The 71,679-nt window shown below is 38.6% G+C and overlaps 5 protein-coding genes across 19 annotated transcripts in view; 2 read left to right on the top strand and 3 right to left on the bottom strand.

Moving 5' to 3' along the window:
* The first annotated feature begins 14,425 nt into the window (after positions 1-14,425).
* LOC110912653 (ubiquitin carboxyl-terminal hydrolase 25) lies at positions 14,426-20,863 on the top strand. The gene is made up of 9 exons (XM_022157419.2): positions 14,426-14,906; positions 15,838-16,321; positions 16,402-16,477; positions 16,574-16,666; positions 17,627-17,713; positions 17,787-18,436; positions 18,591-18,719; positions 18,808-18,925; positions 20,540-20,863. The coding sequence occupies exons 1-8, from the start codon at positions 14,708-14,710 to the stop codon at positions 18,908-18,910; spliced, it is 1,821 nt and encodes a 606-aa protein (XP_022013111.1). The 5' UTR covers positions 14,426-14,707; the 3' UTR covers positions 18,911-18,925; positions 20,540-20,863.
* A 9,489-nt stretch (positions 20,864-30,352) lies between these two features.
* LOC110914341 lies at positions 30,353-31,096 on the top strand. Its single transcript, XM_022159141.1, has one exon. It carries the CDS (start codon positions 30,353-30,355, stop codon positions 31,094-31,096), a length of 744 nt encoding a protein of 247 aa, XP_022014833.1.
* A 2,619-nt stretch (positions 31,097-33,715) lies between these two features.
* On the bottom strand, positions 33,716-35,057 carry LOC118487542 (ATP-dependent DNA helicase PIF1-like). Its single transcript, XM_035984483.1, has 5 exons — positions 35,007-35,057; positions 34,848-34,937; positions 34,572-34,696; positions 34,109-34,122; positions 33,716-34,020 (listed from the first exon to the last, which is right to left on the bottom strand). The coding sequence occupies exons 1-5, from the start codon at positions 35,055-35,057 to the stop codon at positions 33,716-33,718; spliced, it is 585 nt and encodes a 194-aa protein (XP_035840376.1).
* Positions 35,058-36,970: 1,913 nt separating this feature from the next.
* LOC110912654 (translation initiation factor IF-2, chloroplastic) lies at positions 36,971-43,312 on the bottom strand. 2 transcript variants are annotated; one of them, XM_022157422.2, is made up of 12 exons: positions 43,114-43,308; positions 41,488-42,979; positions 41,354-41,386; positions 40,754-41,017; positions 40,552-40,656; positions 40,404-40,466; positions 39,816-39,971; positions 39,677-39,742; positions 38,979-39,215; positions 38,628-38,903; positions 38,300-38,488; positions 36,971-37,531 (listed from the first exon to the last, which is right to left on the bottom strand). In XM_022157422.2, the coding sequence occupies exons 2-12, from the start codon at positions 42,880-42,882 to the stop codon at positions 37,370-37,372; spliced, it is 2,946 nt and encodes a 981-aa protein (XP_022013114.1). In that variant the 5' UTR covers positions 42,883-42,979; positions 43,114-43,308; the 3' UTR covers positions 36,971-37,369. The 2 variants fall into 2 exon arrangements, with proteins under 2 accessions (XP_022013114.1, XP_035839586.1); XM_035983693.1 differs by having other exon boundaries at positions 41,488-43,312.
* A 22,770-nt stretch (positions 43,313-66,082) lies between these two features.
* The window catches only part of LOC110912655 (heat shock protein 90-6, mitochondrial), a 6,266-nt gene continuing 669 nt past the window's right edge, over positions 66,083-71,679 (bottom strand). The window contains exons 2-13 of one of the 14 annotated variants that reach the window (XR_004880435.1): positions 71,309-71,494; positions 70,812-71,207; positions 69,845-70,397; positions 69,693-69,725; positions 69,390-69,445; positions 69,053-69,112; positions 68,769-68,948; positions 68,637-68,703; positions 67,568-67,621; positions 66,987-67,074; positions 66,406-66,463; positions 66,083-66,311 (exon numbers count right to left, since the gene is read on the bottom strand). Coding sequence is in view for 1 of the 14 variants with exons in the window: in XM_035983692.1 (XP_035839585.1) it covers positions 71,097-71,207; positions 71,309-71,494 (297 nt within the window). In the remaining 13 variants the exon portion in view is untranslated. Of the gene's footprint in view, positions 66,312-66,405; positions 66,464-66,986; positions 67,075-67,567; positions 67,622-68,636; positions 68,704-68,768; positions 69,113-69,389; positions 69,446-69,692; positions 69,726-69,844; positions 70,398-70,811; positions 71,208-71,308; positions 71,495-71,679 lie in introns of those variants that run through there. The other 13 variants (XR_004880434.1, XR_002578091.2, XR_002578097.2 and 10 more) reach the window with 13 other exon arrangements.

Genomic DNA, 71,679 nt, shown 5'->3' with positions numbered 1-71,679 from the left:
AAAGTACAAAATTGGAAAACTGATAAACAGACCCACGTATTGACTATGATCAGGTCTGATGGCGAAGTGAAGAAATTAACAAGGGAACAAGCTCTTGGCCTGAGTCTTGAAGATTTGCAGGATCTCCTTGATCTTCCACTTAGCAGGGATGAAGATGATACAGATGCCTTAACCTTTGAATTGCAATTCAAAGGGCAAATAAGGGAACTGTTGTTGAGGCAATAAAGATCTACAATAATGAAGAGTTTTGGCATTATCTGTTCCAGGGGAGATTGTTGGGATTGAACCCTACCAAAGGAACAGATAATGAAAGCCAAAACTGGATCAGAGCAGTGGATCCAGAATAAACAAATGTTTGGTTGCAAGTCTCTCCCCTTGAAAGTGGTTTCAACATCTGCTAACCTCCTATCTGCTGATCATGCAAACTGCTGACCAACAACTGCTGCTCAAGACAAAGACTGATTGAAGAACTAAAGCTCTGCTGCTCAATCTACTGCCTTGGTTCAAGCACTGCTGATCATGATAAGTACTGCTGGGTTCACAGCAGTGGAAAGATGCAGCAGCAGTTTATATTTGTTTTATGTATTGTAATGTAATATCAGTAGTTAGCATAGCAGTGTTTGTATAGATCAGAGGTTAGAGTTTGTTAGGAGGTTAGATGTCACTTTCATGGTGACGTCAGCTTAGATGCTCAGTGGTTTGCAAGTGCCTATAAATAGAACAATTTCTGTATTGTTCTGTTTAGCTCTTTCACAATCTTCTTTCTGCACGAACAAACACTGAGCTCGGGCTGAGGGGGAGTTTGCATATCATACACGCATTGTAATCAGAGTTTGAAAATAAATTTAATCATTTGATTTAGTGTTGAAAATGTATGATTGAAAGCATTTCTTTTGTTTGATTGTGAAAAGTTTGCTTCCACTTAAATTCCGCTGCACTACTCTTTCATTTGTTCATCTAAATTCAAACACAAATCACAATCAATCCAAACTCACCGTAAATTACCACATAAATTAACAAAGATCTTTCATAGATCTAAACATATTCGCAATAAAAAGGATTGAAAGATGGTTTCCTCACTTTCTTTCAACTCTTTTACACTCAATGCACTCAAAACCGATAAAATCGGACCTTGTTCTAGTCTCCTACTCGTTCTTAGTGTTGTGCTAGTACAAGATCTGGATTCTACTCGCGAGACCACCGATTTCGGGTTAACCAAGAGCGGATGTCTTGAACCGGTTAACTGGTTGAACTAGGGTGATTCCTATTTGATCGGATCACTTGGGTCAAGACAGGGCTCTGTTGGTTAAAACGTTGTCACACCGTCTCGATAAAACAAACAAATAACCATGTGTGAGATGAATAGGACGACCAGGACGAGGTGCCGTCCGATCAGACTGTTGTCCGAACGGACAGCCACCCTGAAGAAACACTAGATAAATGGTCGGAACCGAAATATCTAGGGGGTTTGAATCCGCATAAAAAGGGTTAGCTCTCTCTCGGTTGATTCAGTTGCTATCGAACTTCTTCTCCGGTGGTTCTGCAAAAAAGAGCACCGTTAGCCTTGCCAAGGGGAGAAGAGGGTTCTCTCCTTGACCCGACTCCGGTGTGAGAATAAGTATTGGTAATGGAGAAGAGATAGTATTTGAGAAGTGAGTGTGATCTGAGTTTATACCTGAACAGTTCTCGTATTTATAACCGGGAGTTTGGGAGGGAAAACTTGTTATTGAAAAGATGACAGAAGATGCTAACGCCGTATCGGTTATATTTTCTTCCGTTAAATTCTTTGATCCCATGTTAAGTTGTTTCGATCCGATGTGAATGCACACGGATCGTGGTTTGATCTATGGCTGGGGGATTGCCACGTGGAAAATGATTAATTTGGAGATCATTCTCCAATTGCATGCTTTCGTTGTGGTTTCAGGGATGCCTGTGGTAATGACACGTGTCCAGACGGTTATAACCGTCTGGGTGGTGCACGATCATATTCTTTCTAGAAGATTACTGCTGTAATCTAGTGTGACACCTTACTGTGTGGACACAGATGTATAAATCCCAAGTCTGGGCAAAATAATATCCAAGTTTGGATATTTGGGCGGAAGTATTGATCTTCAGGATTTTAATCCTTTGCTAATGGAAGAAGGCGCAAGGATTTTATGCTTTCCTTTGGGAGCGCGACTATAAATTGTTGATTACTTTCTTCCTTTTGTAAGACCAATGCGCGGCCGCGCAAGGTTAAAAGGTTGAAAGGCCAGTTTGTGGTATGGTCTCAAATCCTTTTTATGAGGTTTTTGGGACCTTACCCCTTCAAGTCCCCCCAGTCTAGTGTTGTACTTATGCAAATAAGTGGAGCACTGGACTTATGAGAGGGAAATGCTTTTTTGGGCGCGAGACGTAGGAAATCTTCTCTTGGAAGCTTTATTTTGTTGGTAAAGGAAAAAACGCGACTTTGTAATCATGTTCTGACATGTAATGACGTCAACTGGCAGTAAGAGTGGGTATTTTTTTTTTGGTCTTGAGATTTGTAGTGGCGCTTGTCAGATTTCATTAATGAGGAAATGACCCTGGTTCCTATAGCGCCGTTTAGATGTGATGTAATTCTGACAGTTAATGATGGGTAGGTTTCTCCTTTCCCGAGGTTGAGTTCTCTTTATATATATGTATTTTCGAGATACCTTGTCTCCTAGCTGATTCTTATCAAAAAAGATGAAACGTTCTTACTATACTCGTCTCATGTTGGATGTTTTTAGGGTGTATGAAGCTGCTGAAGGTCTTATACTTCTTTCTTGTTCACCGCCACTCACTACTATTCCGGTAAAGAATCTGGTCAAACCTGTTTCTCCGGTGGTTGTTGATTCTGACAGCAAGGCTCTTCAGCATACGGATGTTACTGCTGGTGCTAGTATTGTGTTGGATGTCGATGGGTTGATGGCTCGGTTCCCGATGCTTCAAAAAGGAGAATGCCGGTTAGTGTATCAACGCCGGAAAACTCGTCGGAGTGAGCATGTGTCTGTTGTTGATGATGATTCCGATGTTGGTTAGGTGTTTAACCTTAGGACCAGTTTTCGTCTTTTGTTAATGCTTTTTGTAAGTTTTTGGTACTGGACATTTTTTTTTGAAGATCATTGCTATGATCTTGTTAAGTGTTTATGTTACACTTTTTTGATGATGTATATTGTGATATACTTCTACTCCCATAGGGTTTAATTCTTGTATGTGTGGATTACAATATTTGCATGTGTATAATTGCTTTTGGATAGGTAAGGCGAATGAGGGATGGTATTGTGCTCATGTGTGAACGTTTGTCTAAAAGGCACGACAGCTTGCCTGTTTTAGACTGTTCATGAGGTGTACAATGTTTGACCATATTGTTTTCACGCGAACCAAAGAAATTATATGCAATTTGTAATAAACAGTGATATAAGTAAAAATGATGTGTGTATTGATAAGAGCGCAAGGCTTGTGATACAAGACATAATAAAGAAATACATTGCCTGTATGTTTTTTCCGCTTTTGTAGACTTGGTTCATATGTAACACATGCGCAACTGTTGTGCGTTCCAAGTGCGGGGGACTAGGGTCCCATCGATCCTTTTTAGGGTATATGCCCCCTTGCCTAGGACCTCATTAACGACGTATGGTCCTTCCCATCTTGGCGCTAATTTGCCGGGTTTTTCAGCGTTTGAAGCCTCATTGTCGCGCAAGACAAAATCGCCAGGGACAAAGGTGCAAACACGAACGCGCGCATTGTAATATTTTTCGAGCTTGGATTTGTACCTTGCTTCTGTTATGGCGGCGTTCTCGCGCCTCTCTTCCAGAAGATCCAAATCCATTCTGCGCTCTTGTTCATTGTTCTGTTTTTCCATGGCTATCATGCGCGGTGATGGTAAACCTATTTCAGCTGGAATGACGGCCTCAGACCCATAGACTAGACTGAACGGAGTTTCGCCGGTGCTAGTCTTTGGCATTGTTCGATGCGCCTAGAGGATGCTGGGAAGTTCGTCGACCCACCCTCTGCGCGCTGTCCCAAGTCGCGCTTTTATGCCGTCAACGATTTGTTTGTTTACAATTTCTACCTGACCGTTCGCTTGAGGATGCGCAACGGAGGCAAAGTTGTGCTCGATCTTCATTTCTTTGAACCATTTTTGAAGATCTTCTTGCGGCGAAGTTTGTACCATTGTCGGAAATAATGCGCAATGGTAATCCAAATCTGCAAATGATATGTTCCCATATAAATTTGCGGATTACCATTGCTGTTGTTGAGGCCAAAGCTTTAGCTTCCACCCATTTTGTGAAGTAATCCACCGCGACGATGATGAATTTTACTGCACCCGGCGCGTCAGGAAATGGGCCAACAAGATCGATGCCCCACTGTTGGAATGGCCAGGGGGAAGTAACGGGAATTAGCGGATTTTTGGGTCGGAGTGTCTTTGGTGCGTGGCGTCGACATGCCTCGCATCTTCTTAATAGATCAACTGCGTCCATGTGCATTCCTGGCCAGTAGTATCCGGCGCTCATTATTTTTGCCACAACCATGCGCGGTCCTGCGTGTATCCCGCATAATCCCTCATGGATTTCTCTGACTAGGTATTGGGCGTCTGTTTTATCAACACAGCGTAGTAATGGGCCCATGAATGATTTTCGATAAAGGACGCCATCCGCCATCTCGTAATTTATTGCTTTGTGTTGTATTTTTCGAGCTTCTGCCTTTCCTTCCGGAAGTTTTCCGTGTTGAAGGTACAAGATGATTGGAGACATCCAGGATGGATCTCCCATTTCTATGACGCTTACTTGCTTGAGATGAATGGAAGGGTTGGATAATACCTCTATGCGTACCTCCTTTGCTAAGTGTTTAAAGCTGGTAGCAGCTAACTTGCTTAGCGCGTCAGCGTGTTTGTTCTCGCTTCTGTTTATGTGATTAACTCTGAATGTTTGAAATTGGCTGATTAACATCCGCGCTTGTTCAAGGTACAACGCCATAGCTTCCCCTTTCGCATCATAACGACCGTTAACTTGTTCGGCTACTAGCTTTGAGTCAACGTTGGCTTCAAGGTTTCTTGCCCCCATTTTGAGTGCTAGACGGAGACCTGCTAAAAATGCTTCGTATTCTGCTTCATTGTTGGTACTTTGGAAATCTAAGCGTATGACATATGTAAGTTCGTGATTATCCGGACTGACTAATCGGAGGCCTGCTCCTGCTCCATCATCATTGGAAGCACCATCCGTGTGTAAGGTCCAGACTCTGTCGTCAAAAACAAGTGTTGGGTTCTGGATTGCCTCACATTCTTGTATTTTATCGATGGGAACTTCAGTGGCAAAGTCTGCTAGAACTTGCCCTTTGATTGCTGGTCTTGGTCTGTAAAAAATGTTGTAGCCTCCCAGCTCAATGGCCCATTTAGCTAACCTTCCCGCCACATCAGGTTTTGACAGGATTTGGCCTAAATGATAATTTGTGAGAACTGTGATGACATGGCCTGAGAAGTACCTGCGCAAGCGTCTGGATGCGTGTATTAGTGCTAGAACCAATTTTTCTATCATTGAGTAACGAGTTTCGGGGCCAGTGAGCATTTTGCTGATATAGTAGATTGGAGTCTGGATATTTTCCCGTTCTACCATTAATACTGCGCCTACTGCTACCTCCGCGGCCGACAAATATAAGATTAACGGTTCTTTTTCTTTTGGCGCGGTCAGTGTTGGCAGTTGAATTAAACATTCTTTCATTTGCTTGAATGTTGCTTCTGCTTCAGGCGTCCATTGAAAAGGAGTTTTCTTTCCGCAGTTTCGCAGCGTACTGATAAATGGATAAGATTTTGCCGCATGATTAGCCAAGAATCTGTTCAGAGCTGCTAATCGTCCGGCGAGCCTTTGCATTTCTTTGACTGTTGCAGGTGATGGCATTAGCTGGATGGCCTGCACTTTTTCTGGATTAACCTTAAAGCCGTCTCTTGTAACTATGAAACCCAAAAATTTTCCTTCTTCCATGCCGAAGGAGCATTTTGTCGGGTTATGTTTTAAGTTCATGCTACGTAAGGAATCGAACGTGCGCTGGATATTGTTGAGCATTGTCTCCTCTTCATGGCTCATGATGACGAGGTCATCCATGTATACTTCGACAGTTTTGCCAATATCCTCGCTAAAGACTGTGTCCATTAGGCGTTGATAAGTTGCGCCTGCGTTGCGCAAGCCAAACGGCATTTTCTTGTAGCAGTAGATGCCTTTATCTGTGCGGAACGCGGTTTTGTCTTCGTCTTCTTTTTTCATCTGGACCTGGTGATAACCCTTATAACAGTCGAGAAAGCATTTCCATCTGAATGATGCCAGAGAGTCGGCTTTTTTGTCTATCTCTGGGAGCGCGTAGCAATCTTTGGGGCATGCTTTCTTTAGGTCCTTGAAGTCGACACACATTCTCCATCCGCCGCTATGTTTTTGTACCATTACTGGGTTGGCAACCCATGTATGGTATTTCACTTCGCGCAAGATTCCCGCATTGAGTAACTCTGTCACTTGCTCGTCCATTGCTTTTTCTTTTTCTTCACTAAAGTTGCGCCTCCCCTGAGCAACAGGTTCTACTGATGGTTTGATGTTTAAACAATGTTGCGCGATGTCGCGTGGAACTCCAGTCATGTCTGCTGGGCACCAGGCAAATATATCTTTACTGTTAGACAACAACTTTTTCAGTTGTATGCGTGTTGTTGGTGAAATGGCTTGTCCTAGTAGAATGGTCTGCTCTGGGTATTCGTTGTTCAGAACCCATTTCTCTGGTTCGTTTGGTGCCGAAGATTTGACTACCTTTGCTGGTGGTTCATCGTCCACGGACATGACTTCTTTGCTTGAATAGAGAATTGCAACTCTGGTTTCTGTCGGAAATCCACAAGCAGCATGTGGAATGGAAGTGATCATGCTGAATTCTCTTTGTGACCTTCTCCCGAGCAAAACATCATGACGTGATGTTGCTGGCATGACCATGAAATTGACTGCAATTGTTCGTGAATGTTTGCCATCTGATAAAGTCACCGGGAAAGCGATTTGCCCTAATGGGAATACGGCTTCATTACAGAATCCGGTGAGGGGAAAATCGACCGGTTCTAAACGTGCTTTATCTTCTGAATCGAGCTGTTTAAAGCACTGTTCGTATATGATGTCCATCGAGCTTCCTGGATCTATGAACATATAGTCCGTTCGGTAATGACCGAAAATACCAGTGATAATCACTGGTCGTTCTTCCTGAGGGCCCCCAGGAACAACAGGGAACACGACTTGCTGTTCTCTCCAATGTTGATCATAGTTTCGTTTATTTGGTCTTCGTGACGGACCTCCTTGAACCATGTGTATTTGTTTCTGATAACTGCTATCTCTGGATTGGCTGGTTTGGATGTCCCCCCAACGTGGTGTTGATGGGTCTAATTCTGTAGTATTGATTTCTTTTCTAGATCTGATGTTTGGGAAATCAGATCTGGCGAACGATTGTGTCTAAAGCAGCTTGGCATCTGTTAACCCAATGTTCTGGGGATCTTTCTATTTGGAAATTGTTTCCGACTTTTGGTCGAGGACCAGGTTGCCGGTGAGAAGATGAATTTTCTGCCATGTGCAAAAACAGAAAAATGGGATGAACTGAATCGAAACGAGGTAGAAACTAGAAAACTGAGAAAACGGTGGGCGCCAATGAAGAAACACTAGATAAATGGTCGGAACCGAAATATCTAGGGGGTTTGAATCCGCATAAAAAGGGTTAGCTCTCTCTCGGTTGATTCAGTTGCTATCGAACTTCTTCTCCGGTGGTTCTGCAAAAAAGAGCACCGTTAGCCTCGCCAAGGGGAGAAGAGGGTTCTCTCCTTGACCCGACTCCGGTGTGAGAATAAGTATTGGTAATGGAGAAGAGATAGTATATGAGAAGTGAGTGTGATCTGAGTTTATACCTGAACAGTTCTCGTATTTATAACCGGGAGTTTGGGAGGGAAAACTTGTTATTGAAAAGATGACGGAAGATGCTAACGCCGTAGCGGTTATATTTTCTTCCGTTAAATTCTTTGATCCCACGTTAAGTTGTTTCGATCCGATGTGAATGCACACGGATCGTGGTTTGATCTATGGCTGGGGGATTGCCACGTGGAAAGTGATTAATTTGGAGATCATTCTCCAATTGCATGCTTTCGTTGTGGTTTCAGGGATGCCTGTGGTAATGACACGTGTCCAGACGGTTATAACCGTCTGGGTGGTGCACGATCATATTCTTTCTAGAAGATTACTGCTGTAATCTAGTGTGACACCTTACTGTGTGGACACAGATGTATAAATCCCAAGTCTGGGCAAAATAATATCCAAGTTTGGATATTTGGGCGGAAGTATTGATCTTCAGGATTTTAATCCTTTGCTAATGGAAGAAGGCGCAAGGATTTTATGCTTTCCTTTGGGCGCGCGACTATAAATTGTTGATTACTTTCTTCCTTTTATAAGACCAATGCGCGGCCGCGCAAGGTTAAAAGGTTGAAAGGCCAGTTTGTGGTATGGTCTCAAATCCTTTTTATGAGGTTTTTGGGACCTTACCCCTTCACACCCGAATGGCCGGTCAGCCGAACGGCTTGCACTATGGGTCCCACACTTAGCCAATTTTATATGAAGTTTAAGTATCGAACGAACTGCTAACCGATCGGACTGCCATCCGATCAGATTACCCTTCAGATCATGAGATACTTGACTTTAACACTTAATTGATTTTTCAACACGTTCAATGCACTAGGAATGCCACCCGATCGAACTGTTGTCCGATCGAGTGACATCCTGCTATGAACTTGTACTCACTGAAGTACCTAGCCGAACGGGTTGCCAGCTGATCGAACGACCGTCCGATCGACCGACCTGAAAGGTAAGGATACTTCAGTTTTTTCAAAATACTACAACGAAAACCTCAAAAGTCAAACAATCAGACACAAACACATCCTTTCTCAAAGGAAGAAACAATCCACTCGAACGGCCATCCGACCGGATAGCCGTCCGAACGGATTGTCACCCGCACGGTCAGCTGTCCGATCGGACTGCCTTCCGATCGACCAGCTGTCCGACCCATCAACACTTGTTTCTATTTTATGCGTCACTTATCGTTATGCTATCGAACTATTCAGGCTAACCCTACTCTCAAGCGCTCCCTTCAATCCATCAACCGCTGTGAATATACTCGATCCCTTTTTGCTTTATGCACTTTTGGGTGTTACATACGTTACTTATAAAAAATCACAATCGAACACACTACGTAATACTTTAAACGCTAACCGTTATCGCATGTTATACGTGACTTAATGAATGCTTGTTTGTTATGTTTACACATGGAATGTTGTCTACCTGCCTTAACGACGACGGTACTATAGTTTAGACTCAGCACCCGTTCACTCGGGGGTTGTTAAGGACAATTATTTGCATGGATTACAGTGGTAATCATGTATTACGAATTGCCTTGGGCAGTCAACCCACAGTCATTGGTATCGATAGGTTCATGTCGATAACTAACATGCTTCATTTTCCTCTGTGTACGTGTTAGTTATGCGTAAACTATTTCAAACTCTATATGCTATTATCAAACTTGTATACTCGCCTTTACACTATGTGTATTGACTTTATTTTAACGTATGTAACAGGTGTTTAGGATGCATATCTGCTAGGAAATCGAGGCTAGAATAAGGCTCTAGAGTCCAACAAATAGTTGTCTGTACGAATGAAATCGAGGGTCTCTAGAAGCAGATAAACAATTGCTCTATTTGAATAATCTGAGTTGTCGGAACAGAATTAATTGCCTAGATTTTGGTCTGTAATAATTTATTTGCCTTTTGAGACATGGTATGGGACATGTTATTTTAAATTGATTGGTAATGGTAATTGTTATGGAAACTTCTGGACAATCTGTTTCGCTTAGTGCCGCGCCCCGATGATTCCGCCATCGGTTGGGGTGTGACATGTTGGTACTTAGACTATAGACTAGGTCGTTTCTAAGACGTCGTCCCGGACTAGGTCGAGTCTTGCCTAATTCCCTGTAGTTATAGCTCTGATACCAATCTGTCACACCCCAACCGATGACGGAAACATCAGGGCATGGCACTGAGCGAAACAGATTGTCAAGAGAAATTCCATAACAACTAAATTACCGGATAGTTAATATTATATCCCATACCATAACCTACCAAGCAATCAAATTATTACAGACATTGTTATCCTCAAAACAAAACATGTTCCGACAACTCAGATTTAAATAAGTAAATAAATCGTCTTTGTTTGTTTCTAGACTCCATCCTACTTGATTCCACAAAAGCAGGTAAAGCACAGCATCCTAGGCACCTGTCACATACGTTAAAATAGAGGTCAATACACATAGTGTAAAGGTGAGCATACAAGTTTGATAATAACATTAGGGTTCGAAATCGTTTACGCATAACCAGCATGTAACATGTACAAAGTGAAGGCAAGTAGGTTATCGACAGAGAAATATGCACAGACGTGACTACGAGTTGTAGAATGCGCAACACATATCCCCACTGGGACACGTGAAGTAAAGCCCTTAACAACCCATGTCCACGACAGGTGCTGAGTCCAAACTATAGTACTATCGTTGCTAAGTTGTCAGGGAACAATCACTGTGTTAACATAACATACAAGCATTCATCGAGTAACACGTAGCATGCAATAACGGTCAGCGTATAAATAGTGTTTGCGTTGTGTGTCGATTGTGATTTAGAATAAGTAACGTATGTAACACCCAAAAGTGCGTAAAGCAAAAAGGGTTCGAGTATACTCACAGATTGTGTTTAACAAGTAAACACTCTCTTGGATTGAAGGGAGCGTTGAGAGAGATTAGCCTATACAGTTAACGATAGCATAAACGATACGCGCTGCGTAAAACGGTGCAAAGTACCAAGTGTCAGATGGTAATCCGATCGGATGGCAATCCGATCGGATGTTCAGTCGTTCGGATGTCAATCCGTTCGGATGGTCATCCGATCGGATGGCCATTCGATTGGATTGACATCGTTTGGTAAGGATGTGTTTGTGTATGATGGCTTTGAAGTTTTCGTCGTAGCATTTTGAAAACAGAGAAGTATCTCTACCTTTCAGGTCGATCGATCGAACGACTATTCGATCGGTTAGCAATTCGATTGGCTGAACACTTAGTGAGAACAAGTTCACAACAGGATTGTCACTCGATCGGATTGCAATCCGATCGGGTGGTAATCCGTTAGTTACTGATGATCTTTGAAAAATATAAAAATGATTAAGTGTCGAAGTTCCAAACGTCACATGGTCGGATGGTTGTTCGATCGGATGACAATCCGATCGGACGGCAATCCGTTCGTAGTTCAGATCTTTGAAAAGTTGAAATAAAAGTTTAAGTGTGAAACCAAGTGTAAGTCGATTGGATGGCTGTTCGATCGGATGGCAATCCGATCGGACGGTAATCCATCCCAACGACCAGATCGTCTTTGGCACTTGATTGTTTTGAAAGTTTTGCAGTTTTGATCGAGACGGTGTGATATCGTGCTAAACAACAGAATCCTCATCGTGACCCGATCGAACAGGAATCACCCTAGTCCGATCAGTTAACTGTTCAAGACGGTCGTTCATGTTTAACCCGAAATCGGTAGTCTCTTTGATAGAAACCAGATCTTGAACCAACACGTCACTAAGAAAGAGTAAAAGATCAGATCAAGCTCCGATTCTATCGGTTTTGAGTGCATTGAGTGTAAAAGAGTTGAAAGAAAGTTAGAAAACCATCTTTCAATCCTTTTAACCATGAATATGTGTAGATCTATGCGAAAACATTGTTTAATTATGTGGAAATCCTTCAGATCTAAGTTGTTCTTGGTGGAATGAAGTCAAAACTTGAAGTTCATAAGAACGCCATGATGACATCATCCTAGAACACCTCAAATCCACTGATTTCATGGTTAAAAGTTAAGATTCAAAGGTGAAAAAGATGAAGGAGTGCGTGTAGATCATAGAAGTACAAGATTTAGGTTGAAAACTTACAAGAATCGCGAGAAATCGAGAGAAATAGAGCTTGAGGGCGGCTGGTCGAGTAGAGGAGCTGTCACATCACAAATGATGTGACAGGAGGGTATTTATAGGGTTTCCAAAAGAGGAAAGTGCACATGGATCGGATTGGTCACCGATCGGATATCAACTCGATCGGATGGCAATCCGATCGGATGGCCATTCGATCTAGGTGTTCAGCGTGATGAGCTTTGTCGTTTCGATTCGCGTGCTGAGCGTTGCGATGCGTTTCGAGCGAGCGATGCGATAGATTAATAATAAACACACAAATACTATATCTAACATACAATCATCACAAATAAGTGTCGTTTAGCGTTTGCGATTAAGTTGCGATGCGATAGAGTTGCGATTGCGTTTCGATTAATCCCACAAACATAACCATAAATAAACACGCACAAGTAGCACATAAATAGCACACACACGCAAAACAATATCCAAAACGCATAATTCGGGTTGCGAATGCGATTGCGATGCAATAAGCGATAAAGCGATAAACATCGATTAAACCTCAATTATTAACAGATACTCCACATAATACAACTAAAGAATTTAAAATAAAAGATTCGATTACAAGTCAGAGAAGTCAAATCAATAATTAAGCAAGGAGTGACAGATCGCAATTAGCAATCTTTTCTTCCTTTGACTTCAATCTTGACTTTGACTTTGACTTTCGAAACACGGGGTGTTACATACAAGCCCTCAATTCTCCTTTTTTTTTAATTCTTTACTCTCCTAACTCATCAAACCAATCTTCATGATCTGATCAATCAAAACCCTTTTCTCAAACACAAGCCCTACCACAAAAAAAACCCTAAATCCCTAATTCAATGGACAAAAACTTCTTATACAGTCCTTGTTGGAAACCGGCTGAGTTTTTTCAGTTCGATTGGCTTTCTAAACATTGCCTCTGAGCTAAAGAAAATGAGCGTGGCTTTGCTCACCCTGCAGAATGGATGCCACAAAGCTAATCCCTCTCATGAGAACCCTAGCTGAATCAAAATCCATCAAACATACCCAACTCATTCACCAAAAAATAATCACTTGTGGCCAACAAAACAACATTCCAATATGCACATCGTTTCAGCCCCCGACACGACATTGTTTCAGCCCTCACTCCTTCTCGCCTGCCATAACCACTGATTTAGTCGAACAAGTTCTCAAACGCTGCAACAATCTTGGTTTCTCTGCCCACATGTTCTTTCTCTAGGAAAGAATATACCCAATTTTGAACATAGCAAAGACATCTATCACATTCTTATAGATATATTAGGTAGAAGCAAATAGTTCCCATTAATTTGGGACTTTTTCAGAGAAATTAAGGACTCTTAATCCTGTGAAATCAGCTCAGAAATCTTCTGGGTAATTTTTAATGGTTACAGTAGAGCTAATTTACCCTATGATGCGATTAGGGCTTTTAATAATATGGTTGATTATGGGATAAAACCGAGTGTTAATGATTTAGATCAGCTTTTTTAAAGAATTAAAAAAAAAAGAATTGAGGGCTTGTATTTATACATATATCAGTATTCACAAAAGTTGTCCTTTATATGTATAAAGACTAAACTACTTTATGTGACTTGCACGTGAACAGATTTAACAAGAAAATGTTAGGATCAACATGCAACAAAATTTACTGAACAAAATTTGTCAAAATTGGTTGAGAGTGACACCTGGTATCAAAGATAGGCAAAAGATCAAATACAAATAATCTTAACATACTAAACATACAAATTGAAGGAAAACCCAAAAAGACAAGGTGGCATTTTTGTAATTACCACCAACTATCAAAGTTACAACAAAAAATACCTAAAAAAACACAATTTTTTTAACATTTTTATTAAAAAATCGCTACATTTCGTTAGCAAAAAAAAAAAAAAAAAAAAATTTTGCTGCTACTAAAAGTAGCGATTTTTTAATAAAAAATGTTAAAAAAATAAAATAAAATAATTTGTGTGTTTTTTTTTTATTTTTTTAGATTTTTTTAGGTTTTTTGGGGGGTTTAGTTTTTAGCATTTTAGCTTGGGTGGGGAGGGGGAGAGGGTTAGGTTTTTTTTTAGGTTTTTGGGGGTGGGGGGGGGGGGGGGTTAGGTTTTTTTAGGTTTTTGGGGGGTGGGGGGGGTGGGTTAGTTTTTTTTTAGGTTTTGGGGGGGTGGGGGGTTTAGGTTTTTTTAGGGGTGGGGGGAGTGGTTAGGTTTTTTTAGGTATATTTGTAGAGTAACTTTGATAGTTATTGATAATTACAAAAATGTCACCTTGTCTTTTTGAGTTTTCCTTCAATTTGTATGTTTAATATATTAAGATTATTTGTACAAGAACTTTACCCATGAAAGATAAAGGAAAAAAAGGTTTGTGATTTTTTCATAGTTGATAAATTAGGAAAGTATGCGGTTCCTTTAACTTAACAAACTATTAAAACAAGCAAGGCGCCTAAGAGCCAAACAAGGGGAGGCATCAGGAGCATGCCCAACGGAACTCCTTCAACACACTCTTCTCCGATAACCACCACCACCGAACCCTAACCCTACCCTACCCCACCCCCACCGTATACCACCAATCAAACACACACACACACACACAATCAACAACAAATCAGCCACTTCTCACGGCATGCGATCCACCGCGGTCACGTGGCGGTGGAGATTATTATTCAATGCGGCCGGTGAATCGGTTGCGAGATGTCCTCGCTAGCGGTTGATTCGAAATTGCAAATGAGTTGGCAGAATAATAATTTGTTGTTGAAGAAACGGAAGAATGGTCTTCCCTTAGGGTTTAAAAATCTCGGTAATACTTGTTATCTTAACGCTGTGCTTCAGTGCTTGACCTACACTCCTCCGCTTGCGAATTTCTGTCTCCAGCTTCAGCACTCTGCCTTCTGTATGTCTTCTTCTTACTCTACTTGTACATGTTTTGTATTCGCATGTTTGTTGATTTGACCTAGGGTTATCGGCAATTTGAGTGTGACTTTTGTGCTGAATGAATACTTAGGTATTTGTTATTCGAGTGTTGAATATTGATTTCTGAAGAGGATTGGGTGAATTTTATTCTTGTTTTGAGTATGTGAATTGCTGCTTGTGTGTTTGCTTTAGGGTTAGGGTTAGGGATTCGGTTTGTTGAAATTGTTGCGTTCACATGTTTATCAATTTAACATAGACCATGCTTATGAAATTGGGGATTCGAGTGTAAACTTCATACTGATAACATAAAATTCCACTTATTCAAGTGTTGATTTTTTGCTTTGTGACTGCAAGTTATTGAATTACTGTCATTTGAGTATGTGAACAGCTACTTGCGTGTATGCATTAAGTTTAAGGGATCCAATTTGTTGATATTGTTGCTATAATGCGTATTCACATGTTCATTGGTTTAAACTAGTCTTATCACTGCACTTATGGAATCGGGGATTCGAGTGTAAACTTCATACTGATAAACCTCCCTGATTAGAGTGTTGATTTTCGCCTTGTAAACACAAGCTGTTAACTTCTTATTTGAGTGTGTAAATAGCTACTTGCGTGTATGCATTAAGCTTACGGGAGCCGGGATTTAGTTTGTTGATATTGGTGCCATCACTCATATCCACATGTTCATCGATTTAACATAGCTTTAACACGACACTTATGAAATTGGGAATTTAAGTGTAAATTTTACACCTGTAACCTAAGTTATATATTATCGAGTATTCAAGTGTTAATTTTTATATCTATACGCAGCTTGTAAAATTCCCCTTAGAATATGTGAATTCCTACTAGCGTGTATGCGTTAGGGGTATGGGATTCAGTTTGTTGATATTGTTGCTACGCGTTTGTAGGTGAATCACTAGCGCAGCAAGACAAGAGTGATTGTCCGTTTTGTCTACTAGAGGAGAGAATTTTTCGTTCTCTTAGCAGCAACTTAACCCTAGATACACCTGGCAAGATCATTGGTGGCTTGAAAGTATTTGCGGAGCATTTTCGTCTAGGAAGGCAAGAGGATGCTCATGAATTTCTTCGGTATGTCATTGACGCCTGTCATACCACTTGTCTTCGCTTGAAGAAATTGCAGCAACAAAGACGAAAGGTTACCAGTAATGGAGGCGGTGATGGCTTCAGTGGCAGTTCGGTAGTTAAGGAGATATTTGGAGGAGCTTTGCAGAGCCAGGTGAAGTGTCTTGCTTGTGGCAATGAATCCAATAAGGTTGACGAGATAATGGATATTAGTATCGATGTATTAAATAGCAATTCTCTTAAAGATGCTTTTGAGAATTTTTTTCGACCAGAGTATTTAGATGGGAACAACAAGTACAAGTGTGAAAGGTAAGCACACCATTCTTACCTTATTGCTCACATACGTATGTTTTATATCATGTTTGAGATAGAAACTTATGCTTTTGTAGTTGTAAAAAGTTGGTTCCAGCAAGAAAGCAAATGTCTATTCTTCAGGCACCTAACATTCTTGTAATTCAACTAAAGGTGGGTTCTATGAGTGACTTTTTTATTGAGTTTTGTTTTGTATTAGTATAAGTGGTGGCTAATTAAGCTATACTTGTGACTTTTTGTTTTGGATAGAGGTTTGAGGGAATATATGGCGGAAAGATAGACAAAGCGATTACTTTTGAGGAACGACTAGTTCTTTCAAGCTTCATGTGCAAAAGGAGCCAGGTATGTATAACTAGTCTTATTGTTTAAGTTTCTTGTATTGGTTTACTTGCTAGTGATGAAGATGCGTCAGAAATGGTGTTAAGCCCATGAGAATATGATATACATAAAAGGCAGATTTCTTCTATGAGTAAGAGGATGTGACACTTAGGATGTAGGCTGCTGTACAATGTTTTAATAATCGCTAAGCGCTAGTTGGCCGGTGGGGTACCGACTAGCGATTAATAGGGGATTAATCGGATTGGAATTTTTATATGTTATTTTTCAAACTTGTATATACACACACATCGATATGAATATAATACTTCGAAGTTCACATGGTATAATTCAAACATAAACAACTGTATTTAAACATAACAAATCAAGTACTAAAAAAATTCAAACATTAACATATTAGTTCAACTACGTTTAAAAAAAGGACCAATTTGTACTAATTTGGATCGATTTAGTCCGCCTTTGACCGACTACCGATTATTGGGTCCGACTAGGTGAAATTTAATCGGTGAACCACCGATTTTTGATTAATCGGTGATTAATCCCGATCTACAACACTGCTCATGAATCATGAACAAAATAATAATACCTGTTAGCAAGAGTGATAGGTGGCGTAATTAAGACATCCTATCACAATACAGTAGCTGCTAGACTTGTATAGTATAGGAACCATAACACAAACATGTATTGTACATCTAGAGCCAGGTATTGCACTGTTGCTTAATATGTAACGTTGTAAGGTAAGAAATCTTATATATGCATAAATTAATGGGTAGTCCATGAATCAAGTACATAAGGTGTTGAAACGGCTCTTATATGATAAACTGGTATTTGGACGATATATTATGTACTAGTTCGTTTCTGAATTATGCAAAATGTCCCTTTATGTTATGGTATATTATTTGCTTCTTGCAAATTATGTATTATATACTAGTTAGTTTCTGATGCAGTTGATTATTTATATTGCAGGATCCCCATCCAGAGTATAAACTTTTCGCTACCATCATACATTCTGGCTATTCACCTGATTCAGGACACTATTATGCTTACATCAAGGTTTCTTTAAGCTTTGTTATAATTTCTCGTATTAAATATTGTTTACTTATGTTGCTTTTAAAAATGTTTACAGGATGCTATTGGCCGTTGGTATTGCTGCAATGATTCTTATGTATCCGTTTCAACCTTGGAAGAAGTTTTATCTGAGAAAGTCTATATTCTTTTCTTCTGCCGTACCAAACAAAGGCCTCTTCTACCTAACAAAAATTTAACCACCAACGGAACAAAATCATATGATTGCAACGGCAACGATAGCTCAAAAGTTCCAAAATCTAGTCATCTAATGTCTACAGACTCACAACAACCGAAGGTCGATCCTGCAGCTTCAACTAAAGTTGAAAAATTGCTTAACGGTTCTCAAAAGAAGCCAGGTTGTCTTGGAACCAACGGTGTCAAAAAGTTCCCAGAATTCATTACTCATAATAAAGAAAACAATGATAATAATGGTGATGCAAAAGCCTCATGCAAGAAGACGAGTGATAAGAAGATTCCATTGTTGGAGGACAAGAACGGAGTTAGCCAAAATAAACATGTCGCAAACGGAAATGAGTTTGTTGCGAATGGGTATAAGAACAATGCTACTACAAACGGAACAGAAACTGGTAAATTGCATAATGGTATCGTTAAAAACCTTTCTAATGAGTCGGACTTACAGAGGAAACATAAAGAACAGAAGTCTTGTGATCATAAATCACTAGCAAAACATGACGAACTGAAAGAAAGGTATGTTACTTCTCACCTTTAGAATTATTTAATACTTTATGCTTCACTTAGTTGTGTCTTAAAGTTCATTTCTCCCTTCATTTTTATATAGTAGTTTATTATTTGTTTTCTCATAATATCTTATGAAAATATATATTCTTTTGGCATGTTTCAGTCTCAGGAAAGAAGCTTCTTCCTTCCTGCGAAACTGTGGTTTTTCAGATGATGTTGCGAGTTTCATGCGAGCCAAGAAGCTGAGCATTCGAGATGAAGGCAATGATGCATTACAGAGGAATGAACTTAAGTAAGTCCCTCTTAATATACATATATACATGTGCATGTATATGTATGTTGCTGTAAAGACATGACCTTTAAATTGGTGCAATATGCAGGAGGAAAATGATAGCTGATGCCAAGGCTAAATTTATTTCTCAAGTTCCTCAATCGCTGAAATCCGATCTCGTCAAACGGATCAGATCTCATATTGATCCATGAAATAGGCGCTGCATGGTACTCAACACAAATACTACTTTTGTTTTAGTTAATGTTAGAGGTGGCAAAATGGACGGGTGTGGCCAGATTGGGTAACAGGTTGGGCCCAGTTGACCCGCTGTCAAAAGGACGAATTTCAAATTTACCCTTAAAAACATAGTGAAATAGGATATATACCCAACCAAAATTTAAAATATCATATATGCCCAATATAAATGAAAATTTGATATATGACCATATTACCCCTATCAAATACATGGTATTTGTTAACCTATTATATTTTGCTTCTGCCATCATCGTTCTACCTCTGCAACGATCATACGTTTAAGCGCCCACCATTAAAAATGAAGTAAATAATTCGCAGGTTGATTAATTAGGTTTGTCACATTATATCAAATTTTGATTATATTGGGTTTAGTTTTGCCTTTTGGTCTCATCCTATCCAAGCAGTAGCACTAATGACTCTAAATTCTGACATTGATTTTTTGATATAATCGATACAATCTTGGTTTTAAAAAGCGAGAGGCGCACAAAAGCGACGAGTACATGTCAAAAAACCCAAGGGGTGGGTGGGCGCCTCTCGCTTTTTAAGGGGTGGGTGGGCGGCCGCACCCCTTGAAACAACATACATTCAGTGGCGGACTCACCTTAAGGGGTGGGTGGGCGGCCGCACCCCTTGAAAAAAAAATTTTAGTGGTATTTTTCGCGAAAAAATTCCCACCGCATCCCTTGGAAATTTTCGTCCGCACCCCTTGAAAAATTCCAACCGCACCCCTTGGAAAATTCCTACCGTACCCATTGGAAATTTTCGTCCGCACCCCTTGAAAAATTCCAACCGCACCCCTTGGAAAATTCCTACCGTACCCATTGGAAATTTTCGTTCGCACCCCTTAGGAATTTATATAAAAAAAATTGTTAACACTGATTGAAATCCGATCAAATTATGTAAAAAAGTTAGCCCACTAACCCCTTTAATAAAACTTAAATTCAATCCATCAAGCCCAATAACTTAATATTCATTCAAGCCCAATCCAACTACTAGTTTTGTTAAACAAAATCAGTCCACATAATAAAAAAAAAACCCAAATCGCCGGATTCTTCTAATTAAAGACCAATATATGTTTTAGATAAGTTTTTTTGTTCTTTTATTTAATGATTAAGAAAAATCGAAGTAGGGATGGTTTGAACTTTGATTCTTTTTTGTTTGTTAATGTGATAGGAAGTTAGGAACTAGGATTTGATTGTTTGAAAATTGAAATGGACCCGATCTGATTCGACCCGCTATGAAATTTCGTTTGTTTGTGTTTACTTGATTTATATGACACGACCCGATCCGACCCGCTATGAACCGATTTTTTTTGTATAGCTAGGGGTCTAAAATCTTTAAAAAAAATTCGCACCCCCAGGAAAAAAATCCTGGGTCCGCCGCTGCATACATTCCGGGAGACTTTTAAGTTTTAACCAATTTGGCATGCTTCCATATTTGCTAAATAATTAGACTAGATGCTTACAATCCGTATGAGATAAAAGACAACCCGCGTCGACCCATTTTAAGTAAAGAGGCCAGAATTGACACCTCCAAGTTATAGTTCTGTCTTGATGCTTACGATACTCATGCTTCATTGTTTGCAGTCTCCCAACTTGTAGGAGGTCGAGATGGGATGCCACGTCAGCATCTGTATGTATTTTAGCGAGGCGTATAGGCGTGGAAACATGAAGATGGTTTCTCCAATGCTAAATTTTGTTTGTTTTTAGTTTGTATGGAGGATCTTTATTATTGTTAGACTGATTTTGGTAAGTTCCGTTGAGTGAGGCTGGTGTTGTCAGTGAGGTTATAAGAGAACGGGATGAGATACATATATTCTTTCTGTAAAATATAGCCTTTTTTTTGTCACATTTTGTGTAATTTACCGTCAAAACTTTCAGTTTTACTATGATTTAATCTAATTGTTTTGACTCGACCTCTTTATTAACAGTGATTAAAATTTCTAAATGTGTCACTTGCAGGGAGAGTGTTTGAAGTGAAAGAAGTGAAATTAGTAGTTTTAAGAAAATTGTGGCGACCAAAGCTAATGATTGACGTCTGTTAAGTCGTATATGGCATAAAATATAGGTTTATTTTTACATATTTTTTGTGGTTCATTTAATAGTTCTCAAATTCTACTACGAAACATTTATTTGTCTAGACCGAACATAGTAATAGTATTTCCGCCAATAAGTCTCGGTAGTCAGTTCTGGACCCCACACTATGTCAAGGGTTGACTTGAAATTGGCTTTTATTAATAAAGAAAATGAGTGAGATGAGTGATGTTGGGAATTCAATTGGTATTGGTTCGGTTTTTACGATATTGGTACATTATTGGCACTTGTTATAACAGAGAAAAACCAAAAAATAAAGTCGTGACATGCTCCAAAAGAGGCATTGACACGTGTTCTTATATCGATTGAAAACCATAAAAACGAATACCGGTACCTCATCCGATAATACCAATATATCGGTAGAGATGTTCGGTTGTAATCGGTTCAGCCTGTATTGGCACTCATTAATCACTATGGCTTACGATACCAATAGTACTGGAATGTCGAGAAAAAAACTTAAACAAGGTTCTTTTTTTAAGTTAACGAACGCAAGTATTAGAGAAAAATCAAACTAAATAAAAATTACACGAGTTAAAAGTGTATACTATTTATAGTGGTATGTGAGGTGAAAAAAAACTTATGGTTCACCATAGTTGATTACTTAATTATGCATACTTATTTTTTAGGGTTGTGTTAAATACACCCTAAAGTCAACTTTTTTCTTACTTTTTTCTCACAAGTCAACTTTTCAAGTTTTCATAAACTAATAATTTCTCATTGCTTTTTCAAGTTTCCATATATCTTTCAAGTTGTCAGCCGTTATAACCTACCATGTCTAGCAGCATCGTTTAATCCAATTTTTTAACGTTTTTCTGTTGTTAAAATTCTAAATAAAATAGATTTTTTTGAACGGCCAAGATTAATACTTTTATATTAAAAGTAGGAGATTTAACATCTATACTATAAAAAGTAATATAAAAAATAAATAATTATTTATAATGTTTAATTGTAAAAAAAACGTGATGTTACAGTATTAGAGTAAAATACATGCTTAATAATGTATTAAAGTACTTAAATTATTACCAAATTTGACTAATTTAGTATATTAATTCATATGTTGGGTCTATTTATCACACCCCTTAGTTAAACATTGTAATATAATATTATGTATCTCTATCTTTTATATTATAAAGCATTTATGACTTGATGTAACAAAGATTAAGCGATATATAGAAAATAATCATATTACAATAAATTGTTAAATGAGAAGGATATCTGGAGCCGGTGGTTTTCTTCGTTATACCCGTGGCTTGGTCAGGCTCTTCCTTATGAGCGTCTTGCATGGGTAAACATTCTTGGCGTCCCTCCTCATCTTGTTTCAAGAAGTGTCTTTGATATGATCGGTAGTAAGTATGGTAAGGTTGTTCAACCTTCTCAGTTTCTCAAAACGGATGGGGATCTTTCGTTTGACCGGCTGGGGATTCTTCTAGACTCGGGCAACAGGATTAATGGGCTTCTTAACCTGAACTGGCAAGACAAAAGATACAATGTGTGGGTGGTTGAAGAGAACGATCAATGGATCCCTGATTTTCTCGATGATGATGAGGATTCGGTGGCTGCCTCATCGGAGTTGGGTGGTAGTCCGGCGGTTCCGGTGAATTAGGGGTTTAGCGACAAGGAAGATGAAGAGTTTGTGGTGGCTTCTAATGAAGAAATCGAAAAGACTATGGAGAATCAAGGGTCTCTAACTGACATGCATGCTTCCATGCAAAGAGAGAGACTTGGCGGCGCTAATATTTCCGAGGATAAAGGAGAGCAGACTAATGGGAATCTATGATGCACTAGGACGGGTACGGGAACGGGGTACGGGGACGGGTACGGGAACGGGAAACGGCAAAACTAAAAAAATCATGAAGCGGGGACGGGACGGGTACGGGAATAAAAACATATAAAAAATAAATATATATTAAAGATAATGTAAACATGCCGTCCCCTTCTGCATGTTTCCGGTAACATGCCATCTTTACAAAGCTTAAAATAAAGAAAATAAAGTTTTAAAACCATTTTAATTGAAATATAAACTACAGGGACTAGTTCTGTAAAGTGTCAAACTTTCAAAAAAAAAAAAAAACAAAACAAAACAACACCTTCATCCCTACCGTTTCTCCGGCGGGTTATCAGGCGAGAATTCCGGCAACCACAGAACCGCCAATCGCGACCGTTTAATCTCGTTTTTCTTGCATTATCTCTATCTCCACCTCTATCCTGACTAACCACCAAAGATCATCCCGTATTTCACATTATTAGAAAATAGGATTAAAAAATCTTTTTTAAAAAAAAAAAAACAAAAAACCGGAAACGTTTCCTGCACGTCCCCAAACCCCGTCCCCTTCTGCATCACGTCTCCAAGCCGTACCCAACATGCCGGGGACGTTTCCCGGCCGTCCCAGTGCCGTTTCCGTCCCCTAGCAGTCCCCGGGACGGGAGACGGCACCTCATAGGCGTCTCCGTGCTTTCGAGATGGGAATGTGGGCCAGAATTTATTATTTAATTTTCCTGTCAGTCCTAGCAGTTTTCAGGCGGGGGGTATGAACCAAGGCGATTCTTTCAATTTCACTGTTGGGAAGTCTAATAATGTCAAGCCCAACAAGGTTTTAAGGATTTCATCTAAAAATAATAGGCCCACTAACAGCTTTGTTGGGGCAGATCGAGTTACTGAGGATCCAAGGCAAAAGAAGAGATCTAGGTCCTTCCTAGAAGGGGATTGTAATTCTGGTAGTCAGGAGAGAACAGGGGGCGTTGGGGTGATGGCACTGACAGAGGTTTCGAGCAATTCTTCTTTGATTTGAATAATATGGCTTCATCTGAGAAAAATGATAACGTCCAGTCGGATGAAAACCCCGTGGGTGAGGTTCAATCAGTTATCGGGGAAGAAGGAGGAAACGGTCTTGAGGGAGACAGTGTGATTGGGATGTCGGGAGTGGAGAAGGAAGTGACGGAAACTGTTATTATTGGCTCGAAGATTGGAATTGACATCTTCAATCAACCGGAGTTAATCAGGAGATCAATTAACTCAGGTATTAATGTGGTTCAATTATGAATATGCTATCTTTGAATATTAGGGGAATTGGGGGTCTGAATAAATCTGGCTGGGTGAAGGGTCTGGTCTCTGAGCATGATATCTCGTTTCTTTCTCTTCAAGAGTCTAAAACGTCTAATGTCTCTTGCTCCGACATTGCTGCGTTCTGGGGTAAAAAAAATTCGGATGGATTTTGTGGAGTCTGTTGGTTTGTCTGGAGGATTGATTTGTGTCTGGGATGAGAATTTTTTTCGACAGACGGCTGGTTTTAAGAATAGGCTTTCTTTGCATGTTAAAGGGACTTTGGTGGGTTGTGTTTCTACAGTTAACATCCTTAATGTGTACGCCCCTCAGGGGGGTGTCGGCTAAAAAGACCTTATGGGAAGAACTTAAAAATATTATTGTCTCAAATAAAGGATTATGGGTCATTATGGGTGATTTTAACGCGGTTCGGTTTAGAGAGAAGAAAAGAAACTGCTCATTTAAACAGAATTGTGCTAACAATTTTAACGAGTTTATATTCGATTCGGGGTTGATTGAATATGGCATCAGTGGCAGGAAGTTCACGTTCTGCTCTGATAATGGCAATAAATGTAGTAAACTCGACAGTTTCTTAGTAAATTCTGAATTCTTTAACTCGTGGCCGGCGGCATGTTGTCGGGTTCTACCAAGGCTTTGGTCCGATCATAATCCCATTCTTCTGGCGTGTCGGTCTAAGAACTTCGGGTCGCGTCCTTTTCGTTTTTTAACTCCTGGTTCGGTAAACCGGGCTTTGACTGTGACAACTGACACCCAATCGGTAATTTCTGTACACTTCAAATATTATTTAATGACTGCAATTATGTGCTTAAATGTCAACATTGTCTGATTACATACTATACAAGTGAATTCATGCACGTTTTATACTACAAAATATTGCTTATTGCATTAATGATAGCGTTGCGTCAGAAATACTAGTAAACTCACCGGTAAGACACATTGTGTCAACAATTCTGCAGAAAGCAGTCAGACAATAGAATTGGGGCCTAGGTGTAGGTCCAACGACAAGAATACATTAAAACCCAAGAGTACATACAAGGGTTAACATATAGACTTTCCGAAAGCTAATATACGCACTGAAAAGCACCCGAAATACACATTAAATGCTGAATTTTATATATTTCAGCAAAATTCAGCATTATAACAAGATTGTACCATGCAAAAACATGACTAAATGGTCCTGAATACTTTCCTAAGTGTCGGGAATTGAAAGGGGCACAAAAGGATGCTTAAAGGACACTAAACGGTGTAATTTAGCACTTTAACGAACCGGTATCTAACCAAACAACCTGACATTACCCGGAACACCAAAATATTGCTAGAAGCATTGTTTAATTATTTCTTGGCTAGTTATGGTCCCCGAACACCCTAACATATTAGATAATGCAAGATACACATAAAACACTAGACTTTACACTTAACACCCCACTAATTAACCTACTTACCATCTAACTTACAATTAACCCCCTTCCCCCTCATAGTTTACGGCCCAAGTGGCCCCACACTCAAGATTTATGAAATCTTTCTAAATCCCCTTAAATCCTTCCATAATCTTGTGTAAGATATGTGTGTACTTCTTGAAACATACTACCCATTGGATAAAAGGGTTTAGAGGTTATATAATGGACCATAATCACCCATCTTCTTCAACACCACATCTCTCTCTCCCTCCCTTCTACTCTCGGCCGACACCTCCTCCCCACACACCACCATTTTTCATTTCAAGTTCAAGCATTCCAAGGTTGTCTTGAGGTGTGAGAAGGTCACTAACGGAGCTTGGAGCTTGCGAATCATCAAGGACCTATTTCGTTAGCTTTTATCCATCACTTTTGTCTTCACCAACAACTAGTGATCTTCCCTAGCTTAAAGCTAGTAGTAAGATCTCTCATAACCCTTGTTTACTTCCATTTTTGCTTGGTTAAAAGACATATTATGTTGAGAATCACTAGAACATTAAAAGACATACACATGAAACATGAACATAAAGCTTTCATATGATGAAATCTTGTTAAAATGGTGTTGTTTAGTATATGTATGATGATTTCTGTTGATTACTAAAGATATTGATGTTGATCACTACAATAGAGCTTGCTAGATTGTGATTAAACACATGATCTAGCAAGTTAGAGGATGATTATGTGTTAACACAAGAAGATCATCCTCATACATAGACATGAACTTGAAAACAAAATGATTTCTTGAAAAGTAATAAACAAAGTGAGCTAGTAAACTCATAGATCCAAGATTTATGAATGATTTTCCAAGAAAACCAAGTTCAAAATATGATTTTTGAAAGATCATGGTTTTTACTAAACTTACACTATTTTGGTGATGAAATAAGTGTAAAAACACTAGAGAAACAAGAAGATGTTATGAATAAACATTTTTATAAAATGTGATTACAAGTTGTAGACACTTAGTTTCTTTAGGAATGAGATTTTTAAAGGAACAAACACACTTTAAAAGGGTAACTAAACCTACTAAATGACATGGTAGGTTACTACAAGTTTTTACAAGACTACAAGTTCATGATGTAGTGCAATCTACTTGATTTTAGCACTCCGTAAGTGTCGAATGAGTTGTTGATGATTGATGATGATTTAAAAGAAAATAAACACATGTTTTGAAAACATGGGAAACCTCCATTTTTAGGGGAAACTATGTCAAAATTTCTATAGAATTTTGACACTTAGAAAAATATAAGTTTCGGTGAAACTTATTCCCTAAAAATGTACCTAAAAATATTTACCAAGGTTTCCCTAATTTTTTGTGTAAACGTCAAGTTAAGAAATGATGATTTCTTCAAGATAAAAATTGATATTAAGTATGTATATTTTTGAGAAAAATATATATATTTATTGATCACCAAATTTTGTGCTAAGTGTATGTAGTATGTATTATACGTGATAGTGTATTAGGACTTGAAAATACACTAAGTACTCCCAAGGAGTAGAAATACAAAAATACACATACGACATGCATAGACAAATACAAGAGAATATGTTTATGAAAATATATTTCTTAAAAGATTACGTAACTTGGACAAGTTATGAACATGAAATGAGGTTTTGGGCAAAATACATAATTCGGGTGAAAAATACAAAATACTTATATTTATTTTTGAGAAAATAATACAAGTAAGATACATAGTTAAAAATATAAATTATTTTTAACACAATAACACATACATAAAAGATGGTGACTTGTACTTGTGCGATACAAGTCTAGTGACTAAAGTTAATAAAACACGTTTAGGTCACGACGCTGAATAAGCAAATCCGGTGAAGTTTACGACGCAGGAACGCAAAGTTGTGAGTTCGTGCTCCCCCTTTTTCTTTTAACTGTTTTCAGTTTTATAACTTCGGGGGTGAAGTACATGTTACTAAATGATTACAGAAAAGTGAGTTGTGTCCCCACTTTTAAACTTTTACATACTTTTTAAACTTGGGGAAAATACATGTGTTATGTTATGATGGATACAAGAACTAGAGAATGATACTTGAAATCGTGTCACGAATAGGGTACCAGAAGCACCATTAATCGTGTACATACTAAGACCGCAGAACAAAAGGTTAGATCTAATGGGTTTTCGGGCAGCCACACTCTTGGTGATAACTAGTACCACGTAGTGCTTTTGTGTCTCAGTCGTGAATCGACAACTAGAAAAATGCCTATGGTTTGGATGCTTCCTATGTCGTGTCACATGTTAATGGCCTTGCAATCCATTAACAAACTCGATACATACAAGAATACTTGATTTATACAAGATACATACCATGTTTTCATACAAAGTATACAAACATTCAATACAAAAACTGCATGAATTCATACCAACATTATGTTGACGATTTTCCAAAAACTCACATGTATTTCAGGTAACTAAAGTGGATGTGCACGCAGTCATACTCTTGCTCTGGATGTTGTTTATGTTTGTCTTCGAATAATGTTGTAGACTTTTCAGACAACGTTTTATGATGTGATGTAAACTCCAACTTAAACTATGTTTTCAGTCATGTAATGTTATCGGTATTTGAAGTTATTTTTACGAGCATGTAGTATGTTTACCTTTCGTATGCAATGAGAACCTTTCATGATCACACCTCGTGCTTCCGCCTAAGAAAGGGGTGTGACATTGACGAGGTCGTGACAAAGGCTGTTAGTGAGTTTGTTTCGGTCGATAATAACCCTGACGTATCTTTCATTAAAAAGCTAAGCTTCTTAAGGGATCGCCTGAGAATTTGGAAAAATGTTATGATTCGTAAGGAAGGAGAGGAGGTGGAGGCCGCTAAAGCTGAATACGAGGCCTTAGAAGCTATTCTCGATCATAGAGCTTTTTCCGAGGAAGAGGAATGGATATTTTATGAGAACAAAAAAATTATTCGTGAGGCGGAAGAGTCCAAAGTTATGGATCTAAGACAGAGATCCCGTGTCAAATGGGCGAAAGAAGTAGATGAAAATTCTAAGTTCTTCCACGCGATGATCAACAACAGGAAAGCGAGTAACACGATCCATGGCCTTGAAGTGAATGGGGTTTGGACTTCCAAATCGTCCCTAGTGAAAAAGGAAGTCTTTCGTTTTTTTCAGAGACAAATTTGTGGAGGAGTCCGTTAGTCGGTCTCAACTGGTTTGTTCTCGTTTGAAGCAAATTTCCTCGTCTGCTGCGGCCAGCTTAGAGGTTTGATTTTCTAAGGAGGAGATTAAAGATGCGGTTTTCGAGTGCAGTAAAGATCGGGCTCCTGGTCCCGATGGCTTTAACTTTAGATTTTTTTACCCACTTTTGGGATCTATTTGAGACCGATTTCTATAACATTATGGATGCCTTTTTTGCGACTGGAAAGTTAAGTAAGGGGTGTGGGTCGGCGTTTATTGCTCTAATTCCTAAGATTAGAGATCCTTTGGGGTTGAGTGATTATCGACCCATCAGTCTGGTTGGAGTTATCAACAAAGTGGTGTCCAAAGTTCTAGCGAATAGGTTGAAACCGGTTCTCAATGAGGAAGTTTCCAATTCTCAATCGGCTTTCCTCGGGGGTAGATTCATTTTGGATGGGCCGCTGATCATTAATGAGCTGCATTCATGGGCCAGAAAAAATAAGAAACAGGTTTTCTTTCTCAAAGTCGATTTCGAGAAAGCATACGACAACGTGAACTGGGGCTTTGTTTTGGATATTCTTCATCAAATGGGCTTTGGGGAGAAGTGGTGTGGCTGGATTTCGGGCATTCTGGCTTCGGCCAGGGCGTCCGTTTTGGTGAATGGTTTGCCCACTTTTGAGTTCGGATGTAGTAAAGGAATGAGACAATGAGATCCGATTTCTCCATTTCTCTTTGTAGTGGTTATGGAGGCGCTCTCATGTTTATTTAATAAGGCTTGCGAGGTCAAAGTTTTTCAAGGTATCATCTTCCTGAAATCGACGTTAGTGTTTCTCATTTATTCTTTGCTGATGATGCTATGATTATGGGGGATTGGAACAAAAAGAATATTACTAATGTTATTAGGATCATGCGGTGTTTCCATGTGTGCTCGGGTCTTAAGATCAATCTTAGCAAGTCTAGTATTTTCGGTATTAGAGTTATGATCGAGGAGGTCGAGGAGATGGCGAACTGGATTGGGTGTAAGGTTGATTCTATCCCATTTAAATATTTAGGCTTGACGGTCGGTGCCAATATGAATCGTATCAACAATTGGAGACCGGTTTATGAAATTTTTTAAAAACGTCTATCTCTTTGGAAGGCAGCGTTGTTATCTATAGGAGGAAGGGTTACTTTAATTCGGCCGGTTCTCGAAATCTTGCCTACTTACTTCAGGTCCTATACAAAGCACCTGTGAAGGTGATCAAAGACTTGGAAAGCATTATAAAAAAGTTCTTATGGGGCGGCTCGAACAATGTTAGGAAAACTCATTGGGTGGCGTGGGATAGGGTTTCTTTGCCAAAGAAAGCTGGAGGTTTGGGGTTGAGTAAATTAATGGACGTTAATCTGGCTTTGCTTAGTAAGTGGGGATGGAGGTTTAAAAACGAACCCGAAAGCCTATGGGTCAAATTCGTCAATGTTATCCACTCGGGGCGGTCGGAATGGGCTTTTTACCTTGTAACAAAGCTATCAGGGGAGTTTGGGCCAATATTTGCAACATTATTAGCAAACTGTTAGTGGAGAACAAACCCTTACGCAGCTTCTTCAAAGGAGAGGTCGTTTTGGGCACGGATATCTTTTTCTGGTTGGATCCATTGTTTTCCGAGACTCCATTTAAAGAGATGTTTCCGTGTCTCTTTCGGCTGGAAGTAGTTAAAAATTGTTCGGTGAGTGATCGTTTGACCGGAGGCGATTCGTGGCTATGGAAACATGAGCTGGATACGGCTTCGGAGGTTCAGGAGCTGGCTTTGATCTCGGGTATGTTGTCTTCGTTTGCTCTTGGTGTCGGTAGAGATAAATGGAAATGGATGGATGATGCAACGGGCATTTTTTCGGTGAAATCGGCAAAGGATATCCTTGTTCGTGGTAGATGCGACCCAAATGCTTTTGTGTTTGATCGGTGCAAATGGGTCCCAGTTAAGTGTAATATTTTTGCTTGGAGATTAGAGTTGAATCGTACTCCGACATATGACGCGTTATTCTCTAGGGGTATTGTCAACCAAGTTGGGGCCTGCCTTCTTTGCGGCTGCGAAGATGAGTCTGTGATCCATCTTTTCATGTCGTGCCGATTTGCGGATTTGATTTGGCAAAAGGTTAGTAGATGGTGTCGTATTCCAACAATCTTCGGGTTTTCGATAAAGGACCTTTTGGAAATTCATAAGTTCAGTAGGTTGGGGTCTTCGGAATCGAAGATTCTCCAAGGCATTATCATCATCGCATGTTGGTGCATTTGGTTGGTGAGAAATAAAGTGGTTTTTTCAGGCTCTCGGGCGAATGTGGAAGATGTTTTCAGTGAGTTAAGATCCATGGGTTATTTTTGGCTCAAGCATAGGTCTGCTTTTCAGTCGAAATTTGTAATTGTGTAAGTTTGTTGTTTGTTTTTGCCGGCCCGGTCTTCGGGTTTGGTAGTTTGTTAATGAAAGTCTTTTTGCAAAAAAAAAAAAAAATCATATTACAATAAACATAGAGTAAACTTCCGTTTTACTCCTTGTGATTTGGTCACTTTAATAGTTTTGCCCAAAACCTTTAAAAATAGCCAGTTTACTCCCTGATCTATGAAACCTTTCATGATTTCACTCCCCGCCTCTAACTCCATCCAAATTGTTTATTAACTGAAAGGGTATTTTAGTAACTTCAAAAGGTATTTTAGTAAAACTACAAATAAAAGATTATATTATATATAATAATAAAAAATAACAAAACATCATCTCTTCTCTCTCTCTCCACCCTCTGTGCACTTTCTCTTCTCTCTCAACCCTACCCAGCCACCATCAGCCCTGCAGGATGATTAAAACAGATTTGAATCTTCTTATCGCAAACACCAATCGAAATCTTCACACACTACTATAAAACATTCCATATCAATTGTGCCTTCTTATTACTAATACAAGAGGAAAAAAGATACCGGACATCAAGATCTAACATATATGTACACCTAGGGGTGCAAACGAGCCGAGCGGCTCGCGAGCTACTCGAGATCGGCTCGAGAAAAAGCTCGAAATGAGCCGAGCCTTATCGAGCCCGAGCCGAGCTTGAGCCTCAAAACAAAGCTCGTTTCTTTATCGAGCCCGAGCTCGAGCCTCACATGTGAAGCTCGTTAGGCTCGTCGAGCCTTATCGAGCCTTAGTGTAAACGAGCCAAGTCGAGCCGAGCTTATTTAAACTTGTTTACAAGCCGACCTCGAACCTAAAAATAAGCTTATTAAGTAAACGAGCCCGAGCCCGAGCTTTACTCATCGAGCTCGCAAGCCTAAATAGTCTATTATTTATATTATTTTTATTTAATATACTAATTAATAGATAATAAACGAGCCGAGCCCGAGCCGAGCTCGAGCTTGATAAAATATAAACGAGTCGAGCTCGAGCTTTGAAAATAAAGCTCGAACCGAGCCGAGCTCAAGCCCGAGCTCTCATAAGTTAATCGAGCTCGAGCTCGAGCCTGGCCGAGCTCGGGCTCGGCTCGGCTCGTTTGCACCCCTATGAGTACACCAACTGCTTTTATTCTTTAGTTGTGCCAACAAATGAGTTTTACAATTTACACTTATTTCAACCCAAAATCAATGATCTACACTGATAACACAAAATGAAAAATAGAAATATAAATTACAATTACTATGACTTTGTAAAGACTACATGATTCATGTACATTTCTTCCTAATCGAAAGGCACACTCACCTAATAAAAGACCTGACGAGATGCATAGAACTTGGCCTCACTGAAGATTGCAATCTTCATAGCACATGAACTGTAAAGGAAACGAAACAAGAAACCCTCTTACTCTTTTCATTATCTCCATTGGCGAAATGTTCCCCTCAAGCTTCTTTGGGTTTCGATCCGACCATAGGTAACGACAACCATCTCTGTTTCGACGGTGACGGCAGTCGTCATTGTTTCGACGGTGACGGCAGCCGTCATTGTTTCGACGGTGACGGCCGCCTAGGGTTTCGACATTGACGCCGCCTAGGGTTTCGAACCAAGGACTCCATCTCCGGCGACGTTTTAGACTAGTATGAGGCGGGGAGTGAAACCATGAAGGGCTTCATAGATCAGGGAGTAAACTGGCTATTTTTAAAGGTTTGGGGCAAAATTAGGGCTGTCCAAAAAGCTTGGAGCTCGGAGCTCGCTCGAAGCTCGCTCGGATTTAGCTCGGAAAAAGCTCGCTCGATATGGCTCGGTTTGAAAGTGAGCCGAGCCAGCTCCGCTCGGTTAGAAAGTGAGCCAGCTCGGCTCGGCTCGTAGCGAGCCGAATTGGCTCGGTTTGGCTCGGTTTGTAGCTCAGCCCGGCTTAGTTCGGATTATTTTCTCTATAATATATTTATTTTTATATACATTATAATATATTACAAAAAAACTTGTTATTATTTATATGTATTTATGCTTGTAATTTGATATCCATGGCATATTTGAATCTTAATTACCTTGCTAATGAACTAATATTGTATTTCATTGAAATTTAAAACTTATTTTTTGTTGTTGAAAATGATTTTGGCTTGTAATGTATTAAGATAAACTTATTTTGAATATGTTTTTGAAGTATTGAATAATATTTTCGGTACTGAATTTTGAGAGCTATATATTATATATTTTCTTTTAAAATCGAGCCAAACCAAGCCGAGCCGAGCCAGCTCGGTTTAAAACCAAGCCGAGCCCGAGCTTAGATTTTCAGCTCGGTTTCAAATCTGAGCCGAGCTGAGCCAGCTCGGTTTAGAATCGAGCCGAGCCCGAGCTTACCCTGGCTCGGCTCGGCTCATGAACAGCCCTAGGCAAAATCATTAAAGTGACCAAACCATAAGGAGCAAAACGGAAGTTTACTCATAAACATATATAATCATACTAGTCTAAGTACCCGTGTGTTACACGGGTGGACCAACAATAATTAATATTATTCAACACCATCTAAGTAAACATTTTAGTTAAATAAACGTTGAACTACAAACATCTTTATCAACATTACACGTAATTGAAAACAAACAAAGAAGACAAAGTTCACAATTTGTTAAACACTTCCTTATAAACGACATTTGATGTTTTATCGGTACGTTTGCCGTCCTTGTCTAATATAAGCAATTTGACTCCGTCTCTGGTTTTTACCCTTGATAAAGCCACATACAACTGACCATGCGTAAAAACAGGTTGTCTCAAGTACAGACCAACCCTTGATAGCGACTGCCCTTGACTTCTGTTGATAGTCATCGCAAAACACACAGCTATCGGAAATTGCCTCCTTTGAAACGCAAAAGGAATCTTTTTGTCTGAAGGTGAAAGGAATGTTGTAGTGAAAGCAATAACATCTAGTTATAACATGGTAAACAGAAAAAAACTTGTCTACTCATAATCAAACAACTGTTAACAAAGGTGACATCCTTTAAAACGTAGTACCAAGTAGAAAATAACTAAAAACATAGTACATTTACAATTGTATATGGGATGCATCTATACATTATACATTATAAATATATATAAGGCAAACATCAACAATATGAAAGGTGATTATAACATGGTAAACAACCAATAAAAACAATTGCATTTCAAATCAAACACGTGAAAATTAAAAACAAAAAACATTGTCTATTCATACTCAAACAACCGTTATCGTGTTGAAAACATAAAGTGACATCCTTCAAAACGTAGTACCTAGTAGAAAATAACCTAAAAACATAGTAGTTTGGAAAAAAAAAAAAGGATGATACTTCATCTTCACTTGTCTCGGTTTTGAAAAAATGGTTATATGACCTTCGAAATAACCAAAACTCCATTGTTCCTTTCATAACGCAGCAAATACGCACGACCACTAACCAAACCAACTTCACGCATAAATCTCTCCCAGCCTCTAAAAGCATACCTTGGTTCTCCATGTGCACGCTCGGAACGCATTTCCAAAACTATAGAAACACCATTCATAGTCTGAACGGTCATCGCTTGAACATCAAGTAACGGCACATTCTCAACAAAATGTTGTGGGAAACGCTACGTCACATTTTAAAAAAATACGTATAAATGACAATCTAACTGACAATATTCACAATTAAAAATAATCAGTAAAATCAACTTTTGTTAGATTACGACTAACTTACAAATCGGTAAGTAAGGACCCACTAATCGTCACTTTGATGTAAACATGCCAGAGCTGAGAACTTGTTCTCAACATCACAGGCCCAACAGGATAGCCTAAGTTTCCAGCGCCATCATTGTAAAACGGCGGCAACGACTGTAATATTTAATGAAACAATTTTCTAAATATAACACAAATAAGAATAAATTTAAATAAAAAATTTACCAGACATGACGGTGAAGCATCATAAATGACCTTCACAAACGCTGGAGCCATGACTCTATAAACCATAGAATAAAACTGTTTAGTAATTTTCCAAACATGTATCTAATGCAATCAATAAGTAACAGTGATATAAACATTTAATATACTAAATCTTACACTATGTGGACGTCTATAGATTTATTATGAGAGAAGGGAAGTGACCAAGTAAAAGCAACTTCCTTTTCTTTTACTTTAAACTTTGTTATTAAAAGGTTGGTTGGTATATCAAAGAGCGAATAATAAATGAGTCAAATAGAACCGGACAACCACTTGAGTCAATATAATATAACAGCAGAAAATGGATTTAATTACTGAAAAAGATCTAAAAGCAATTTCCAACATGTTTATATTTATAAGACTTATAAATCTGAACAGTTGGCTACGAATAACATATTTAACAAATCACATAAAACAATCCCTTACATATCACATAAACAGAGTGTCTAATGCTCAGATTTGAATGTCAGAAATAAAGGCCAAATAAATTCGCTCACAATATATAGAACTATAGCATATTAAGTAAACAATCACATTGATTTACATCACTCAATCTACAAATCACATAAAACATTAAGTTAGCTACCAATCATTTAGTCTTATAAGTCAAGATAAAAAGCCTACAAATAAAAGCCCTAAAATTTAATACAAAATAAGAAGCTTCACAACAGATTCATATGTTTACTTATATCATTCAGTCGAATAAGTCAAGATAAGAAAACCCTAATATAAGAGCCCTAAAAATTGATACAAATCAGAAGCTTCACAAAAGATTCATATGTTTACTTATGTTATTCAGTGGAAATCGATACAAAATCAGAGATTGATACAAAAACAGATTCATAAAAAGCCCTAAAAATTGATACAACATCAGAAGCTTAACACAAGATTCATATGTTTGCTTATACAATTCAATAGAAATTATAAGACCTGCATACATATCAGAAGAATTGATAACGAACACAGATAATGATTGATAACAACATAGATGTCAACGACCAGAGAAATATGCATACAGATTAAAGAATCGTACCTTAAATAATGCTTGACAAATCGATTGACAGCCAAATCGATGTGAAGAAACAGAGGATGATTGATAAATCGATTAACAACCGAATCGATGTGAAGAAACAACTGAATACGTATGGATTTATAGATCTTGGGTTTATGCAACCAATGATCCTTAAATATGGAAACTCATTCATATTTTGAAAGATGATCATAGAGAAAGATGGAATTCGGATCTCTGGTAGGATTATTTGAGATAATATGAGAGAAGGATGGAAACTGATATATGCGTATAGATTTAGAAAAATATTAGTTTGTCAATTGAAAGTGAAAAGCGGGATGCCAAAAGACCTCTAATACATTGCCGCTCAAAAGAAAAATCAGACATACAATCAGATGACACGTAGCAATAAGCTTTTTAAGAATAGGACAAATGGCATAAGTTTGTTTTGTTTTATTATAAGGTATAGATTCAATGGTTTACGTTGACTTTTGTACTATTGAAGAATAACTTATATTATCAAAGCTAATTATCAACTTTTGGCAAGGGACGACGTGCCAACTACCGTGACACCGGGCGCTGTGGCCAAGGTCAACTTCTCGACCCTCGCCAACCCCTTGGCTCTCCCAGATGCGCGGAAACCCGACCTCGCCACCCATATTCGTCTTTCACCTGAATGTCGCAGAAAATAATGGGGAAAGTGCGAGTCGAACCTGGGTCACAAGGAACACCAAATCTTTCCTCAACCACTCCATCACTACCTCATTGGCAAAGCTAATGATTAATTAGAACTATGAATTGAGTGACCTCGCAGCTTCCTTTCAAAGAGTTGCTGAAGGAAATGCCCTTGAGTGGAAGGCTTGATCATATGATACATATAGGTAGGTATGTATATCTATAATATGTATAGATATAGATATGTATATCAAATATTTGGATTGGATGCCACAAATGTATTCACTGCTAAAAGAATAAGGTTCCAAACCTCCATCCAAGTGACAAAAAAGAGCAAATACAAAGAACAAAATGTATGATCAACAAAACATGATGCATCAACTTTCAGCTATCAAAATCTTTTTTCCCTACAACTTCCGCCTACCGAAGCTACGTTCATTTTGTCCCTCTTTACAACCCCGAGTTCTCTTTCTATGTACAACGTAGTAGAGTAGACAAACCTTCTTCTAATTCGCATCCAAAATGGGACTTGTGTCATATGTCTGATGCTAACATGTTGGATTGTTGAGAATCTTGTATGGGACTTCTGTCACAAAACATAGGATGAAGATTTAAGATTTCTGTTCTATTTTGGTATTTTTTATTACATCGCGATTCCAGCTTCTTTAAATGCTGCTGTCATGGTACTCGATGCTTCTTCGAGTGTTCGCCTTTTCTGAATGGAATTAAAAGCTTCGATTACATCACCTTCCTCCCATTCATTAAAGTCATCAACCCCGATACCACACTCTAGTCCCGCGTTTACCTGTTCAACAAAAAAGATAAAAAGATTTTATACAGTTTTTGTGATCATATTTATTATATATAATCTTAAATCAAAAGGTCGGCGACGACCACCTTTCTGATTCGACAAAAATCACCCCAACTTTTCTAAATTGACAAAATTCACCCCTCAAATTCCAACTTGACAAAAAGGCCCCATACTTTCTAACTTCTCTTTAACCTTCAAACTTTTTGCCATGTAACCCATTCTATCCCCAAACTTTGCTATAATGTCAAAGGTAACCCTCTAACTTTGTAAATGTCACTTTGACCCCTCTAGTTTCTAAAGTTTCGAGCTTACCCTAAACTATTTTCTTGCGCTTCTATTTTTATGGCCGTGTCGGTATAAATTCGAGTTCGTCTACGTTGTAACGTAATTTTTGTTTGAAAATGAGTCGGGTCAGCTATAAAATGTTTTTTTTTTTTTTTTTATGTACGTTTTGAGTTGGACTATGTTTTGACGTAAATTTGTTTGAAAACAAATCGGGTCAAATGTAATACGTTTTGATTCGACAGCATCAATTTGAGTTATCATTCGTTTCGACATAAATTTAGTTCGGAAACGAGTCTGGTCGATTGTAGTCTATACGTTATCATTTCGCGTACACAACGCACGGCGGGTAAAAAAACTAGTAGTATTTTAGAAATGAGTAAAGAGGTGTTTGTGGGGCGGCAGGCCTGACCCGTTGTCCAATCTGTGTGACCCGCCCGTTTTGTCACCCGGATCGTGGATGTAGGTTAAGATACATACCTCTTTAACATCTTCCTTGATCCGTCTCAAAGAATCAAGAACACCAACAAAAAGTGTTTTTCCTTTCCTCTGAACCCTAACTCCGCAATCTTTTGTTACTTTTCCCTCAGTCACCATGCATCCGGCAATCCGCCCACTGCCGCTGCTAAACACCGCCCGAACGTCTGCCGAACCAATCGGCACTTGATCCTGCAAGGTACCAAAAGTTTTTTTTACTAAAAAGTACAAAATAATTCAAAGATCCACGCTAACCTTATAGCTATAACCAGATGTCACAATTTTGACCCGTTAATAACGTCATTGTTAAAATTATGGATTTTGAACATACCTCAACAGGGTCTAGTAGTCCCTCCATTGCGGCTCGCACATCATCAAGAAGATCGTATATAACTTTATAGTTCCGTATTTCAACGCCCTTATTGTCAGCATAGCTTTTAACAGAAGCAGACGCTTTGACATTAAACCCGAAAATAACGGCTTTACTCGCGACTGCAAGATCAACATCACTAGTGCTTACGTCACCCGTTGCTTGTAAAATGAATTTCAAAGTGACATTATCTTGTGGGAGCTTTTGTAAGGCTTGTTTCACAGCTTCAATTGATCCCTAATTAAGAATAACAATATTTAAACGTGTTCAATAGAACATAATCGCGTACAAAGGACAAAACGTAGTGCATACCTGAAGGTCGACCTTCAAAATAATGTTCAGCTGGTGTAGATCTAATCCGGAATTCTTGCCTGTTGTAACAGCAGAAGCGAAGGACGAAAGCGTAATTTTACCGTCTCCAGCCTTGGCTATTATACGTTCATCTCGTAACGATATTGCGCGTTCCTCCGCCCTCTCACGTGCAATGTCAAGTGAGTCAACCACCTCAAATTCATCACCAGCTAATGGGACATTGTTTAATCCAATTACCTGCAAAGTATACAGTTTTAGTACAGGTCAAAAGTGTTCAGATTGAAATGGGTCAGTTTCTGAACGGGTCAAATGGGTCGGGTAGAAACGAGTCAGTTGGAATCGGGTTGAAACGGTACATTGCTTAATGCGTCAAACAGGTTTCGGATGAAACGGATCAAACAGGTTTTTTTTTGGTTGAAATGGTCCATTTACTGAACGGATGAAACATGTTCGGGTCAAAAGAATTTACCAAAACGTGCCAATTTTTTACAGGTTGAAATGGGTCAGACAGATTCGGATCACAAGAGTTTATTAAAATGTGCCATTTTTTACGGGTCAAAACAGGTCATTTTTGAACAGTCAAAGGGCTTGAGCCTTAACAGTCAAATTGATTTAGGTTGAAACGGGTCAGATAGGTTTTGAGTTATTTTTAGCACGGGCCGTAGTGGACACAAAAAGGAAAATTTTACAGTTTTTACCTGTACTGGTATTGACGGTCCAGCAACATCAACACGCTTTCCAGCATCATCAAATAAAGCTCGGACCTGTAGGGATCAAAAAATATGAACTTAATCTTGATCTTGGTTAAATATTTAACATTAAGATGTATTTACCAACCTTTCCAAAAGCTTCACCACAGACGATTACATCCCCTTTTTTAAGTGTCCCATTTTGCACGATAAAAGTAGCTACGGGTCCTTTTGATTTATCCAGACCTGCTTCAATTACGGTACCCTTTGCATTTCTATCAGGATTTGCCTTCAATTCTTGCAGCTAAATAATAAAAAAAAAAATAACAGAAATTACAATTTCAAAACTAGTTAATATGCGTAATTATATATACTATAGATATGCTAATTTGTCCGTTGTCACATCAATCAACTTTGGCCTCTCAACTTTGTCATTAATCAACTTTAGCCCCTCCCCTTTAATAATGACATGTTTATCCCCTCAACTTTGGTAATGACAGGTTTAGCCCCTTAACTAAAACAACTTTAGCCCCTCAACTTCAATAATGACATGTTTAGCCCCTCAACTTTTATAATGCCATGTTTGACCCCTAAACTAAAATATCAAACAACTTTAACTCTCGCGATTTGCTTATTTTATCTACGTTTCGAACTAGTTGAGTATAAAAAAGTTAATAATTGTACCAAAAAATAAAGAAAAAAGGAAAAAAACTGTACATGCAATAAATAAGTTTACCTCTGCAACAAGCATGGCGGTTTCCAACAAATCATCAACATTCATACCAGTAAGGGCACTGATCTGTAACCGGTTATAACTATTAATCGATACGTATAAACAAATGTTAATGTTATAATGATAGAAAGTAAGGGCTTTTCTGGTGCACCTGAACCATAGGTACATCACCACCCCAATCTTCCGGTTGGCAACCATTTGAGGAAAGCTCCTGCATAACTTGCATGATTCTATCCGATGCTCCCTCCTTATCTATCTATAGATATTAAATAATATATTGAGATCAAAATATTTAGGCAACATGAGTTCATGACAATAGAGGCCATTTAACTATTTAAGCACAACTATTATACCTTATTAATGGCGATAATAATTGGCACGCCGGCTGACTTGGCATGGGCTATGGCCTCGATTGTTTGAGGCCGTATACCGTCATCAGCAGCCACTACAATAATAGCAATATCTGTAACCCTAGCTCCACGCGCTCTCATTGCACCAAAAGCCTCATGTCCAGGAGTGTCAAGGAAGACACATGGTCGTAAAGTGCCATCAATAGGCACTTGGACCTTATACGCCCCGATTCCTTGTGTGATTCCGCCTGCTTCAGAAGCTGCCACCTGTAAAACGAAGATAGTAAAACGTTCATATCCAACTACAATGCATGTCAAATGTTTTGTTATCAAGTCTACTGTATTTTTCAATAAAAACTAACCTATAACTACATCAAGAAATAACTTAATGATTAAAATCAAAAGCTTAACGATCCGAAAGGTTCAAAGTGTTCTTTTCAATAATCAATAATCAAAAACTGAGAAGTAAACAACCCATAACCCTAACTTATACTAAACATGGAAACAAGATAAACATAAAAATAATAAAAGATAAAACAAATGTACACTTTTGAAATTTCAGTTTAGAGATAATCTCTTGCTTCAGAAATGAAGCATTGGTACCTTGCTTTTCCGGATATAATCCAAAAGCGTTGTCTGCCAAATTTAAAAAAAAAAGTCATATTAGCAAAATTAGTCTTTAAGCAAACTTAAAGCACATTTTTTTTTGGTAAAAGCTCATATATATAGCTGCTTACTTTTCCATGATCGACATGACCCATGATTGTGAGAACAGGGGGTCGATCTTGCAAATTATCAAGATCATCTTCATCTAATACTTCTTTCTTTTTCGCCAATTCTTCTATCTTAATTGGACCCGCATCGATAACTTCCACATCATACTCACCACAAACCATTTTCACCATTTCTTTATCTAATTTCTGCACCCCATCAGGCTTAATACCCTTTGCATAAAGATGACCAAGAATTTCACCTTCACTAACCGCCAAATTAAACGCCAACTCATCAATCAACATACCTTCTTCATCGACTTCCATGAGTTCAACCTTAACCGGTTCAGCCTCCCGCGCTAACCGCATTCTAACCGCTTTTCTACTAGCCTTGCTCCACTTTCGTCCCTTTTTTGCACCCGGGATTGAGACGTTAAGCTCTGATGTCTCGTCATCGTGAATTTCGTCGTCGTCTTTAGCTTTGGGCCTACGGGCCACTGCACCGCTCTTCTTTCGGAAATCGTCCTTGAATTTCCCGGGAGCCGGGATCTTTCCGGGCTTAGGTGGTGCTAAAACGGCTTGAGCCATTAACGGGTCCACTGCCGGTCTCTTTGATGCAAATTTATCAATCAAAATCGGCCCACTTCGTTCTTTTGTTTTTGTACCGGAATCGTTTTCGTCGGTAACAGCGGATTTCGGAGCAGCTCCTAAATCTTTCAAGATCGGTGCTCGTTTAACAGGAGCAGCGGATGGTTTCGATTGTAGTTGTGGTTGGACTCTTTGAGGTGGTTTTAGTTGAGCAACGGGTTGGCTTTCAACTTTCCCAGTAACCTCCAGTTTTGACTTTTCATCTGGACCCTTTTCGACCTTTGTAGCTTCTTTCACAACCTTTTCCACCGTTGCAATCGGATTCCCTTTTCGCCACACACTTTTAAGCGTTTTAGCTTTCCTGTTAGTTGTCGAATTAACCTGATTACCATTGTTTGTATTCGGTAACGCTGACGTTGATGGTTTTTTACTCACAATCTCTGTGTTCCTAACAGTCTCTAATTTCTCAGCTTTCTCTAACACCTCTCCCAACGACTCAATAACCTTATTCCTCTCTTCTTGTTCACCTACCTTGGATACAGAACCACCCGAACCTTGTTCTATCTTAGACTCGGGTGGTTTCAACACAGGCCGTCTTGCCGGCTTAAGTAAAAGATCAGCAGCATCCTCATCGCTACTTTTATTGCCGGCATTAAGCGATACAGAAGCCGCTTGATCAGCTATAATTTCAGTAGCCACCGAATATTTACAAATCGAAACATACCTCCACCTGGGAAAATAAACTCTCCTAATCGATAAACGGGTACCTTCTAACTGACCCGAAGAACAAGTGCAGGTACTTCCTAAACCCACTAAGGAAGCAAAAGAAGCCATAATTCTATAATTTAACTCACTGGGACATTTTATCAAACACCTTATCTGCGATGTCTAACAACACTTTCTTTATACCAATTTAACACAGTTTGAACCCCTGGTTATACAAGTGAGTCAATACAAGATTATATCAACAGGGTTTTGAGTTTAATTAGTATTACAAGATACCCAGATATAAGAACAAGAATATATATGAAATTTGAAACCCACAAGAGAAGATGAAATTTTTACCTCTGGAAATTGGGGTTTTCGGTGTTTGTGGGTGGATTGGATACGTGTGTGGAGGGAAGAAGAAGAAGAAGAAGAAGAAGAAGAAGAAGAAGAAGAAAGTGTATACGGTTGATAACTGTGTGGTTGTACAGGGAAGGAGAATGAGGATGAAGCTGTGTGTGTTTGTGTTTGTGTTTGTGTGATTCTATACCTCTCGTCAAATGATAACGTTCCATGTGTGTGATAAGATATCAAGATTTCTTTTGGATAAAATTTTAACCGTGATTTATGCAAACCGGGGATTCAACACACCACGGTAAGAATTCGTTCGGTATTATTATGTATTTTATTAAAAATGAAAATTAACTAGAATTAAGTCCCCGCATTGCGGCGGGGCATAAACCGTGCCAAATAGCACTAATGCTACACAACTACCAGCGATCGACAACACCAAAAAAAGCTCGTAAAAAATAAATAAAAAGGAAAAAATAACATCGAACGAAAAGCATATATAAAATCGTTGAATCACGCATGCCCGTTGTGGCATGATAATGCGAAAAAATTAGACTGAAACGTAAAAATAGAAAAGAATAACTAAGTAGAATTAAGACCACGCGCGTTGCAACGAACCTATCAAACAGGGAAAGATAGACGAGTTGTGACAGTCCTATTAAACATAAAAAAATAGACGAAAAAATGTTGAAACACATACGCATGTTGCGGTTTGTTCACTCGCAAAATTAAAACGAAACATAAAATGAAAATTTTGCAAAAGATGAAAAATACGGGGATCAAAGTTGAAAATAAAAATGTTCTGGGGTTAAGTTGCAAAAGATGGAAAATTTATGTTAATAGTAACAAAATAAAACAAAAGATGTTAAAATGTAAAAAATGAATACATTTGGATTAAAAGTGAAAACTCACAAATTTTTTTGGTAAACTCCCTAATCTTGGAGTATAACTCACCAAAGCACTAACATGATGGTAATTTATAGTATGGTAATATGCTTACGATGAATTCAAAGGAAGTTTATGATTTATGTTATTGTGTAAATTATGATTTATGTAGATTAACGTATAAGAAAAATTTGTGACTTACTCAAAACCCGGATTGTTTTGTGTTTCTGTTGTGAGCCCAAGTAACATGGACACCAAATCAAGTACACGACCAGGCCCAATGATGCATACAATCCAAAAGCCAATAGCCAACAAGAAAAGAGGAAAACTTTTAGAAACACCACATCACCAATTCTTTTCAAGGATTATCATGTTTGATGCCACATCAGCAGAGAATAATAGAATTAGTTTGTAAGGAGAGAATGAGGTAGTGCATGGGTATGTCAATATTGTGAATGTTGTTTCTCTTTCGATTCTGATCCCTTTTGTGATTGTATTCTAAATCTATACCCATCCCCCAATTTCAGATTTCAATAAAATTCCCTGTTACTGCTATATTGAATAATAGAATTAGTTTGTAAGGAGAGAATGAGGTAGTGCATGGGTATGTCAATATTGTGAAAGTTATTTCTCTTTCGATTTTGATCCCTTCTGTGATTGTATTCTGAATCTATACCCATCCCCCAATTTCAGATTTCAATAAAATTCCCTGCTACTGCTATATTGTTTACACTATTTACAGTTCATTGATACTTTCATTGCACATTGGCACACGATGAGCAAATCAAAACTATGACTGATGGTCAGGCTAAACTCCATTTCGATATCGATACCATTGGGTCTTCCATGGCCAAACATGAGAAATTCCTTACTGAGATTCTCAATCAGATGGCTAAATCTCCAAACAAAGGGCACAAATGTGACGAGGGTTCTTATTCTGGTTTGTCGGGATCCTTGAATCACGATGGTTACAACATGATCAGTCGCCATAAACCAGCTTTGATGATTCTCTTGTCACACCCTGACTATTGCGGAAGCGTCTCAGTTTCATTGCATTTAATTATAATAAACATCTATATGACTAAAATGATGTTCATCCATTCATAAGTTTTAAAAATATTACAAACATAAGTTGTTGTCACACCCTAACCGATGGCGGAATCATTGGGGCATGGCACTGAGCGAAACAGATTGTTCAGAAGTTTCCACAACAACTATTCATAAAATCCAGTTATAGATACGTCCCATACCGTATCCCGAATAAACAAATACATTATTACAGATAACATCAAAACAAGTAATTCTGTTCCGACAACTCAGATTTAACATAAATAATTATTGTTCAATGCCTCTAAGACCCAGCCTGACAAGATCTACAGACAACTATGCCCTAGTTGCTTGTTCCTGACAGACAACTATTTGTTGGGGGCCTCTAAAGCTTTATTCTAGCTTCACTTCCCTAGCAAGCAAATATATTAAACACCAGTCACATACGTTAAAATAAAGTCAATACATAAAATGTAAATGTGAGCATACAAGTTTAATAATAGCATATAGAGTTCGAATAGTTTACGCATAACCAACACGTACACAGAGGGAAATGTTGCATGTTAATTATCGACATGGATCTATCGATACCAACGACTGCGGGTTGACTGTCCGAGACAGTTCACAATACATGATTACCACCGTAATCCATGCAAGTAATCGTCCTTAACAACCCCCGTGAGAACGGGTGCTGAGTCTAAACTATAGTACTACGTTGCTAAGGCAGGTAGACATCATTCCACGTGTAAACATAACAACAAGCATACATTTAGTCATGTAATACATGCAATCGGTTAGCGTTCAAATAGTTTGAATAGTGTGTTCGATTGTGATTTTGATAAGTAACGTATGTAACACCCAAAAGTGCTAAAGCAAAAAAAGGGGTTCGAGTATACTCACAGTGATTGATTATGGATTGAAGGGAGCGCTGAGAGTAGGGTTAGCCTGAATAGTTGGACAGCATAACGATAAGTAATGCGGAAAATGCAAACAAGTGTAAATGGATCGAATAGCCTGGTCGATCGACAGCAGGTTCGATCGAACGGGCTGTTCGTTCGGTTTGAAAGTCCATTTGAACAATCATGTTCGATCGGCCGGTAGGCTCGATCGGCTGGACCATTCGAGTGGATTGTTTCTTCCTCTGAGAAGGATGTGTTTGTGTATGATGGTTTGAACTTTTGAGGTTTTTGTTGTAGCATTTGAGAACACTGAAGTGTTCTTACCTTTCAGGTCGATCGATCGAACGGTCTGTTCGATCGGCCGGCTTAACCGATCGGTTAGGAACTTCAGAAGTGATCCTCAGCAGGATTTCACTCAATCGAACAGCATGCTCGATCGAGTTGCACTCCATACTACGAACGAGTTGTAAAATCGATTAAGTGTTGAAGCATAGTATCTCATGATCCGAAGAGTAATGTTTACCAATCGAGTAGCATATTCGATCGAACATCACCTCGTCAATAGCATACTTCATGAAGTTTGAAAGTGTGGGACCATGTGCTAGCCGATCGGCTGGGCCGGTCGATCGGCTGGTATGTCCGATCGGCTGGGCTGTTCGTTCGGACAGCCAAGCCGTTCGGCCAGCAATTCGGACCTGGTCGGCCTTTCGTCTACCACTTGGCTATTTTGATTGTTTTGGTATGATTTCAAGGTATTTTGACAGTGAGTTAAACCATGGAACGTGGGTTCTTACTTGCTTTACCGGTTCGGACAGGTACCACCCAAGTCCGGCCGGTGAATTGTTCGGAACGGTAGTTTGATGTTTAACCCGAAAATGTTAAGATTCTTGCAAATCTTAGTTTGTTTATGTGTAAATCGGTTAGATATAAGCTATTCATGGTTGAATGAGGCCAAGGTATGGTGTTCTTCAAGAACACCATGATGACATCATCCAAGAACACTTAGATCTTGGTGATTTCATGGTTAGAATTCAAGTTTTGAAAGATAGAAAGGTGTAGAATCGCGTAATGATCAAAAACGTACAAGAATTAGAGTGAATACTTACCGGAGTTGAGAGAAATCTGAGAAAAGGTGAAGAACAAGGGCTGGTTCGGTCAGAGCTTTCCAAAAGTAGAAAGAGTGACAATGACAGGGCTATTTATAGGCTCCAAAAGAGGAAAGTGTCAACCGGTCGGCCAGGATCTCCGATCGAATGGCCTGCTCAATCGAACAGCCTGTTCAATCGGCTGGCCTGTTCGATCAGGATGCTTCCTGTTCGATCAGCAACCCTTTTCGAGTGTTTCGCGACGGTTTTCGATATTTCGATTTCGATGGACGATGATACGAATACGGTAGAGTTCCTAGTCAAATTACTTTCAGTCCCAACTACTATATCTAACATACAATCATCTATAATTCACGTTTCAATGTCAGTTTCGATTGAGTTTGATGGTTTTTCGAGTTTCGATTGATCACCACACAAATCATAAAATAAACACACACAGGTAACACATAAGGCACACACACGTATAACCATACCAAAATTCGCGTAATTCGAGTTTCGAGTTCGATGATAGTTAGATCGGTTTGATTACTGATTAGTTAACTTTATCGCATTGTTACTTCCTACTATTCATAGTCGTAAATCGGTCGCTTTGGTTAAACATTCGATCATTTCATTTAGACAACACTTACTCCATATAATACAGAAGCAAAAGAAACATTAATAGTCAAAGAAGTCAAAGTTGACTCGGACTTTGACTTTGACATTCGAAAACACGGGGTGTTACAGCCTCCCCTTGTTTAGGGAATTTCGTCCCGAAATTAGGCTGAGAGCTGCGCATCTCCGTGATTTACCAATTTGATGCTTCAGATCTATTTAAACAACTGCGGGTACTTGGCCTTCATGTCGCTTTTGAGTTCCCAAGTGAACTCCGCGCCTCGCTTGCCTTCCCATCGGACTTTCACTATAGGGATGCGTGAGCGCCTGAGTTGCTTGGTTTGACGATCCATGATTTCGACAGGCTTTTCCACGAAGTGTAAGGTTTCGTTGACCTGAAGATCGTCGAGTGGAGGTTACTGAGTTCCTCCGGTAGTTCGACTCTGTACGTTTTCAGTAGACAGTTACGGTACACTAAAGATTTGTATAGTATAAAGTGTTAAACAGTTTTACTGATGATGTGTTGATAGATTTTCACACATTTAGTAGATTTATTTGGGATATAAACCTAAAATTTCAAACTTGTGAAATTCGTGGGGAACACTACTTGGATATATAGGTAACCCCTGAAATCTCGTTTGAAAGTTCTCATATTCTGATATACTAGGTTTTTCTACTATTTGATGTCTGGGGTATTATTCCGGGACTTCTGCTGAACGGAAGTTCTGACCCAGTCCTTGGATAATGCTTTGCTTCAAATGCTTGAAACACAGCATTAGCCCTCAGTTGATTAGACAATAAAATTGATAATCATCTGTTGTAGCTAAAAGATCCTCTAAAGGGGACATACCAAAGTCGAAGCTGATATCTCTCTGCGCATACGGAAGTATCGACCTGAGATCCCTCAGTTTTCGCATGTCCTAAATTATGTACAGACATCATTTTAGTACAATCACCTGTGTGTCTTAATATTGAGATTCTGGATACGGGAGTATATTCAAGAGGTGGGACACATGAATGAGCTAAGTTCATAAGACATCTAAATAGTATCCCGAGTAAATTGAAAATTGTGTGAGAATTTATAAACAGTCTGTGTGAATTGTTTAATTCTGAGTATGAATTAAAGCTTAACGGTACTAGTAATTTGTCAAAAACTGATATGATCCACTGTCGCATACTCAAACAAAAATATTGTCTGTAAATATGTTTGTATATATTTATTTACTGCTTTATATTTTCAGAAAATACAAAAAGATTTTGATTTCTGCGTTATTTTCGACAACCGATGTCTGAGTTGCTGAGTTTCAAAATCTAAGAAAGCTGATTGTGTTTCTGAAAATAAAACAAGTTCATTAATTTGATACTTGATTTAAAAAACAAAAATTTTCAAAAACAGTTTGTGATATCTCCGAGGTCATTAACTTGAACTTGGACGATTAACTGTGAGGGAGTTGGATTCTTTAACACTGCCAAATCTGTAAAGATTGTTGATAGGGGGAGTGGATTAGAGAATTTGATTGATAATATCAAAACGTTGTTACTTATAAATGTCTGAGTGTTGCAGATGTTATTCCAGACTACGATCCCGAAAGCCGAGTCTAAGGGGGAGTCTGAAGACGAGCTCAACGCAAACGGAAGCGTGCAAAGAGCCAGGTATCGTGCCTAGAAGAGCTTGTAACCGGAAAGCCAGGTGTCGATCCCAAAAGCACGGAAGCTTGACGAAAGGGAGAGCCTGATGAAGTGAAGAGTTTACCGAAAGGGGGAGCTGAAGCTGAAGACAGATCCACTGGGATTCTGTTCAAACAAGAGAAAGTCTACATTGATGAAAAAGTGTTAAAGTTTCAAGAAGACTCAAAGAGAGAAAGACAAGACGCTACGAGATTAACTGCGGTAATATCCAAGGGGGAGTCTGTTAGTACATTCATGTCTATAGCCTTCGTCAATCCGAGCCGTAGCGAGAAACAGAAGAGATTTACATTGTTATATTTAGTGATAGTTAGTCAAAAAGGCAAGGTGGCATAACTGTAATTAATGAGAAACCTCATTAATCCCTTGGCCTATAAATAGAACCTTTAGGGTTTTCATTTAGAACTTTTGCTACATTTGTCACTTGGAGGTTTCTAGAGCTATAGAGAGAAACTAGAGAGAGAAAGTGACATCGTGATTCAGGTTCTTGTACGTTTTCAGATTTGATTAATAGAATCACGTTTATATTACGTCACGTGTGTTAGGTCGCGTTCGTGTACGGATTCCGCACGTTATACATACGTTTCGCAATCGTTTCGGATTCAAAACCGGTCCTACACCTTTCTTGCCGAATCTGACTACACCCTTCCAAGGGGATACCTTTAGGAGTACGTAGTCGCCAACGTCAAATTCAAGGGGCTTGCGTCTTCTATCGGCGTAACTTTTCTGCCTACTTCGAGCTTTTACCAAGTTGTCTCTAATCTGGAGGATTTTGTCAGTCGTTTCTTGTAGTATCTCGGGACCAGTTAATTGCGAATGACCGATCTCGTGCCACACAATAGGCGAACGACATCTCCTTCCATATAAGGCCTCGAAGGGTGCCATTTGGATGCTGGCATGATAGCTGTTATTATACGAAAATTCGACTAGTGGCAGGTGTTTGTTCCAACTACCACCAAAATCTATGACACACGCCCGGAGCATGTCTTCAAGAGTACGGATCGTTATTTCAGTCTGTCCGTCGGTTTGTGGATGGAATGCAGTACTCAGATTAAGCGACGTACCAAGAGCCGCTTGAAAAGTTTCCCACAATCGAGAAGTAAACCGAGCATCACGGTCAGAGATGATGTCGCGAGGCGTACCATGATTGCAAATGATCTCGTCGGTGTAGATTTGGGCTAGTCGTTCGACCTTGTAGTCTTCTCGTATTGGCAAGAAATGGGCTGATTTTGTTAGACGATCCACTATAACCCAAATACTGTCGTGACCTGATGGCGTGGGCAGGAGTTTCGTTATGAAATCCATAGCTATACTCTCCCACTTCCATATAGGTATTGGCGGTTTTTCGAGTAAGCCAGAAGGTCTTTGATGTTCAGCCTTGACTCTTGCGCAGGTTAAGCAGCTTCCAACGTAAAGAGCGATATCCCGTTTCATGCCCGGCCACCAGTACTTATAGCGCAGGTCCTGGTACATCTTATCAGCACCGGGATGAATAGAATATCGGGATTTGTGGGCCTTATTCATGATAATCTTTCGCAGATCAGTTCGTCTAGGAATCCAGATTCGATCCAGGTAGTAGAATATCCCATCTGCCTTGCTTACAAGCTGAGCTCCATCGTGGTAGATCCTTTCTTTCTTCAAGGTGCGTTCATTAAAACACGCATGCTGGGCTTCGCGGATGAGGGCTTCGAGATTATGCTGGGCTTGAACGTTTCGGATACTGAGCACATAACTCTTTCTGCTGAGCGCGTCGGCAACCACATTCGCCTTGCCTGGGTGGTAACGAATCTCACAGTCGTAATCATTGAGGAGTTCTACCCATCGGCGTTGACGCATATTAAGTTCCCTCTGATTGAAGATATGTTGTAAACTCCTGTGATCAGTGTAGATTGTACACTTAGTGCCATACAGGTAGTGTCGCCAAATCTTCAATGCAAAGACAACCGCGCCTAGCTCGAGGTCATGAGTTGTATAGTTCTTCTCGTGGATCTTGAGCTGACGAGATGCGTAAGCTATAACCTTGTCTCGCTGCATGAGAACACAACCAAGACCAAGGTTGGAAGCATCACAATAGACAATGAAATCGTCGTTTCCGTCAGGCAGCGTGAGAATAGGAGCGTTGCACAACATGTGCTTGAGGGTTTGAAAGGCAGACTCTTGTGCGGTTCCCCACACAAAAGGTTTGTCTTTATGAGTAAGAGCGGTAAGTGGCACAGCGATCTTGGAGAATCCTTCTATAAATCGTCGATAATAGCCCGCTAGTCCGAGAAAAGAACGAACTTCAGACGGGTTCTTAGGCGTAATCCAACTTTTGACGGCTTCAATCTTCGTGGGATCGACGTGTATTCCCTGACTATTCATGATGTGACCCAGAAACTGAACCTCCTCTAACCAGAATTCACACTTGGAGAACTTGGCATAGAGTTGGTTCCCTTGAAGTAGCTCGAGAACCAAACGTAGATGTTGCGCGTGTTTGGTCTTTGATTTGGAATAGATCAAGACATCGTCAATGAACACGATGACGAAACGATCTAAGAAGGGCTTACACACGCGATTCATCAGATCCATAAAGACCGCGGGTGCATTAGTTAGACCAAAAGGCATAACAACGAATTCATAATGGCCATATCGGGTTCGAAAAGCGGTTTTGGGGATGTCTTCCTCTTGAATCCGCAATTGATGGTAGCCTGAACGCAGATCGATCTTCAAGAAACATTGGGCACCTTGCAGCTGATCAAATAGGTCGTCGATTCGAGGCAAAGGGTATCGGTTCTTAATGGTTAGCTTATTCAACTCCCGATAGTCGATGCACATCCGGAACGATCCATCCTTCTTTTTGACGAAAAGGACTGGCGCGCCCCACAGAGAAGTGCTCGGGCGAATAAAGCCTTTTTCAAGCAATCCCTGGAGTTGATTCGAGAGTTCCCGCATTTCGGATGGAGTGAGTCGATACGAAGCTTTGGCAACGGGGTTAGCTCCAGGAATAAGGTCAATACGAAAGTCGATATCACGACTTGGCGGTAGTCCAGGAAGATCATCAGGGAACACCTGAGGAAATTCACGAACCACTGGAACGTCTTTGACTTCAACCTTCTTTTTCTTTTCCTTCTCCGCTACTACAATGTTGGCCAAGAAGGCTCGGTATTCCTTGCGGAGATACTTGCTGGCTTGGACGCATGACATGAGCTTGAGACCTTTCGACGCAGTTTCACCGTACATACATAACAAATCACCATTCGCGAGCGAGAATCGAATCATTTTTTCAAAGCACACAACTTCAGCATGGTTTTCGCGAAGAAAGTCCATGCCTACTATGACGTCGAAACTTCCGAGTTGCATCGGAATAAGGTCGATTGGAAAGATGTGATTGTTGAGCTCCAGAGTACAATCACTGAGAACAGACTTAACGGCGACAGTTCTTCCAGTAGCGACTTCGACTTCGAATGACGAGGACAGATAAGAGCGCTTACGACTAAGGAGCTTCTCGAATTCAAAAGACACAAAGCAGTTATCGGCTCCAGTATCAAACAAACATGATGCATAAATACCATTCACAAGGAACGTACCATTAACCACGTTGTTATCCGCCTGAACCTGACGGGCATTGATGTTGAAGGTTCGAGCATGGGCTGCTTGCTGCTGTTGCTGAGGCTGCTGTTGTTGCTGCTGGGGCTCTTGCTTAACCACCCTGTTCGGGCACCTGTTTGCAAAGTGGTTAGGATCACCACATGCAAAGCAGACTCGAGCATTGACTGCAGGTGCTTGAGCTGCTTGTTGGCCTTGAGGGGCGGGGAGTAGAGCTTGGTTGACAGTAGCTTGCACTGGGGCTTGACGGGGACCAAAACGACAGTTCGCAGTGAAATGACCGTAAGGTTGCAGTGAGCGCAAAAACGACAGGCTAGACCCACTGGATGATGATACAAGCATGTCGGGCAGAGCGGGTGAGGGCCTGTGTATGCACGCTTCGCTGGCGGTGCATTGATCTCTGGAGCTGAGCGGTGGTGCTGTTGCTGCTGAGCTGGTACAGCTTGTAGAGGAGCAGCAGTTGTTGCGGCAGCACAGCTCTTGTTGCTGGAGCTGTTGTTGTTGTGCTTCTTCTTTCTTCTTGATGACTTGGAGGATTGAGCAATGGCGGTGTCGGTGGATGTTGTTGTGGTGGCTTGGTGCAGAGACTTGGTTTGCTTATCCCAAAAGCCAGACTTCACTCGCTTGTCATTGATCTCAGCGGCGAGTAGGTAAGTCTCTTCAATCGTTGCTGGCTTGGCGGCCTGAACAAAGTCGGCTACATAATCGGGCAGAGCTCGAATGTACTTCTTGATGTTTTGGTCTGGGGTCTTGACCTGATCGGGACATATGATGCTAAGCTGCTTGAAGCGAGCAGTGAGAGCAGCGTTGTCTCCATCCTTCTGCTTGATGGTCCAAAACTCATCCTCCAGCTTTTGGCGTTCATGAGGAGGGCAGAATTCGTCGATCATAATTGCCTTCAACTCCTCCCATGTTAGCTCGTAAGCTGCATCATTTCCGCGCTTTATTCTCTCGGCTGTCCACCAGTCTAGAGCACGGGACTGGAAGACGCCTGTAGCATTGAGAGTGCAGAGATTTTCAGGACATCCGCTTTGTCGCAGAGTAACTTCGACTGAGTCGAACCAGTGAAACATGGCGGTTTGGCCATCTTCTCCGGTGAACTCTTTGAGTCCGCATGCTTTGAACTGCTTGAAACTGAAAGCAGCCTTGTTTGCATCTTTGGGAGCGTCTGTTCGCGATTCTTCAGACGACTTGCTGGCGTTCTCATAAACGTTGCTCACAGCCTTTGCTACACTTTTGGCGATGATGGCGGCGAGACGCTTGTCTCTCTTCTCTTGACGAGTCAGGTGGTGTCCGGATCCAGACGACGACATGGTCTGCAATAGACATCGTCACAGGACTCAACGCAACGAAATCGAGTCTCACCTCACACGTCTAGACTACTAAAGCTTTAAGAGCACGTCGAAACACATATCGCATAAACTCATAGGCATATAACCACAGATACACGTAATCACAGAGCACAGAAGCACATAGGCACGTAGAGCACAGAGTCACATAAACACAGAAGCACACATAGGCATTTAATCACAGAGGCAGTCAGAATACAGAAACCTATCATTCAAAGCTCGCGAGTTGTTCGTATATAGTGATCGCGTGTCGTACATCAAATAGCATCGTATAATCGTATAGTATATCGAGTATAGTATAGCGTAATCGTAACATAATATCGTCTAGAATTGCAATGACTTGTCAGCGTGTTGAGATAGGAGAGCAATGCGAATCGTGTGTGTCGATCAAAATGGTAGCAAAAATCGAATAGGTACCAAAATTAAACACATAAACAGATAATCACACATAAAGCACATAAAATCGACGAATCATCAGAGTCGGCAGTTGCGGGCTCAGAATCGAAACACATAAAATCGAGGGATAGATTGTCTGCGGCTACTAGAAGCCGACTAATCCAAAGCAAATCGACTATTCACAGTAGACTTGTCGTCACTTTCCAACTTTCGGGATTGCGTTTCTGCCTCGATTCTTGGGCATCCGCGCGTATTCCCTAGGTCATACTTGTGAGTTCAGGTCGTTGGAGTCCGTCGAGGCTTTGGTGAGATGAGTAAAAGTTGGAATAAGTTGCCAAGATTCGGCTTTCACCCCTGGCTTAGCAATTTCTTCCTTGTTTTAGAAAAATTTGAGGAAGTTGAGCAGATAATTCGGTCGAGAGTTTGTGGTTTTCACACCTATTCCCGATGAATAATCTCCTCATTTGTGAATAAATTGCAGCCGGAACAAATAATTTAGTCGAGAGTTTTGAGGCTTTCACACCTAATCTTGACCAAATTACTCGTTCGGCGTTAGATGGTGATGTGATAGCTGTGTAGTGCAAAGCAAGAAATATGAGGCATATAGGCTTGGTCTATTGGTTCCTAACTATAGTCTAGGTCTCTAAGACAGCGACCCGGACTAGGTCGTGTCTAGCCTAATTCCCTATAGTTATGGCTCTGATACCAATCTGTCACACCCCAACCGATGGCGGAATCATCGGGGCATGGCACTGAGCGAAACAGATTATTCAGAAGTTTCCACAACAACTATTCATAAAATCCAGTTATAGATACGTCCCATACCGTATCCCGAATAAACAAATACATTATTACAGATGACATCCAAACAAGTAATTCTGTTCCGACAACTCAGATTTAACATAAATAATTATTGTTTAATGCCTCTAAGACCCAACCTGACAAGATCTACAAACAACTATGCCCTAGTTGATTGTTCCTGACAGACAACTATTTGTTGGGGGCCTCTAAAGCTTTATTCTAGCTTCACTTCCCTAGCAAGCAAATATATTAAACACCTGTCACATACGTTAAAATAAAGTCAATACATAAAATGTAAAGGTGAGCATACAAGTTTAATAATAGCATATAGAGTTCGAATAGTTTACGCATAACCAGCACGTACACAAAGGGAAATGTTGCATGTTAATTATCGACATGGATCTATCGATACCAACGACTGCGGGTTGACTGTCCGAGACAGTTCGCAATACATGATTACCACCGTAATCCATGCAAGTAATTGTCCTTAACAACCCCCATGAGAACGGGTGCTAAGTCTAAACTATAGTACTACGTTTCTAAGGCAGGTAGACAGCATTCCACGTGTAAACATAACAACAAGCATACATTTAGTCATGTAATACATGCAATCAGTTAGCGTTCAAATAGTTTGAATAGCGTGTTCGATTGTGATTTTGATAAGTAACGTATGTAACACCCAAAAGTGCTAAAGCAAAAAAAAGGGGTTCGAGTATACTCACAGTGATTGATTATGGATTGAAGGGAGCGCTGAGAGTAGGGTTAGCCTGAATAGTTCGACAACATAACGATAAGTAACGCGGAAAATGCAAACAAGTGTAAATGGATCGAATAGCCTGGTCGATCGAACAACAGGTTCGATCGAACGGGCTGTTCGTTCAGTTTGAAAGTCCGTTTGAACAGTCCTGTTCAATCGGTCGGTAGGCTCGATCGGCTGGACCATTCGAGTGGATTGTTTCTTCCTCTGAGAAGGATGTGTTTGTGTATGATGGTTTGAACTTTTGAGGTTTTTGTTGTAGCATTTGAGAACACTGCAGTGTTCTTACCTTTCAGGTCAATCGATCGAACAGTCTGTTCGATCGGCCGGCTTAACCGATCGGTTAGGAACTTCAGAAGTGATCCTCAGCAGGATGTCACTCAATCGAACAGCATGCTCGATCGGGTGGCACTCTATACTACGAACGAGTTGTAAAATCGATTAAGTGTTGAAGCATAGTATCTAATGATCCGAAGAGTAATGTTTACCAATCGAGTAGCATATTCGATCGAACATCACCTCGTCAATAGCATACTTCATGAAGTTTGAAAGTGTGGGACCATGTGCTAGCCGATCGGCTGGCCCGGTCGATCGGCTGGTATGTCCGATCGGTTGGGCTGTTCGTTCAGACAGCCTAGCCGTTCGGCCAGAAATTCTGACCTGGTCGGCCTTTCGTCTACTACTTGGCTGTTTTGATTGTTTTGGTATGATTTCAAGATATTTTGACAGTGAGTTAAACCATGGAACGTGGGTTCTTACTTGCTTTACCGGTTCGGACAGGAACCACCCAAGTCCGGCCGGTGAATTGTTCGGAACGGTAGTTTGTTGTTTAACCCGAAAATGTTAAGATTCTTGCAAATCTTAGTTTGTTTATGTGGAAATTGGTTAGATATAAGCTATTCATAGTTGAATGAGGCCAAGGTATGGTGTTCTTCAAGAACACCATGATGACATCATCCAAGAACACTTAGATCTTGGTGATTCACGGTTAGAATTCAAGTTTTGAAAGATAGAAAGGTGTAGAATCACGTAATGATCAAAAAACGTACAAGAATTAGAGTGAAAACTTACCGGAGTTGAGAGAAATCTGAGAAAAGGTGAAGAACAAGGGCTGGTTCGGTCAGAGCTTTCCAAAAGTAGAAAGAGTGACAATGACAGGGCTATTTATAGGCTCCAAAAGAGGAAAGTGTCAACCGATCGGCCAGGATCTCCGATCGAATGGCCTGCTCGATCGAACAGCCTCCCCTTGTTTAGGGAATTTCGTCCCGAAATTAGGATGAGAGCTGCGCATCTCCGTGATTTACCAATTTGATGCTTCAGATCTATTTAAACAACTGCGGGTACTTGGCCTTCATGTCGCTTTCGAGTTCCCAAGTGAACTCCGCGCCTCGTTTGCCTTCCCATCGGACTTTCACGATAGGGATGCGTGAGCGCCTGAGTTGCTTGGTTTGGCGATCCATGATTTCGACAGGCTTTTCCACGAAGTGTAAAGTTTCGTTAACCTGAAGATCGTCGAGTGGTACGATTAGATCATGATCAGCAAGGCATTTTCGGAGGTTAGACACATGGAAAGTCGGGTGGACGTTACTGAGTTCCTCCGGTAGTTCGAGTCTGTAGGCGACTTTTCCGATTCTTTCCAGAATCTTAAAAGGTCCAACATACCGAGGCGCTAGTTTCCCTTTCTTGCCGAATCTGACTACACCCTTCCAAGGGGATACCTTTAGAAGTACGTAGTCGCCAACGTCAAATTCAAGCGGCTTGCGTCTTCTATCGGCGTAACTTTTCTGCCTACTTCGAGCTTTTACCAAGTTGTCTCTAATCTGGAGGAACCCATTTAGGGTAAATCCAAACCCAAAAATTTCTTGTTCGGTTCATATCGTGTCGAAAATGCACACCCCTAACTTATAGCTATCATAATGTCTAGAGCACCATCAATGTACCAAAATTTGTGATATATTTCAACTTCAATAAATAAATAAATAAATTTTCATAACTTCAAATTTTAACAATCTCATTCAATGCAGGTATTCAACTCTAACCACTACAAATTAAAGCATATAAAAAATCAAATCAATAGTAATCACTAACATAACAGTTAACATACCTTTTTTTAAACATGTCAAATCCCAAAATGTCTGTTGTTTGTTACATCCATCAAATTACTTCCATTTCTAGAGTTTCTATACAAACTCTTACACATTAAAACCTTCATTACCGCCATGCTTCAACTTTCCACCACTATCCAACCCTACACCCATCTAAAACATGAACATAGCAAAAACAAAGCTTCTAGCTTCCTGGTGCTAAAATTGTCGTTTCCTCCAAGATCTTGAAACCTTACCAAGCTATGTTCGGCAATTCCATTTCTAAGAACAATGACCCTGGCTGAAAACCAATACTCAAACAAATAGTCTTATCATAAAGCTGGCCATAATAATACAACACATGTCAGTGTTTTGATTCCTAGTTAATGGACTTTTAACAAAAGACTAGTAAACCAAGGCTTTGCTTCATATATCTTATCCAGGATAAGATATACAAATCAAACCCTTCAAAAGTGGATGGCATCTATTCTTGTAATTCACTTCATGTAAACATTCCAACGCCGCAAGATCCATTTAGTTTCATGAAATACGTGTAATTTGAAAACATCAACAAAAGTTGAGCGAGTTCATGTGTTTTTATGTGAGCTCCAGTAAACTTGTAAACATTTGAGAGTATTCTTTTGATAACCGGTATGTAAAGTGTCACACCTTGACTTTTGCAGAAGCGTATACGTGTGACTTGATCAATATCATTGCATTCAACTATAACAAACAACTATATAATTAAAACATGATGTTCATCCATTCACTAGTGCTAATACCCTCGAATATCGCGGTGTTGAGAAATGATATGTTTTAACCTAAAACTGGCCCGAACCCATTTAGGGTAAATCCAAACCCAAAAATTTCTTATTCGGTTCGTATCGTGTCGAAAATGCACACCCCTAACTTATAGCTATCATAATGTCTAGAGCACCATCAATGTACCAAAATTTGTGATATATTTCAACTTCAATAAATAAATAAATAAATTTTCATAACTTCAAATTTTAACAATCTCATTCAATGTAGGTATTCAACTCTAACCACTACAAATTAAAGCATATAAAAAATCAAATCAATAGTAATCACCAACATAACAGTTAACATACCTTTTTTAAAACATGTCAAATCCCAAAATGTCTGTTGTTTGTTACATCCATCAAATTACTTCCATTTCTAGAGTTTCTATACAAACTCGTACACATTAAAACCTTCATTACCGCCATGCTTCAACTTTCCACCACTATCCAACCCTAAACCCATCTAAAACACGAACATAGCAAAAACAAAGCTTCTAGCTTCCTGGTGCTAAAATTGTCTTTTCCTCCAAGATCTTGAAACCTTACCAAGCTATGTTCGGCAATTCCATTTCTAAGAACAATGACCCTGGCTGAAAACCAATACTTAAACAAATAGTCTTATCATAAAGCTGGCCATAATAATACAACACATGTCAGTGTTTTGATTCCTAGTTTTGTGACAAAAACGGATTGTTTTGCATGACAGTCGAAAATTATAAAACCATATTGCAAGGCTAGTTAAATACAACACATGCCAGTATTTTATATAGAAATAGACCTCTGCATTTATATATCTAATAAAGCAAACCATTGGGGGACACATGTCACCCATTGGTTTATGCCAACTAAGCAGCCATGTCATCATCCATGTGGCACATCTCATAGTTGAGGATTGAACAAGGCTTCTCATGTACGCTTCAATTATACTCTCTCTCTCTCATTAATCGTTCCTCATCTACACGAAAACCCTAATCTCTCTCTAGCGAATAAGAATCCTCTGCGTCTCTCTCTCAGTACCATCGGCGACAACATTCAATCAGATATTTCAATCCATCATTCTATCGAAATTGACGGATAATTCTTTGAGTTTAAGGGTGTTCAAGGTGATTTTTAGGGTTTCAATTAGGATCTTCGTATAATCTAGGGTTCGATTTCGTATGATTTCATATTTTACCATGTGTTTAGGGTTCGATTTCATATAATGCAGATTCAATTTCATACGATTTCTTGAATAAACATTCGTTTAGGATCCAACTGGTAAGATTTTCATCTTTTGTTTTTCGATTTGTAAATCTGTTTTTGCTAATTGTTAGTGGAATACCTAATTTTGTTGTGGCAGAGAAGAAAGATGAGAAGCATCTGGTGCCTGATCTGGGTTATTTAACTAGTATCTACGATAGGTTTGCTCTTAACTTGCATCCAAATTGTTGTTTTCTTGGTGTAATCGTGTTGTGTTATGGTCATGAATAATTCTTGGGTTTTGATGATAGATTATTGCGTTTCTTATAGGGATAGAGAAATGTTTTATTACTTGAAAGGGCGGTAGATTGATTATGGTGAAGAACACAAGGCTTGTGGGCATTCTTACTTTGAAAGGATACATGAACAAGGTCAGCAAAAAAGTAATCTTTCACTTATTTTTTCTGAATAATTCAATAAACGATTGATACCCTTCAGTGAATTGAAAATCATTAGTTAAGCAATTTATAAGATTAAAAGCACCCAAAAAATAAACCTTCACTAGACAATTTATTTCTTTCAGGGTGTGATTAATTGATTTTGTTTGTTTTGATTTAGTGATTCTGGAAGAAAGAAGACTGCATTTCTGACTTTTAAAGATCCAGAAGCTCTTGAATTTGCACTATTGCCATCAGTAACTTACTTTTTAATCCTTTTTAAAGATCCAGAAGCTCTTGAATTTGCACTATTGCTATCGGTAACTTACTTAATTATTGCAGGCCCGAGTTGGTTGGACACCCTCTTTATTAACATCTTAAAAGAAATTGGAAATAAAGAGTTTTTTTTGGTAGATCTGACCTGACTCATATGTAAATGACGCTTGCCAACTCATTCATTGAAATATTTGTTCTATGCAAAAATGAATTTTAATGGATTTGTGCATTGCAGGTTGTTCTAAGAGATTTATATGCCTATTTTGCTCATAGGCCAATGAAAGAAATTCCACACAAAGAGGTAACCAAAATATCATTAGATCATTTTTGTAGTAATTTGTGAGTGTATATTTTTTGTAGGTTTTATTATTTTTCTTCGGCTATTGAGCAATTGGAGTAAGAGTATCATTCACAACCAGTTACACGTGAATGTGAACAACTAGGATTTAGTCTCCGACCATGATGCACCTTTAATTACTAAACAAAATTGAAATTGATTATATAGGTATTATCATTGATCATTCATCCATATAAAAACCTAAACAAAATTGAAATTGAAATTGAAATTGAAGTTGCTTAGTGATCATATAGGTATTATAAGGATCTTGATTGTATTTTTGCTGGTTTGATTGCTATTTTGATGGTTTGGTATCCATATTGTTCTTGATTTGATATTGTGATAGCATCTTTAATTTTTGCTAAAATGGCACATTTTGAGTTCTTTTTTTTTTTCATTTTTTTTCAAGCCAGGTATTGTAATATGTTCCAAATTAGGTCACTTTTAATTATGTAATTTGTAAGACAATTTGTATCAAGTTTATGGATTATCTAATTAGCTAAATTTGTTTGTTAACAACCTAAAGTTGCAAGCTATGAATCCTAATCTGTCAGTAAGCATAATTCTTGATTTTTTTTTTCTTTCTAGTTTCTTAAACTTACCAACACGGTATACGATCGTCATCATTTCCTCCATCACCGAATCTTTCACTCCGATTTGTTCATGAACTTTGAGGTACGGTTCTAACTCTTAAGTAATATTTATTGCTAATTTTGTTAATATTTATTTCAATTCTAACTGTTTCATTAGGGTTTTCTTTGATCCCTTGCTCAATATGTTATGTTTTCGTTGGTTTCTACTAGAATGTATTTGATTTTTCAAAGTTGCTAATAATTTTGATTCAAAAGTATCTTTTTCTGAATTTTATGTTTTCATGTATGGTATACATTTTCATTTGTTATTGTACTTTTAATATTTTTTTGTTGAAATAATGGTTTTGACTAAAATTATAATCATTTATTTCCAAATTTAATAGATCTTCGGCTTAATTTACTCCTAATTCTGTTAACATATGTTAAGACTTTACTAAATAATTTATTTCATTACGCATGTTTAGGATGATTTAATATTTTCCATATATATGGTGTGTAATTTCAATTATTATACTTTTGATATTTTAGTTAATTATTTTTATTTTTATCAAAATAACCTTTTGACTAAAATTATAATCATTTAATTCCAATTACAATCTTTTAAGGAAAATTGGTATTTAATAAACCAACCTATGCCCAGTTGGTAAATAATAATCCAACCTACAGAATTGGTATATAATAATCCTACCTATCAATATGTTGGTACTCAATGAACCTCCGTTAGTTTTTTTTAACTGAAGTTAGTTTTTAAGTTTTATTTATTACACAAACAGTCCCTGTAGTTGTAATTTACTAGTTTTAACTATGAGTTAATAGCCAAAATGGTCCCTGAGGTTAATAGCCACATCACCGCCGCCACCACCACCGCCACCACCACCGCCACCACCACCGCCACCACCACCACCGCCACAGCACCGCCACCACCACCACCACCATCGCCACAGCACCACCGCCACCACCGCAACGCACCGCCACCACCACCGTCGCTAGAGTTGTTGGATCTGTGATGTTTTTGGTCAGTCATCGTCTGTTGCTGCATCTGAATTCAAACCCCTTAGGCGTCGATGATCAAAGACAGAGATGGTGGTGGTGGCGGTGCGGTGGTGGTGGCGGTGCGGTGGTGGTGGTGGCGGTGCTGTGGCGATGGTGGTGGTGGCGATGGTGGTGGTGGTGGTGGTGGCGGTGGTGGTGGTGGCGGTGATGGTGGTGGTGGCGGTGGCGGTGCTGTGACTATTAACCTTAGGGACCATTTTGGCTGTTAACTCATAGTTAAAACTAGTAAATTACAACTATAGGGACTGTTTGTGTAATAAATAAAACTTAAAAACTAACTTCAGTTAAAAAAAACTAACGGAGGTTCATTGAGTACCAACATATTGATAGGTAGGATTATTATATACCAATTCTGTAGGTTGGATTATTATTTACCAACTGGGCAAATGTTGGTTTATTAAATACCAATTTTCCATCTTTTAATTCCAAATTCAATGAAAATCAAACTCTATTTTTGTCAACAAAAATTTGACATGTAACTTATTTCATTTCATATAATATTTAGGAAAGTTTTTATTTTGTAAAGCCAACAACAATTAACAATTTATGATATTTTAACTCACCTAATTTCCTTGAATCATACCACATATTATTATGGTAATTATTATTTATTTTTTGTAAAATTTGTAATAATATAACACATAGATCGGAAGCTTACATTAGTTGTATAGACTTAATAGATAAAATAAAAATTATCGTAACACAAAATATATGGAAAAAATACAAATAGAAAATAAGGATCATGAAGTTTCATAATGAAAGAGGTGTATACTTTAAGATGCCAATTCAACGGTCAACATATTACACCTAACAAATATATAATTAAATAACCAAGTCCATATAGGTATTATAAGGATATGGGGAAGGTTATTTTGGTACAATTCTACGTCAGCCTTTTAATTTGTGAGCATAGACAATGTAGCATATTATATCTACTTTACCGTTTATGTTATTGAAGAGGAATTTGTTTATAGAACTTTAATGCTTATATCATTATTGTCATAAACACATAATAACCACTTTGTACTACAGCGTATCGTATGCATCTAGATATTTAGTTTAGTTACATGCTGGTGTAATGGCTTAAATAGTCAAATACGAATAGGTAATGACTGCTTGACTAAATAAGAACGGGCCATGCTATATACACACATAAGCAATATGTATGCAATATGTATGGTGTGTAGAAGAATATATAGAAGAATTGAATAGTAACGCTATCCGTAACATAATCACCACATATTTGCAGATTACAAACCTTTGCCATTAATACTATTTTACCAAGTTAATTGAGTTTGAAATGTGGTGAAAAATTATTTTGCTCAGGTTTAAATGGGTTAGTTGGATTGGTCCAACCGACGAAGGAAATATATATTATAAAATTTAAACTCAAAATTAAAAAAAAAGTTTAGAAAATCAAATAAAAACCATGAGTATCATGAAAATGTTATTAAGGAGCATCACGAAAATGTTATTAAGGAGTATTTTTTGTTGCAAGGCCTCAGGTGTAGGTGTTAATGAAGATTAATCACAATTTCATTATTTTTTTAAACTGACATGCAAGGCGAAGATTTGAGGTGTATTATATGGAAAGTAAACAAATGATAGAATGAAAATAGTAGTATAAAAATGGAAATGGTTTTTACATGGGTCTTATTTATTAAAAAAAATAGTTTCAGTTTGAGTTTGTTTTTAACTTTGCTGATTGCATTTACAGATGGCAAACGTCTTATCGAAAGAAGATTTTTGACGCTTCTGTCAAAGTTTTGGTTTTGGTCATTCCCATATGTTTTGATCAAGATTTTTGTTTTCTGTTTGTGTGTTCAAGAAACAGCCACCAACATGTATTTTGATTATCTATCCTTCTCTCAGGTACCTTCAACTGCATTTTGATCTAGATATTTGTTGTGAGTTGTTCTTATTTTGTAAGTTTTTTTGTCACTTAAAATGCGATATCCTTTTCAATGTGATTTGATACATCATACAGGTCAAATGGGTAATTTTGGGAGGTCAAAATGGGTTGGGTTGCTTGACTGCACCAGGGGCACCCCTATACTTGACCAATGGCCACACACTTTATTTTATACCTTGACTAATTCACATGATTTGCTAAATTTTGAAGCCTTACAAAAAGATTAAAGAAGGTATAATCTTTTTGGCATCTTTTTTATATGCTTTTATGTTTGGATTATTCTGTTAAAAATTGTTTGTACTAAACGGGCCAAGATTGACTGTTTGATGCTTAATGGATACAACTAGTCATCCTGGTCGGGTTGGCTATATATCACGCTGGATCTTTCGGGTTGATGCTTGGTGAGGACAACTGGTCATTTGGGTCGGCTCGGGTATATGATTGGATCATTCAAGTTGATGCTTGATGTGTACAAGTGGTCATCTGGGTCGGGTCGGGTTGGTTATATTACGCTACAACTTTCGGGTTTGATTTATTGTTCTTCTGAATTGATTACTTGCTCTTGAATATCAAATTTTTTTCCTTTTATTATTTCTTTTAACTTTCAGGATTAATTCAGTTGTGTAGCCATCTTAATCGACATTTAGGTTTCAGCTGCGATTTTTGGGAAACGATATGTAAGTCCTTGGAACATTTAATTTTTTTTATTCATTTACCTTTCATTTCATCGATTTCTTAGAATTATAAATTCAATTATTTTATATGACTAGATTCATTATGTGTGACATTTATTTTGTTCATATTAGGTACAAAGAAGAAGCCGAATGATCTCAAATTGTCAAGATGTTCAAGCAACTAGCAAGTGTTTGGATGATATTCATGCTCTTAAGCACTTTCTATAACAATTATTACTTAATATGATTTGTGTATTGATTCTCTAAAATTACTTGATTCAAATTTGTGATGAATGATTAGTCCCTTTTACTACTTGATTTGAAAATATATTTAAGATAAAATTTCTATAATTAGTTGTTATACATGAATAAATGACTTTATCTTTTTTATATAATGTTCTTTATTTTCAACCATATAATACATTCACATTTTATTACATCTGGTTCATATTTTGATATTTTCTTTTTTACTCGACCGGTGTATATTGATCAACAAAATTTTTTATGCAACAGTACAAGACTACGTATTACTAAACTTTACAGACGTGTTATAGAATATGAGATTATATATGGATTTTAATAGGTTTTTATGCGTTTGTACAAAATATTATATTTCAAAGTAAATAATATGGTTTTGGATGAAGCCGCGCATCGCGCGGGCATTAACCTAGTCTATTTCAATAAAGTTAACATCTAGATGATTGATGCAAGAGCCTTTGAATGCTTGTCAATTTTGACCCGTTACTCGATCCACCTATTTATTATGTTGGCCAATGAGTACCTCAATGAAATACAGGACAATTATTGAAATGAATTAAAACATAACTGAAAAAGAGAGTTGAACTTACAATAGCTCCATTTATTTGCTTCACCAACTTCCTCCAACAACTTCAACAATGCTACTACCTATTGTCATTGTTTCAAAGTGAAGAGTTAAAAAAATAGTTTATCAAAAAAATATGCATATATGTAATGAAAGCAAATCCCACATCACAGTCCAATAATAATGAACGCTTCAAAACGCATGAAGTTGAAACTCATATTACATTTCTAAACCATTCAAGAGCCATTAAAATCACCAATTAGATGATGAAAAATTGACAATGGTTAGTTAACAAAACCAATAAATTGATTATAGTTCAATCTAATCTTCAAATACCTCCTTAAAAAAATAATATGTTTTAGTAGCATAAGATTTCTTAAAAAACAAAGTATAATAAATTTGACCTGGTTCAGTATAGCCAAGGTCTTTAGCAGCTTTAACAACTTCACTGAATGGTTTTCCATTTTCTACCTCACTCATTACATAGCCCAAAGTACCAATATTTGGCTCCAAAAAGAGATGTTAAAATATTCATTAATTTTGTCGGTAATTACAGCTAGAGCAATCCTAACAAATGTAAGTTATTAGTTGTTCAAATTTCATTACCACTCAAGTCCACAACTATTTGAGTAACTTCATCTCCGGATGAAATAATATGGTTTAATGATGCTATAACAGGGAGGCCAACACCAACCTGATTACCATATAAAAGAGAAAACACAGGTAAAGGATAGGAGATGTCTATTAACAGTCAGCCACGTTAGGGGTACGGGTTGAAGCAGGTCAATTTTTAGTATGGTTGGAACAGGTTGTGCTAGTTGACCCGCAAACCTTTTTCCTGATCTATTTTTATATATATTTTATTTTTAAAATCAGTGTGTTATTTATGATTATAAAAGAAATATTATAAAAATAATATCATGTTTGAAGAAACAATTAGGGGGTTGTATGGGTGAGAATTTACTGGGTATATTTGTTTGTTTGTATAAATTAAAAATATATACACTGGACGAATTTCAACCTGTTTGATTCATTTGACCCATTTAAGCCCTTCTAGCTTAAAATGTTATTGACTCGTTTAAGATAAACCATAACCTAAATAGATACATTCATAAGTAACAGGTCAACATTGCCAAGACTAATTAGGAAGGATAATCAGTTATAGGACACAAAATAGCACTACTTACAGTTGATTCATGCCTAATGCGACGTTGATGTAAGAACAATTGGTCAAATTCTTCCTGCAAAAGACAAAATTCAATAGTCAGCTGGTTGCTTTGACCAGTTCTCATTTGATACTCGTTGGTCAATGTCAAGGGGCAATTTATTAATGAACAAATAAGTGCAAAATGCTAATAGACCACTTCCCGTTGAAGCATTAAGAGGTTTCTTATTGGCAAGCACAGTGCAACATCCCAATTTTACTATAACTTTGTTATTTGGGAGTAACTTGTCTTTAGAAAACCAAACCAAAACCCCCCTTCTGTATGTAGGCAGCTAAGAGAAACCTGAGACATTCTACATTAGACATAGTTATTAAAGGCGAGCGCTTTGTGCGCCTAGGCGCGATTTCTAAGCGACGCGCATTTAATGCGCTTTTAGTTCCCAGGCATTTAAGGTGTTACTCAATTAATATTAATTAACCCGGTTTTCTTTTTAATTAAATGCTAAACTCTTCATAGGCAATTAATCTTACATTTATTACTCAATTAATATTAATTAACCCTGTTTTCTTTGTAATTAAATGCGAAACTCTTCATAAGCAAATTTTTTTTGAACGACCCACATTCCTGTTGAAAGTAAATTAGGAGGCACACATAATGTTTTTTTATTAAGTAAATTCTTAATAGGCAAATTTTATTTTATTTTTATTGTTATTTTATTTTTATATTCTTTTTTTTGGAGTTACATTCAAGTTTTGCTTAATTTATTTGAAGAAAATATTATTTTTCATTACGAAATATATTTTTAATTTTTTTCTTTTAAGTGCGCTTTTTTTCTCGGGCCCACGCTTTTTTTGCGCCTATCACCTAGGCCCTAATCGGTACCTATGCGCCTAGAGTGCGCTTCGTGCCTTTGATAACTATGACATTAGGGATGAGCTCGGTACACCGAAAATCCCCAAAAACCGGTACCGATACCGAAAACGTCAAAAGTTACCGAATGGGTACCGAAAATGTGTCGGTTCAGTAAAATTGGTATCGGTATCCGGTGCCATTTGCTTATCCCTATTCTACATGGGCAGACAACGCTTACCTGTGTCTGGTATTTAAAGACGTGTCTCCAACAGGGTTTGGTTGTAAAAAACTCCAACAGAGCTTGGCTGTAAAAAACGACAAAAATTATGTTTCAAATTCTATAAAACAAAATTGAAAATAATGAACATACTTTCTAGCATTTTGTCCTTTTGGATAAGTTTCTGGATTTTGTAGATTGTCGCAGGTCTTTGGTGCAATGCTGCTTCCATGTTCAGATAGAGAAGCCTCTTCCAGTATAGAAAATATGATATCAGCAACAACAATTGACACATCCGCAGCAGTAAGTTCAGACCCATACGTCTAGAAACACCTAGAAGAAACAAAATCAATATTTCAAACTTAATTGCAAAAGAAATGAACAAAATAGTTGTGTGTCACGAATGATCAATCTTGTCAAGTATATTAGAGTCTGACGTCGCATGGTTTGCATTTTGATTTTTTCTCTCTGCTTTTTTTCTTCTCGTAGAGTTACAACTGTGAAATTTAAAAGCAAAACCTATTAAAACATACGACTGGTATTTAAAATCAATCACATAAAATTGATATGAATCTGAACAAACAGGAAACTCATTCTTATGTACCGGTCAAATGTTGATATCTTTTTCTTTTTTTCTTGCCAAACAAATTTGAAATGCATGATTCCAAAAACATACGGGTATTTCATCAACGACTTAAAACATTTACATATTAAGCCTATTTCACATTCAAAAGCATAAATACTAATCGCTCTACACTTTTATATGAAACTTACCTCAGAAGAAAGCGTGTGAAAACCATAGCCGCCACCATTGTAAAAAGATGAAAAACCTACAAATTATCAACAAAAACAATCATCCATCTTAGCATTTTTAACCCAAATAACATAAACGGGTCGTTCACACCAGATGCACAAACGAATTAGTGTTTTAGGCGAGAAAATAAAAAAATGAGGCCCTAGATGGATGCCATGTGTCCCCTAGGTATGCAATTTAACATTCAGACTTGGCCTAGGCTTTTTTCATTGCTTTGGTATTGTTTATGTGTAAATTAAAACAATAGAGCAAGTCAAACATACCTCCGTTCTTGATTGAATCAGACACAGCAAACCCTAAATAAGCAAAAAAAAAAAAAAAAAAAAAAACTGAACTAAACAATTTATGGTGTTTAAAAGGGGTGGAAAGAACATAGCTTGTTATTGGTTAAATAACAAAGAAAAGAGAGGTTTACCTTGTCAATGCTATTGAAATTAGCCCTAAATGGCTGACAGTTCCCGCTACAGAACCATCATGACCGGTCTAGTCACTCTCATCTCTCTCTATCACTCAACGTATGTCTACGTAGCCAATTGTATCTCAATCTCTCTCTTTCCGGATGTGTGCAAGGGTTTACAAATGGAAAGAAACTGATAGGAGGTGGGAAGATTTATAAACATGTGGCTGCCTTTACACGACGCGGCCCAATCACAACATTCCTCCTAGCCACCAACCGCCCAACAATCAGACACGTAGTGATATCACTGTTCATTCCTATCTCCCATTAATATAGTATAGTAATAGTATAGTATAATTATATTGATCTTGAAAGTATGCTGACCAACATAGTGAATACAAACATATCGCTGGCTCAATAAGATAGTTGACCTGATTGAGACCATCTTTCAAAACAATAGGCTTCTTTGCTTCAACCGTTTTTTCCTTCAGACTTGGCCTGGGCTTTTTTCAAAAGGTGTTACTTTTTAGCGGCCTTATCCTCATACCTGTACTCAAGCAATATTTTGAACCTGGTGAATAACAATTGAATGTGAAAATGATGATATAGCATGAAAGTAACATTAGAACCTGATATGATCAGCAATACATTTACAGTAATATATGATCAATAGCAAAAAACACATTAGAACCTGAATCAAGTATATATAACATTTAAAAAAAACATAAAATCTGAAAAAAAGGTGAAAACATATCTATCCAATTTTAGTGTTTTCGGCCATTCATTCTTCAATTGTTTTTAGGGTTCAATTGTGCTAACATTATGGTGCAGATGTTGAACAGAAACACCAATATAACCTAAATCAAAGTAAATTGTAGCATCGTCATAGAGGGAAATCAAACACAAAATAAGTAATCAAGCATGAAGAATCATCAATATATATTGCAAAATTTATGTTGATCTACAAAGAACATGTTCGATTTACCTTATCAGACGTTTGAGATTGAAAGAGGAAGCTTGGAGAAGACGCTGAATCTTGGAAACCCTAGTATGTGAATGAAAGGAGCGGGTTGTTCTTTATATATGGAATGAACTTATCGGGCCCAAATGAGTGATTCGGATTCCGTGTCGGGTTAATTCAAGGGAAATGAGGAGAATGCATATTTTGGCGGGAAAATGAGTTTTAGAGGCCCTAGGAGGGGGACATGTGTCCCCTAATTAAGACTTTTATTAGATTGTATAGAAGATAAAGAGTTAAAACAAAAACCGACTACATTGCAAATTTGTTTAAAAATTTAGAAACTTGCCTGATAAGTTCACGAAGGAACGCCTCTTTGTTGCTATATAGACTGTTAACAATAAGGTCCATAAGCCGACTTACCTGCAGCAGAACATATCACATGATACCAAACAATCACTATAAAAAACTAATACAAATTTACATTAAAGAAACAGTAAACTCTATAGTCACCAACTGCCCACCTCTGCCTGATACTCATACTTCTCCACAGGTGCTTCAGGTGTCTGAACGTCTGAAGCCGTCGACTCAAACCACTTCCCAGAAGGAATCATGTTTCCTAATTTCAAAGAATTTGTGGAAACAGGCCCAGTGGATGACGCAGTAGTTAAAACTGAATACCACCTACCACTAGCATCCCTCTCTGCACCCTGTTAACATCAAATACTTCAATAACACAATTGAAGTATGCTCTTACATAGGGATGACAAATTTCACACCGAATACCGGTGCCATACATATATACCATAAAATACCTGTACCGACCGAACATATTCGGTATAGTATTCGGTTTTTCATTTAACTCAATTTCGGTAGCGATTTATGTGGTGTGGTA

This window comes from Helianthus annuus, chromosome 15, assembly GCF_002127325.2.
Source record: "Helianthus annuus cultivar XRQ/B chromosome 15, HanXRQr2.0-SUNRISE, whole genome shotgun sequence".
NCBI lineage: Eukaryota > Viridiplantae > Streptophyta > Magnoliopsida > Asterales > Asteraceae > Helianthus > Helianthus annuus.
The sequence above is the reverse complement of the archived record's forward strand: the minus strand, read 5'-3'. Positions and strand labels throughout refer to the sequence as shown.

Excerpts from the sequence above, each read along its gene's own strand:
- LOC110912653 (XM_022157419.2), top strand. The coding sequence starts at position 14,708 with ATGTCCTCGCTAGCGGTTGATTCGAAATTGCAAATGAGTTGGCAGAAT. Across the intron at positions 16,667-17,626 it reads TCATGTGCAAAAGGAGCCAG|GATCCCCATCCAGAGTATAA; the intron begins GTATGTATAACT and ends TTTATATTGCAG. Across the intron at positions 17,714-17,786 it reads ACTATTATGCTTACATCAAG|GATGCTATTGGCCGTTGGTA; the intron begins GTTTCTTTAAGC and ends AAATGTTTACAG.
- LOC110914341 (XM_022159141.1), top strand. The coding sequence starts at position 30,353 with ATGTTTCCGTGTCTCTTTCGGCTGGAAGTAGTTAAAAATTGTTCGGTG.
- LOC118487542 (XM_035984483.1), bottom strand. The coding sequence starts at position 35,057 with ATGGCTCCAGCGTTTGTGAAGGTCATTTATGATGCTTCACCGTCATGT. Across the intron at positions 34,938-35,006 it reads ATGCTTCACCGTCATGTCTG|TCGTTGCCGCCGTTTTACAA; the intron begins GTAAATTTTTTA and ends TAAATATTACAG. Across the intron at positions 34,697-34,847 it reads CAAGTTCTCAGCTCTGGCAT|CGTTTCCCACAACATTTTGT; the intron begins GTTTACATCAAA and ends AATGTGACGTAG.
- LOC110912654 (XM_035983693.1), bottom strand. The coding sequence starts at position 42,882 with ATGGCTTCTTTTGCTTCCTTAGTGGGTTTAGGAAGTACCTGCACTTGT. Across the intron at positions 39,216-39,676 it reads GACCGTCAATACCAGTACAG|GTAATTGGATTAAACAATGT; the intron begins GTAAAAACTGTA and ends TATACTTTGCAG. Across the intron at positions 38,904-38,978 it reads TTTTGAAGGTCGACCTTCAG|GGATCAATTGAAGCTGTGAA; the intron begins GTATGCACTACG and ends ATTCTTAATTAG.